This window comes from Thamnophis elegans, chromosome 2 (genome assembly GCF_009769535.1).
Source record: "Thamnophis elegans isolate rThaEle1 chromosome 2, rThaEle1.pri, whole genome shotgun sequence".
NCBI lineage: Eukaryota > Metazoa > Chordata > Lepidosauria > Squamata > Colubridae > Thamnophis > Thamnophis elegans.
In genome coordinates this window covers 99048308-99119838 of record NC_045542.1, presented here as the reverse complement: position 1 = coordinate 99119838, position 71531 = coordinate 99048308, and the positions used below count along the sequence as shown (strand labels likewise).

The window sequence follows — 71531 nt, the reverse complement described above, 5'->3', positions numbered from 1 at the left end:
TAAAGTGCCAGCATGAGTTTGAAGGGCTGGCTTGCCGCTTGCCTTCCACGTCGGCCCGCGCGGAAGGCAATCCAGCCCTTTCAAAGTCATGCCGGCAGTTTAGAACTTGCCCGTCATTCAGCAAAACATATTTCGCTGAATGGTGGCCAAGGGGCACGCTAAAGTGCCGGCATAGGTTTGAAGGGCTGGCTTGCCGCTTGCCTTCCACGTCGGCCCATGCAGAAGGCAATCCAGCCCTTTCAAAGTCATGCCGGCAGTTTAGAACTTGCCCGTCATTCAGCGAAACATGACTTTGAAGTGCTGGCTTGCTTGCCGCGTTTCCCCGGAGCGCTCGGGCTCCTTCTCTGGGCAGAGTTGGAGCCTATCCTCCACCTCCTCCCAACGGAGGGGCGCCCTAAAAAAAAAAAAAAAGGAGCCAAGCCGTTCCAAAGATTTGAAGGGAAGCAACCAGATCGCAGCGTGGAGAAGGAGGAGGAAGTAAATACAAGTATAATAAATACAAGTATTTATTATACTTGTATTTATTATACTGTGGATTTGGTCTCATCAACCTGCCGCCTCCCCTCACCAGGCAAATCGCAGTGAAAACTCTGGGTGAGTCTCCGCGGAGAGCTTGGCGGGCAGCTGGCTGGACTTCTAAGAGGTGGGGGGGAGGAGCGGCAGCTCCTTGAAATGGAAAAAGGCTTGCTTCCCCCTCCCCAATGAGACGCCTTCCACGATAATAGGAGAGGAGAGCTAAGAGAACAGGGCGGGGGTTGGGAGAAGGCATGGGACCGGGCTCGGATTTGCCATTTGAGAGAGAGAGAGAGGAAGGGGGAGAACACGAGTGTGTGTATCCCTCCTTCCTTCAGCCCAACACTCTAGCCCGGCTTGGCTCCCGCTTCGTCTCTCCTTCCTCTTCGCTTCTCTGTTCGATTGTTGAAAGTGGGAGCCAAACCGGGTCATTCCTTCCAAGAGGCAAGTTTCCATTCTCTTAGCTACGTTCTGCCTTGTGATTGCTGTCTCCAGGCTCTCCTCTCCTATTATCATGGAAGGTGTCTCATTTGGGGGAGGGGGGGCAGGCCTTTCTCCATTCAACAGATCCAATATACAGAGTTTTATTTTTTGGCCCTAAAAATATTGTCACTGAGGATGACAGAAATTTCTTCATCATTGCTATTGGCCTCAAGTAGCAAATAATTAAACATGGTTTTTAGTGTACTTAGTTAGCTATCTGCTTTTTAACATTACATGGTATCAGTTTCAAGAATGCATGCAATCCTGAAAATTTGTAACAAACTTGTTGAAGGGCCTATGAAATATTTTCTAGTTTAGTGTAGAATAAGTATTCTTAATAAAAGAAAAAGTCATTTTTATTTAATCAATTGCATTCCTGTTTATAATGGCATTAATTAACTAAACTGGAAATAAATCTATGTTTTGCTAGAGTTTTAAAATTAAAAAACCTTACATTTTGTTGCTATTATTTTAATCAGAGTTTTGCCAAGTGAAATTATATAATGGTTCCTCATGTCTCTGTAATTTTCTAAATCTCATCCAGAAGTACCACAGAATCTGGCATTTTCAGCAGAATGATGCTGATGCTAATAAAACATCCTGATTTTTGGTGAAAAGATGGAAAGAGGAAGGAAGGAGGAAGAGAGATCTAAAGAGCAGAAAGACAGAAGGCAGATAGGCAAGAGGAAGGAAGGAAGGAGAAAGAATGGAAAGGAAGGAAGGCTAGAAGGAAGAAAGAGGGAGGGAGGGAGGGAGGGAAGGAAGGTGAAAGGAGGAAGGAAGGAAGGGTACTTCCACTTGTAGGCCTGGGACTGAATGCAGGAGGAGTCTCTCCATAGGATCAGCTGCTCCTCTGATCATGGTCTATGAAAATGTTACTGCCTGCCTGATGCAAATTTAGACAGATGGTGCTTTGGGCTGCCCCTCAAATCCCCCCTTTACTCCTCCCCCTGTAGAATTCAGCCCCCTGAGTTTTGCCTTTGAGGGGCATGTGTGGTTATGGCGGATGGCAGAGTCAGCTGGAGGTTTGAGAGGGGATTGGGGCTTTTGTCCGCCTGTGGAGTTCTCCCCATGGACAGGATGGGATGTTGGCATGAAAGGGATCCGGGCACAATCTCACCTGTTCCAAGTAAAGTTGCCTTTGCAATTGGCTACCGGTAATCCTCGACTTACGACCAGGATTGATCCCCAATTTCTGTTGCTAAGGGAGACGTTTGTTAAATGATTTTTGCCTCATTTTGCGACCTTTTATTGCCACGTTAAGTGAATCATGGTGGTTGTTAAGTCAGGAACATGGCTGTTTAGTGACCAAAATTACAATGGCATTGAAAAAAGTGACTGATGACCATTTTTCACACTTAGCGACCATTTTCACACTTAGCGACCGTTGTGGCATCCTCATGGTTACGCGATCAAAATGTTGATGTTTGGCAACAGATTCGTATTTCTGATGATAGTTTGAAATGGTGACAGTATAAATTATTGCTGGTGTAATACTTAACAATGGTTTTTAAGGATTTCTTTTATTTATAGAATACCTTTTTATTATTTGGGGGGATTTTTACTTTTAAATTGTTTATAAAATGTATTTACTACAAGAAATGTTCCTTTTTGCAAATGTGATCTTTGCAAATCTTTGTGATGCAATATGTTCAGACCAGGTTTATGTGTCTCAAAGTGGCTGCTATTCTATGGGCAGGCCAGGTTGGTGCAAGGCAGCTTTGCCAGATTTGGTGTGTTTCACCCTCATTGAATTTATATCGTATAAAGAATGGAAGGAGGAAGGAAGAGAAAAAAGGAGGAAGGGAGTGAGTGAGGAAAGAAGAGGATGGAAGGAGGGAGGAAGGAAGGAAGAGAGGGAAAGAGCAGAAGACAGATAAGGTGAAGGTAGATCAGCAAGAGGAATGAAGGAAGAAGTGAGGAGTCTCGAGGAGGGGAAAACATTTAGTGACCAAAGTTACAATGGCATTGAAAAAAGTGACTGATGACCATTTTTCACACTTAGCGACCGTTGCGACCATTTTTACACTTAGCGACCGTTGCAACCATTTTTCACACTTAGCGACTGTTGCAGCATCCTCATGGTCACGTGATCAAAATTTTGTTTGGCAACAGATTCGTATTTATGCTGGTTTCAGTGTCCTGGGGTGACCTTTTGACAAAAAAAATTTTTTTAATCAAGCCCCCCCCCCCCCCCCCCGGTCAAGGGTGTCCCTCTTTTCCAATCTGAAAATCTGGTCACCTTATGGGAAGACTCTTGTGAGCATTTTATCTTGCTGCTGCTTAATTGTATTGCAAAGGATACTGTAATTCCAAAAGAAGATCTCTGAATATCAAATAGATCTTATTCAGCTCTGATGTGCAACCCAACTGAATTTCTGCTTTCAGACAAATTATCTACTATACCCAGATGCTGCTTCTTCTAAGCATTCCGTTGGATGATCAATCTTATTTCGCTGGGGTGGTCATATAACAATGCACTGGCCATCTAGATTGCAGCAGAATCCTCATCCGGGATTGTCCCAGGCTCTGGAATGTGATAGCTCAACTATGAACGGCCTTGTCAGAGAACAGATCAAATTGCTGCAAGAGTAACACTTTGTTTCGCTATGATTAATAGTTGTAGGAACTGTTGTTCTGCAGAAGCTCGGATTTGCCAGGACTTGTCAAGCACTCAACTCTACAGCTAACAGAACAACCCCTTTGATATATATCGCCTGTGAGTCAGCTTGTGAAGCCTACGAAAACCAATAACAGGAAACGGAATTGGCTCCAGATGAAACGATTTGACTGCATGATGAAGCATCCCAAATTCCCAGCCACTTGGAGGTCAGACTCTGGAAGGCTGCCTAGGATTCCAGCTTTGACTCTCTGATGTAATCACTCCAGCTAAAAAGCCCTGGGAGCAATTTAGCAGCTTCAAATATTGCAGCAGTTGGGGTTGGAGACATCCTCAGGAATCTTCTTCACTTCTAAAGACTATTCATTCAGGACAGAGCTGATTGCTTTGCCCCTCCCCAGTCTCATCTTAGTCCTTCATGGAAGTCTTGGCTATAGAGAATCAGCTGGGGAGTTGGCTAACAAGCCTATAATCGTATCAGAATCTGGATTTCCTGAATGATGTCAAGAGTTTCTTCAGAACTCAATCCTTCAAAGAACTATACTGAGGAGGTGGCTCATGATGCTCTGAAGTCAATAAATAATAAAATGTGTGTGTTTTCCACAAAATCTTCATTTAACTAATCCCCTGAAAGAAGAAACAGTGTTTAGAGCAGTTGTCTGAAATGGACACCCTCTAATTTTAACAATCTCATATCAGATAGATATTTTTAGTATTAATGGAAGATTAAAGATAACCAAGCACATATTTCCCTTTATTCACTATAAAGCTCATTTTTTTAGAGATTGGTGGCATATAACTTTATTAAATAAATAAAATGACAATGCGTTAATAAAAGGTACCTCTATCCTTTACACAGAAATGTAAATGATTTCATTCTTGTGATTTCAAATAAATATGTTTAGGGTTATTATCATGCCACATGACCTTACACATTCAGAAAAAAATCCTGCTTCTAAGCTTGATGTGAGCTCCTCCCAGCAAATTTGCAATTACTTCCAGCTGTCAGTCCTCAGGCTGCCATCCAGGGGGAACCTGTCCACCACCGCTCGGCCATGCTTACACGCCACTAACGCTGCCACGTTGATGTTGCCTCTCTGATGTCGATTGAGCCTGTAGCTGCATGTGGCTCTTCTACTCGGGTGCAACTGCCTACTCTGATGTAACTCTTTTGCTCAGATGCGGCTAACCAGGAAAGAGGCTATGATGACACTGAGGGTTCCACCACAAAACCGCGTTCGACTAAAGCGCGCTCGACGAAACCGCGTACCTGACGTCATCACAGCGGGACGAAAAAAGCACGCTGTGAGCGCTAAACCTAAAATTAACCCCTAAACCTAAACCTAACCCCCCGAAACCTAACCCTAAACCTAACCCTAAACCTAACCCTTAACCTAACCCTAAACCTAACCCTAACCCTAAACCTAACCCTTAACCTAACGCTAAACCTAACCCTTAACCTAACCCTAACCCCTAACCTAACCCTAACCCTAACCCTTACCTTAACGTGAATCGGCTTGCTTTCAAAGCACTTTTTAAAGCGCCCTTTTTTCTCCGCAGTCGCTGTTGTCGCGCTGCTGATGACGTCAGTGACGCGCTTTAATCGGGTGCGCTTTAGTGGACCGCCGGTTTGTCGTGCCACGGACACTGAGTGGGGGTGTGGCTGAGGGTGTGGGTCATGGTGATTGGGGATGGTGGGTGGATGGATGTCATCTGGGTGGAGTTGTGGGTGGAGCTGGGTGGGGTAATGGTATATATATGTGGGTGATGGTGTTAGCTTGGTTAGAACTGATTTGGATTTGGTTACCTTTGTATCATTGTCATTTAGTGCTGGTTATCACGTAGTTTCTTAGATAGAGATAAAAAAATTTCACCAAACAAACTGAATCTCTGTTTGTATGCAACGTGAACGCCGGAACGTGACAGAAAAGTCAGTTCTCACCCCCTATCAATACTTCACTTCGCACAGTTCCTGTTTGGTCTGAATGATGTCTGAAGGAGCAGAGGCAGCAGCAGTGGTCTTACCTGAGGTCATTCCTTTGGTCATTCCAACACAGGAGGAGGAAACAGAGGTAGTTGTAAGATGTAAGGAGAATCCCTTGGTAGACCAGGCCTCTACCACTGGGCCTATTCCTACATGTCAACCAGTGGTGCCAGTGAATGAGTGGTGGAAGCGTGCGGGATTAACAACCAGCTCAGAACTACCTGTGACTTCTCCCCAGGGGGGTCACCTCACTCGGTGGAGAGAAAGGAGGGTGACTGAAGATGAAGAGGGTGATTGGAGCTACTCTACTGCCTTGGGTAGCCGGACGATGCATTGTCTGAGGGAGTGGTTTGGGGAGGCTAGCTTCCATGATAGCAGTTCTGGTTATCAAGAGAACAGAGAGGACAGCTGGTCAGAAAGCAGGAATACATCACAGCCCCCTTCCCAGCCTATCTCTCGCTTCTGTCTAGCCAGTCCAAAGTTGAGGTTGGGTGCATCCCAGGAATATACCCAGGCCAGTGGCAGGGAGCTGGACCCACAGTTGCCTTCGAGGCTTCCACCCAAACAGCAAAGGGAACCGCTAAGTGACAACAGAAGTCAACGTTGGCCGCCACAGGCAGTATCTAGTGGCCATCTAGTCTATACTTGGCCAGCTGGAAGTGGACAAGACCAGGCTATAGTGAGGGGTCCTTGGGAACCTCCCTCCTTGAAGGTCTCTTTTGATGGTAACCCAGACAAAGTAGCCATTTTCTTGGGTCACGTGATAGAGCATATGGACCGAGTTGGCCATTTGTACACTTCACAATGGGCCATAGTGAAGGCCATTGCAGGGGTCTTGGAGGGAGAGGCTGCAGATTGGGCCGCAGACCTCTACAGTGAACACAGTCCAGAGTTGCGGCATTGTGGTCTCTTTTTGGATGCCCTTCGAGAACGATTTGAGAATCCAACCCAGGTACAAAGGATTGAAGGGGAGTTGATAGCATTACGCCAGAAGGGCCGACCGATTGCTGATTATATACGGGATTTCCGGCAGTTGTCAGGAAAACTAAGAGGCTGGCCAGAGAGACTGTTAGTATTTCAGTTTAAAACCGGCTTAGATAGATCAATCCAGCAGGCATGTGTATATCGAGGCCTACAACCCCACCTGTGGTCCTGGTATCAAGCCACTACAGAACTAGAAGCGGAGTTGAGGGACTTTAGACCCAGAGACAAGGGAAATACTAGACCACGCCGTTTCCTCGACCGTACAGTGAGCCGTTCTCTGGGATCCTTGATATCGGCGGCAAGGTCAACAGAAAAGACAGTAACAAACAGACCTCCCATTATATGTTTCCAGTGTGGAAAACCCGGGCACAGAGCAGTGGACTGCAACACGATGACCCCAGCCGCACAGCCTAGGCCAGTCCAGGCGAGTCCAGTTCCACCTAGTATGGCCCGGAAAACCATGAGGAAAATGCTGGAGAAATCTCAGGGCATTCAGCAAGCTGCCACTGAAAACTCCACAGTGGGGGTTGATGACTCTCGAGATTTAGCATATGCAAGTCCTCCAGCGGAAAGGTGCTGATGAAACTGATGAAGAGGGTGAAAATGACCCTACGGTGAGTAGGCCAATAAAGCCCTTCTGGGTGCCTGTTATCCTCACTGCTCAGAGGCGTCGGACGTATGACGCCTTAATTGATTCTGGGAGTACTCGTTGCCTCATAAGTCTAAGCATGGTGAGGGAGTTGGGGATAAAAGTTCAAAACCTGCCCCGTCCCCTACGGTTTGAACAAGTAGATAGGTCAGTGTTGGGTGGGGCACCAGCTACCCAGATTACAGAGAAAAACAGACTCAAGCTTGGGGATCATTGAGAGTTAATCTGGTTTATCGTAGTGCCACGAATGACGGAAACTGTGATACTTGGCCTTGCATGGCTGGATAAGTGGGGCCCCCTCATATGGTGGGGGGGTTGTCGGTTTATACGCATTGGGGTGGGCCCTGAACCACTGCCACATGAACAGCTAAGCACAGGAAGTTGGCTCACAGGGAATGGTCAGCCGCTGGAGGTAGAGATGTTGAAGGATGTGGACCAATTGGTAGGGGTCCCAGAGGAATACACCGATTTAGCTGAGGTTTTTAGTGAAAAAGAGTGCAACGTCCTCCCTCCACACCGTTCTACTGACTGTGCTATCGAAATCGTGCCAAGAGCCAAGCTCCCCAAGCCAAGGATGTACTCTATGACAAAGAGTTAGAGGAGATGAGAAAATATATTGACAAGAACTTGGCATGGGGATTTATACAGCTAGCAAGATCCCCTATTGCAGCCCCTGTGTTATTCTCAGAGAAAAAGGATGGTGGTCTGCGTCTATGTGTAGACTTTTGGGGTATAAACAGAGTGTGCGTAGAGCATATGTACCCGCTGCCACTCATAAAGGATATGCTGGCCCGTTTATCTGAGGGAGTGATTTTCACTAAGTTAGATCTGAGGGAGGCTTATTATCATGTCAGAATCCGAGAAGGGGATGAGTGGAAGACAGCCTTTAACTGTCCCCTGGGGAGCTACCAATATCGGGTGATGCCATTCGGGTTACAGGGGGCACCGGCGGTGTTCATGCTGTTAATAAACAAGGTACTGCATGAACATCTCTATAAAGGTGTACTCATTTACCTGGATGATATTTTGATTTACACGAAGACCATGGATCAGCACATAAAATTGGTAAGGGACGTTCTGACCAAATTGTTAAAAGCCCAATTGTATGTGAAAGTATCCAAATGTGAATTCCACCAGACCCGTTTGGACTACTTAGGCTATAGAGTTTCCAAGGCGGGAATAGAAATGGATCCGGCAAAGATACAGGCGGTAATGGACTGGCAGGCTCCAAGAACTCGGAAACAACTACAGTGCTTCTTGGGGTTTGCCAACTTCTACCGTCAGTTCATACCATCATTTGCCAAGGTGTCTTTACCCCTTACTGACCTATTGAAAACAAGACACCTTGCCGGAAAGCCTCGTCCAAGTCAAACCTTACAATGGGATCTGGTTTGTCAAAAAGAGTTTGAAACATTGAAGGGTTGTTCACACATGAGCCAATATTGAGACATCCTGATCCAGCCAGGAAATTTATAGTGCAGGCGGATGTGAGCAATGTAGCAGTGGGAGCTGTCAACTAAATGAAAAAGGACAGCTGCAGCCATGTGCCTATACCTCCCGCAAACTAAGTGACACAGAACAATGATGGGCTATATAGGAAAAGGAGGCTTTTGCGGTGCAATGGGCACTGCTTACATGGAGACATTTACTTGAGGGGGCTATGGTCCCCTTCGAGGTATGGACTGACCACAAGAACCTGGAGGCTCTACAATCTCCTCGGAAGCTGTCGCCCAAGCAAATACGATGGGCACTCTACTTCCGTAGGTTTAATTTCCAACTGAAATATATTCCTGGTGGGTGAAATTTTATGGCAGACGCTTTGTCACAGAAGCCACAATTTAATAGTGATCGAGAGCAGACCTTCCAGCCTATGTTTCCCCAGTCGGCGAATATAGCTTTAGCGGGCAGCAGTCAGGGCAGAAAGCCTCCAGTTGATATCACACAGTCTATTAGAGATGCACTTCCACTAGACCCTTGGTTCCAGGTGAATCAGCAGACTCTAACCCAAAGAGATGGTTTAGGGCCAAAAATATATGTTCCAACAGAACAACAGATAGCAGTTTTACAGCGTTGTCATGATGCACTGGTAGCAGGACATTATGGATTCCTGAAAACACTGCATTTGACGAATCAGCAGTTTTGGTGGCCAAAGATGAAACGGGATATTGAGGAATATGTTCGGGGTTGTAACGTTTATGCAACTATGAAAAGCCGACCAGGAAAGCCACCTGGCTTGTTACAACAAGTAGCAAAGCCCACTTGGTTCTGGGAAGACATAGCAATGGATTTCATTGTGGAGGGGGAATACCATTATCTGGACAGTAGTTGATTTGTTCTCAAAACACTCATTTCATTGCCTGTCCAGGGCTTCCATCAGCTAAAAAACTATTTACTATTTAGGCCAAACTATTCCTAGTACATATTTACCATTTGCATGGTGTACCTAAATGTATAATTTCAGATCATGGGGTACAGTTTACTGCTCAATTTTGGTGCAGTTTTCTGAAGAGAGTGGGGTCCTCTCAGGGTTTGAGTTCTGTGATCCATCTGGCTACCAATGGCATAGCAGAGAGAACTAATGCTGCAGTGGAACAGTATCTCCGTTGTTATGTGCATTACCAGCAAACTGACTGGGCGTGTCTACTGCCATTTGCTGAAGTTGCACATAACAATGCAGTACATAGTAATACTGGGTATATCCCCTACCGTATTGTGAATGGGTTTGATTTCATGGCTATATCTGAATGTCCTCAAGCCACTGCTGATCACGGAACTATAAATGAATGGATAGACTACATGTATCCAGTGTGGGAAAATGTCCAAAAAGCATTGTGGGTTGCAGCAGACACGTACAAGAGACACGCCAACAAGAAATGCAGTCCACAACCAACATTTCGGGTCGGCGATAAGGTATTTTTATTTACCAAGTATATGCACCTTAAAGTGCCCTGCCGTAAGCTGGGTCCCAAGTTCATAGGTCCATTTCCAATCGTCAGAGTAATTAATCCGGTCACGGTAGAATTAAAGCTGCCTCCCATGTTGGGGAAAACCCACCCAGTGTTTCACAGCAGTTTACTCAAACCGGTGACTGCCACTGGGCTGCGTAATCTTCCAACACCACTGTCTCCGGTGCAGGTTGATGGTGAACGCCATTATGAAATCGAACAGAGAGTAGATTCCCGTCATCGTCATGGCACTTTACAGTATTTAGTAGTTTGGAAGGTTTACAGACGCATCGTGGATAAGATCTGAGGTGCGCGCACCACGCCTGATTGCCCAGTTCCATCGTCGATACCAGGATAAACCTATAGAGGATACTGCTAATAGCGCTTTTTGTCTTCCAGAATCCTCTCCACTGGTAGGGGGGGCGGCATGTCAGTCCTCAGCCTGCAATCCAGGGGGAACCTGTCCATCACCATGCCCACTCGGCCATGATTACACTCCACTAACGCTGCCATGTTGATGTTGCCTCTCTGATGTCAATTGAGCCTATAACTGCATGTGGCTCTTCTATCAGGGTGCAACTGCCTACTCTGATGTAACTCATCTACTCGGGTGCAACTGCCTACTCTGATGTAACTCTTTTGCTCGGATGCGGCTAACCAGGAAGGAAGCTATGATGACACTGAGTGGGGGTGTGGCTGAGGCTGTGGGTCATGGTGATTGGTAATGGTGAGTGGGTGTCATCTGGGTGGAGTTGTGGGTGGAGCTGGGTGGGGTAATGGTATATATATATGTGGGTGATAGCAGTAGCAATAGCAGTAGACTTATATACCGCTTCATAGGCCTTTCAGGCCTCTCTAAGCGGTTTACAGAGAGTCAGCATATTGCCCCCAACAATCTGGGTCCTCATTTTACCCACCTCGGAAGGATGGAAGGCTGAGTCAACCCTGAGCCGGTGAGATTTGAACCGCTGACCTGCTGATCTAGCAGTAGCCTGCAGTGCTGCATTTAACCACTGCGCCACCTTGATGGTGTTAACTTGGTTAGAACTGACTTGGATTTGATTACCGTTGTATCATTGTCATTTAGTGCTGGTTATCACGTAGTTTCTTAGATAGAGATAAAAGTTTTTCACCAAACAAACTGAATCTCTGTTTGTATGCAACGTGAACACCGGAACTTGACAGCAGCCTTAATTTCACTTGTTTTTGCATCCAAGATAGAGAAGGTCTTTATAACAGCACGGATACTGTTCTTATCAGGTTCACATCACTGTACTTCTATTCTGCTTTGATCAGACTGCCTCTAGAATATTGCATCCCATTCTGGGCAGCAAATTTTAAGGGTAGATACTGATAAACTAGAATATGGAGAACAGGCAAGACCCAAGAAATTATGAGGAGTGGTTGAAGACATTGGGTATGATTAATGGGAAGAATGGCTGTCGGTGGGAGACATGATAGATTTTTGAAGGGCAGAATTTACCAGAAAACAAGACACGAAAATACAGATTTAAATTACAACGGGGTAGATTTGGATGAACATTAGAAAAAAAGCACTGCATCCAGTTTTGGTCACCACACTATAAAAAGACTTTAGAAAAAGTGCAGAGAAGAGCAACCAGGATGATTAGAGAACTAGAGACTAAAACATATGAACGGTTGCAGGAACTGGGCAAGGCTAGTCTAGTAAAGAGAAGGACCAGGGGAAACATGATAGCAATGTTCCAATATTCGAGGGGCTGCCACAGAGAGGAGGGGATCAAGCTATTTTCCAAAGCACCTGAAGGCCAGACAAGGAATAATGGATGGAAATTGAACAAGGAAAGATTCAACCTAGAAATAAGGAGGAACTTTTTGACAGTAAGAACAATCAACCAATGGAACAGCTTGCCCTCAGACGTTGTGGGAGCTTCATCACTTGAGACCTTCAAGAAGAGATTGGACTTCCATTTGTCAGAAATGGCGTAGGGTCTCCTGCTTGAGCAGGGGTTTGGGCTAGATGACCTATAAAGTCTCTTCCAACTCTGTTAATCTGAGATGGTGCACTCCGCTTTGTTGGCTGTGTTGGAAATGCTATTGTGGATTCTTGCACTGGGCTTGAGTGATCCTTAAGATATCTTAAGGTGATACCTTAAGAGTCGAGGTGGCACAGTGGTTAAATGCAGCACTGCAGGCTACTTCAGCTGACTGCAGTTCTGCAGTTCAGCTGTTCAAATCTCACCGGCTCAAGGTTGACTCAGCCTTTCATCCTTCCGAGGTGGGTAAAATGAGGACCCAGATTGTTGTTGGGGGCAATATGCTGACTCTGTAAACCGCTTAGAGAGGGCTGAAAGCCCTATGAAGCGGTATATAAGTCTAGCTGCTATTGCTATTGCTATCTTCCAAGTCTTCTTTCCATGATTCTTTGAACTAGCTATACTAAGCCGATTGAGCTGATAACATTCAGAACATAATTGTTCAGCATCCTATGGAGGAAGCTAGATTATCATCAGCTGGAAATCTAAGAGATTTTGGCGGTGGTGGTAAGATAATGTTGTTGAAGTGAACTGTTAAAGCTCAGTTTGTAAATTCAGTATTTGAAATAATAAGTTGGAACCCAAGTCCCAGCCTGACACACACACACACACACACACACACACACACACACACACACACACAACTTGCCAGGTTTGCAGTGGGGATCCCAAAAAGCCTAGGTCTTTGGGCAGGCATTCAACTGAATTTGGCTTGGCAACTCCACTGCCTCTGCCATCTCATTATGCAAATGAGACGCGATATAGCTGAGTGGTGGTGACTCAATCTTGCTCCCTCCTAGCCACATTCTGAGGTTTGTTCCTTTCCCTCCTTCCCCAGCTGTCACGGACTCATGTGGCAGGAATTGGGGGCGGGTTGTCAGGGAGCCTCCTGGCTTGGTGTGATGGTTACACCTGGGAGAGATGCCAACATCAGTGCAGTTCAGCTCAAAACAGGAACCCGGGCAAAGCACCTTCTGGCTTAGTAATTACAGAGTGTGCTCCTAACACATGTTCTATGCACTGGGTGTGTTCTTTGTCAGTCATATTTGACAAATTCTAAATTTCTCCTTAGCCTCCTGCATATTTCTAGGCAGAGATTCAAAACTTGACCTATAATGCTCTCTCCCCAAAGTACAGTGCCCCCCATTCCTCCTTATGATCTTCTCTCTGCCAACCTACATAACAATGTCCGCCTGGGGGTATTTTTTCCCAGTGGTCTTTGAAGGTACTATCCTCCAGCACTCATCCATACTTATCTTTGCTGTCTCATATTTGATTACCAATGCTGTCTGAACCTGAGAGAAATAAGACAGATGTGCAGGCATAGCTGTTTCTGTTTGGCAAATTGAAGCAGTCATACACATGTACAAAAAAGCTAGCAAAACCCACAAAGCTGGCAGGCTGTGCTTTCTGCAGAACTTGGTGGCCTTGGCAGGTTGAAAAGATGTTCTCATCACATCATATTTTGTGAAGCATCCCTTTGAATCCTTTCCACATCCTTTCTACATCCATACCAAATAGTAGCTAACACCACTGGTTTCAGTGGCCCTTTTCAACTCCATAATTCTATTGTGGCCATGGCTTGGCAGTCATGTGACCGGGCAGGTATGGCCAACTTGAAATCACTCATGCACACTCAGTCACATGACTACCACCCCCAACCCATGTGGCAAATTTTTTTGGGACTCCTATGAAGGGGGGGGGAAGAGAGGGGAAAACCTTCCAAAAATAGACAACTGGAGGATTAAGGGCCGAAATTAGGGAGATCGGAGAAGGCAGGACAGAGAGGAATCCAGTAGAAAGCTATCACACTCTGGGGAAAGAACTTGGGGAGAACAGAGGAGGCACGACAGAGGGAATCCAGTAGAAAGCTACCACACGCTGAGAAAAGAACTTTGGGAGATCGGAGGAGGCAAAACAGAGGAGAATCCAGGACAAAGCTATCACACGCTGGGGAAAGAACAGAGGGGAATCCAGGACAAAGCCATCACATGTTGGGGAAAGAACTTTGGGAGATCGGTGGAGGCAAGACAGAGGGGAATCCAGTAGAAAGCTATCACACGTTGGGGAAAGAACTTTGGGAGAACGGAGGAGGCAAGACAGAGTGGAATCCAGTAGAAACCTATCACACTCTGGAGAAAGAACTTTGGGAGATCGGAGGAGGCATGACAGAGAGGAATCCAAGAGAAAACTCCTGAGCTTGCTGCTGCTAACTAGTGGATTGTGCTGCTGGACCTCTCCATGCTTCTCTGTTCACCACCTTCACTCCCAGGTATGGGACTTGACACCAAATTGGGCTAGGATAGTGCGTATGGGTGGGGTGAGCGAGCGATGGCGCGGGTTCCGGATGGGCAGGGGTGAGTGAGGTGCGACAGGGCCGGGGCAGGCATTCCGGAAGTTACTTCCAGGTCCACTGGTCAAACCTCCTCTCACTGAATTGGTAAATTTCACCATCCGGTTCTCCCGATCTGGTGCGAACTGGCAGACACCCACCACTGCGTCAGTTGTAAAAAGCTAATGCCCCTGTGGTGCACATAGCTACCACACTTGCAGTCACTATAGTTTTTGCCATCCGTTGTCTCAAAGTATCCAATGGCTACAAAGCAAGACGAAGAAAAGGCATGTTTGCCTTACAAGCCTTTCTGTTCTGGTATATACAATGTTCTCCTGGCTCTTCTTGTCACCGGTGCAATCTATGTTTGCAAACTGACAGGCAAGTATTATGAAATATTATATCCAGTAAGCACAAATAAATCTAGCATTCTGCGCAGATGGTGTCCTCCACACTGAAGGGATAGTCCCTTCTCTTGCTGGGGTGGCATTCTTGAATAAGTCTTCTCTTAGCGGTCTCATTCCATGCCAGATGGAATGGAAGAAAGCCCTGAGAAGATCAGAGCCAAAAATGTTTGGGGCTGCCCACTTTCTTTTTCTCACAGCACTCTCTTCCTCCCTTCCTTCTCACTTAACTGTCTGCAAGGAAAAAGACTGATTGTTCTTGCCAAGGGATTGAAAGTATGAAATCAGTCCAAGAGTTGCATATGGTCCTGAGGTTGCCAGTTGCCCGTTTCTGCCCTCCAGAAATTGCATGGTGAAAATTGGAGCATGAAGTCATAGCATTCCCTTGAATCATCAATGCAGAGGCCCTAGTTAAGTAGGATAATAGACTGGGTGAAGGTTAATAAACTGAGAGTTGATTCAGAAGACAGGAGTATTATTTGTGGATGATTAACCTGCTAGGCTGAATACTCCACTCCCACTAAAGGGTCAAAACAACACTTATGGAATGCTGTTGGATCCATTGCTGTTGCTAGAGGCACATGCGATGTTCATGGAGTCATGTGCCTTTCATTAGACTAGGCCAGAATGAGCAACCTGTTATTCTCCAGGTGTTTCTGGATTATAACTCTCACAAGTCCCAGATACCATTAACCAATGGCAAAGCATTCTGGGAGGTGTAACCCAAAACATCTGGAAGGTACCCAATTGCCTAACAGATGCCTTGGGAAAGTTTTATTCATGTTCAGGGAATCGTTATGGCACATCACATGTGGAGCTACCTTTGGAAACTAATTCTGCTAATTTGTTAATGGGATAGATCAATCACATTATGTCACATTTTGCCATTTATTTATTTTTATATCAGCTGGAGCAGGCCACAAGAAAAATAACTTTTTAGTAGTGATTCCATCTGAGGAATAATCTCCCAGAAGAGGCTCATTTTAAGTCTACGGTATGGTAATTCTAGTGCCAAGTAAATGTCTTTTTGGTTCCTGACAGCTTCATTCCTACTGCTGATTTCTACTTATTTTGAATGAATGACTATTTATCATACCAAAGAAGTAATTCAGCTTAAAGTAAAAATGGCTAAAATCAAGTACGGCAGTGAAAGAATTAAGATCATGACAGCTAAGAGAAATAAAATCAGTATTCACTTCTGCTTCCCGCCAGGACTAATCCCTGTAGTTTTCTTGTCAAGATTTCAGAAGTGGTTTGCCATTACCTTCTTCTTATGGCTAATTGAGACTAGTTGGCCCAAGGCCACCCAGTTGATTTAGTAGCCAAGGCAGGACTAAAACTCACAGTCTCTTGGTTTTTAGCCAGGTAGCTTTTTTTTCCTCAAATTTATTTTATTCATTTTCATTTTCAATTTAGTACATTCACTTATATACTGGATATTTGCAATAATAATAATATAATAGTAAGGAAAAAAAAAACACCCCCCAACCTAAACACAACTCATACACCCCTTCTTCTCCCCTCCAACTTTCCTTTCTCCCTCCAACAATCACCCCTCCTACTTCCCTTTCCCCTCCTATTTTCCTTTCTCACCTCCTACCCCTCTCATCCTCCTTACATTCCCCTCTTCCTCCCTCCTTACTTCTCCCTCTTCCTTCCCTCTATTTCTCACTATGGTGCGTTTCTCTCTTCCTTGATCTATTCGATTACACTAAAATGAAAAAAAAAGAAAGGAAAAAAGAAAAAAGAAACGAGAAAAATAAAAAGAAAATATAAGAATCAACAGTATACAAGTGTATTCTTCTTATTCTATATATTGAAATCTTCACCCACCCACCCACCCCCAATGAACCCCCCTCCCTAACCCCCTTCGACTTCCCAGGTCCTGTAGCTTAACCGTTACAGCAAACTGGCTCTCATGGTATGGGAGGCAGAATAGTGGGCTGGTCCTCTGAGAGTCTTCCCTTGGGATAAGATGGATTGTACAAGGACATTCATTTATTTATTTAGCTTATGACGATGATACAATTAATCAGGAAATTACAATGTATAGTTATTTGGCTGTCGAAGAGTACTAGTTTGTTTAGTTTGCATGCACGCTATCAAGGGAGCACAACAAGGGGCAAACCACCTTCACACCAGAAAGATGAGTGGCATCCTGCGGTGACATCCAGCAACTCTCACCACCATTGTCACCTCGCTGTTGGACATCATAACTGAGCAGGTCCAGCACCGGTAGGGGTCCAACTGCCTGCATGAAACACTGCCACAATCCCCCACTGCAGTGGTACCTATTTATCTACCCATATGTAGTATGATTTTGAGCTGCTAGGGGGGCAGAAGTGGAGGCAAGTGATGGGAGCTCCTCTGCCCCATGGTGCTCAGACTCAAACTGCCAGAGCAAAGATCATCTCTAGTGTCTTGGAGCTACTGAGCTACCATACTTCTTGTACACATCCACATCTGAATAGCTACAAATCAAAGACTCTTCCATGGGGTGTGGATGTAGGTCAGGTTTTTTTCTTTACATTTCTGGGTGCAGCAGAGGAGCAGTCATCTATGTCCCTATTTCAGAATATTTGTAATCTCCCAATAAATCCTGATCTACACTCTATAAGTTCTGTAGTGTACTCTGTAGAACATTTGTTAGATTGGGTAATGGATAGGCACACGCAGGCTTAATGGTAACAACAGCTGTTTATCGAATACAAGTGAAAACAATCCAGTGAAGGTTGAGTCTGACAGCAGCCTTTTTATAGGGAGCTGTCAAACCCTTTGACCAATAGAATTAAATCTCTGTTCCAGCCAGAACAGAGGACCTTGGTGGAAACCACTGTAGATAGGGTCAATATCTAACACCCCTCCCCTCTTAGCTGGAACAATCCTACTGGTAACATAGTCATGCAGGTAGGCAAACTTTTGGGTCGCTCTGCCTGACCTGCACAGTCCTAGGAGGGGTTTTCTTGGACAGGTCGGACGAACCTGTTTGCTCCACAGCTTCATTTGGTGGAAGCTCCTGGAACCTTTCACAGGCCGCAGCTGGAGCTTCTAGAGCCGGTTCGCTCGGAGCTCGCTGTGGGTCTGCAACAAAACCAGATACGTTTCCTGGTAGCCTCGGGCTTGAGCTGGCCGTAGAAGGAGTGAGTGTTTGCTCCGTTTGGGTAGGGCTTTGGCTAACTCGTGCAGGAGTTACCTCTGGTTGTCTAAGAGTGGAGTTGGGGAGGCAGCCACGGAGTTGGTCAATATGCCTTCTCCAATTCCTACCGTCTTCGAGCTCTAAGAGGTAAGAGTGAGGGCCGGTGATGCCTATCACTGTGGCAGGAATCCACAGAGGGCATGTACCAAATCACCTACGCTAACTGTCCGAATCTTGCTTGTGAAGTCTGGGGGCGATGAGGCAGAATAGTTGGGGTGTAGTCAGTCTAAGTGGGACCTTAGCCCGCGACCCATGAGAAGCTGGGAGGGGCTTCTCCCAGTGGTGGCACTGGATGTGATGTGCTGAATTAGCAAATAGTGATCAACCTGTGTTTGCCAATCTCCTGGGCCCATCCTAGCGAAGGCCTCTTTTGAAGATCTCACCATTCTCTCCGCTTGACCACTGGAGGCCGGATGGAATGGTGCGACCAGGGCATGCCTGATTCCCTGAGCTGCTAGGAAGGTCTCGAATTGCATGGCCATGAATTGGGGCCCGTTGTCAGAGACCAAGAGGTCGGGCAGGCTGTGCATGGAGAAAAGTCTCCGTAGCACCTTGATGACTGCTTCTGATTTTTTGGCCACCTGGAGCAGACTTGTCCTATTGATGTATGGTAGGTGACTCTTGTGACTCGTCAAAACCGCGCTCGACTAAACCGCGCCCAACTAAACCATGTTGCTGACGTCATCAACCGGGCGACAACAGCCAGCGCGGAGAAAGAAGGGCGCTTTAAATAGCGCTTTGAAAGCAAGCCGATTCAACTAAGGTAAGGATTAGGTTTAGGGTTAGCTTTAGGGTTAGCTTTAGGGTTAGCTTTAGGGTTAGCTTTAGGGTTAGTTTAAGGGTTAGGGTTAGGATTAGGTTTAGGGTTAGGTTAAGGGTTAGGTTTAGGTTTAGGTTTAGGGTTAGGGTTAGGTTAAGGGTTAGGTTTAGGATTAGGTTTAGGGGGGTTAGGTTTAGGTTTAGAGGTTAATTTTAGGTTTAGGGTTTACAGCGTGCTTCTGTCTCCGTGCTGTTGTCGCCCTGTTAATGACGTCAGCGGCGCGGTTTAGTTGGGCGCGATTTAGTCGAGCGCGGCTTTGTCGGTGAACCGGTGACTCTATTGTTGCCCCTCTGAATGCCGTGGTAGCTTCTGCCAGGCCCCTCGGTTGGGCCTCTGTTGGCGGCTTGGTGCCCTTTTAGGCTGCCAGGTGGTGGCAGGGAATTCACTCCGGCACACCTTGGCGATGTGCCCCTTTCATTCACAATGTTGACAGGTTGCATCGTGGAAATGGCAAGCCGATCTGGCATGGTCTCCTCCGCAGCTAATGCAAGGCAGGAGACGCGATTGAATTTGCACGCCGCCTAGGCGCGGCTACTGTGCATGCGGCAGCTGTAATCTTTGCCTTCTGAGCTTTTGGGCTCTGCAGCCTCGCGATGTACGTATGTACTTTTTCATTCATCTTGTGGTAAGCTTTGGCGCTGCAGTCTCGGTTGATTTGGCAGCTGATTCGGACGCCCTGGCCTCGTCCAATGCGATCTGCAGCATGAGGTTAGATTTAGCGAGTAACCACCTCTGCAGGGTAATGTCCCGCATGCCGCAAAATATGCGGTCCAGAATTCATTCATTCATTCATTCATTCATTCATTCATTCATTCATTCATTCATTCATTCATTCATTCATTTATTATATTTATATGTTGCCCTTTTCCCCCGAAGGGGACTCAGGGCGGATAACAAATCAAATCAGGGAAGGGGGGGGGTACAGACAAAAAATAAAAAATAAAAACGATACATAACAATACATAATTTAAAAACACACAACAGTCATACCATTCAAGACGGGGGCAACAGCTCTTTAGCCCCAGCCTGTCGGAACAGCCAGGTTTTAACGGCTTTGCGGAAGGCCTGGAGGATGGTGAGGGTTCGAATCTCCACGGGGAGTTCGTTCCAGAGGGTTGGAGCAGCCACAGAGAGAAGGCTCTCCTCCGGGTAGTCGCCAGTCGACACTGGCCAGCAGATGGAATTCGGAGGAGGCCTAATCTGTGGGATCTAATCGGTCTAGTGGAGGTGATTGGCAGCAGGCGGTCTCTCAAGTACCCAGGTCCAATACCATGAAGGGCTTTATAAGTGACGACTAGCGCCTTGAAGCATATCCGGAGACCAATAGGCAGCCAGTGCAGCTCGCGGAGGATAGGTGTTACATGGGTGAACCGAGGTGCACCCACGATCGCTCGCGCGGCTGCATTCTGGACAAGCTGAAGTCTCCGAATGCTCTTCAAGGGCTGCCCCATGTAGAGCACGTTGCAGTAGTCCAGTCTAGAATCAGCTCGTCCAGGTCTCGGAATTCGCAGTACGCTTTGGCCTTGTGAAGTGCCGCCCCATACTCGTTAATTAACTCGCCCTCCTTCGGGTTTCTGATGTTAAACTCATGCCGGTGAACGTGCTTGGACGGCTTGGGTGCATAGTGGGTTTTTAGTGTTTGCTGTAACACGGACCAGAGAACTGCTTGAAGCGGTGTCGGCTCAGAAAGGTTTTTCGCCATCTCGAACACTTCCCGGCCACAGTATCCGAGGAACATGTTCTTCTTACGGCCTTTGGGAATGCTCATAAGGTCGTTTGCTTTGAGGAAGCAGTCAAATCATAGCATGTACAATTCCCAGTGCTCAGTGACTGGATCATACGGAGTCGATGGGGCATGCATAGCCATTTTGCGTACAGAGGGCGATTTAAGCTTGCCGCTCAAAATAGCTGCTCAATGCCGCACTGAGCTCTGGGCTGGATGTTCTTGCTGGATTGCTACGCTCTTTTTGGTTCACCTAGTTGCCTTCCAATCCCACCTTCGTCGCCAGTGTTAGATTGGGTAATGGATAGGCACACACAGGCTTAACCGTAACAACAGCTCTTTATTGAATACAACAAGTGAGAACAATCCAGGGAAGGTTGAGTCTGACAGCAGCCCTTTTATAGGGAGCTGTCAGACCCTTCGACCAATAGGATTAAACCTCTGTTCCTGCCGGAACAGAGGACCTTGGTGGAAACCCCTGTAGATAGGGTGAATATCTAACAACATTAAAATGTAAAAAGTAAAATGACCCAGATTGTTGGGGGCAATATGTTAAATGCTGTTGCTATTATATTGTCCTGCTGTTTTTCTGAGGAGGATTACATAAAATATGTAAGCCATCTTGAGCTGCCATGGGCGAATAGGCAGCAATATAAATTTAATTAAAAAATAGATAGATAGATAGATAGATAGATAGATAGATAGATAGATAGATAGATAGATAGATAGATAGATAGATAGACAGACAGACAGACAGACAGACAGACAGACATACATACATACATATTTTTTTCATAAAGGAAAATACACTACTGGTAAATCTCTCTTTTCCTTTTACAATTCTCAGGAATGGAGTGTCAGTATATTTTGTTACTCCATTTTCATTACACAAACAGATGGGTTGATTGTACTTCCTTTCAAATTATACGTTCAGTCATGGGGGATGTGAAAAAAAAAGTGCTAAAGTATACTTCAACTGCTTCTGCTATAGCATTATTCTCTTTAAACTTCAAACTATAGGAATAACTTTAGGTCAAAGTTACACAATGTTTATTTCCTATTGCAGGGAACGTCTATATAAGAAGTACATGGTTGCAGGAAAAAAATAGGTGTTGCTATTTTTTTCATTTTGCACATAGTGGTTAAGTCCAGGAGTGGGGAGAGACCCAGGTTCGAGTTCATTATTAGTGATGGAGAAGCACTGAATGACTGAGCCAGTCAGTCTCTGCAGTCCAGTCTACCTCACAGGGATATTCTGAGAGAAAATGAATAGAGGGAATGCTACATATGCTGCCTCAAGTTCCCAAGGAAAGACAGTAGTATATATAAATCTAACAAACAAGCAAATGCATTTCTTAATACAAGAAGGAACACCATTGAAGTGGGACACTGATCCAGCATCCTCAATTTAAAATTGAATTGGTCTGAGAAACAATAATTGAATTGGTTAATGTGCACCTCTTAAATCTCACTTTGAGTGGGAGGGGGTGTGCTATTGGAGCTCCCAAAACTGTGCTGCTGAAATATACTTGTCCAAATGCCAAAATGAGTGGTGCAGTTTTCTTGCATTTTGAAGATGAAGAAGTTTAAAATAGGCTTTTTAAAAAGCAACTCATATTCCTTCCCTTAAATATTGTTTAACAGTGGGACCTAGCAAGTGTGCCTTTTCTGGGGTGGCCCCTACCCTGTAGAACATTTTCCTCCCGTCCTTTTAGCCTTCCAGAGGGCCATAAAGAGCAGGCTCTTCCCCCCAGGCAGAATTCGTTGTTGCTGGGAACTGCTCAGAATTCTGCTCTAAGACAGACGGCCATACTAGTCTTTAAAATAAAATAAATATTAAAATCCAACTGCATGAGAGTTTGGAATTTGAGCGCCCTCTAGTGTAACAGTGATGTTACTGCCTATCTCTACTTCCACCTAACCTTGAAGACTGCATTGAGCCCCCCAGCCTACTAAATAAAAGGTGACAAGAGGTCTACCCCAAGACATGTTCCCTGGCCATTTAATTTTTATGATTTTTCTGCTACATATGGACACCTTAAATAAGAAAATCTATCATCTTTTAGCCCCTTTAACCCTTTCCCAAGTGTAATGTTGGATCTTTAAATCTAAGTGCACAGAAGCTCTTCAGGCACCTTAACATTTAGTTTTGTTTCTGAGAGGGTAAAAAAATAAAACCATAACCTATGCAAACTAATTCAGTTTACAAAATTCAGGGTTTCCAGTCGAATGTGTATGTGCAGAAAGAAGGGAAGTGTGTCTTCTGCTTTGTTTATGCCCACAGCAGTATCCAGTTCAAGCTATACACTAGTATAAGAGGGAAACGGGTAATATTGTAACACACAGCATCATGGGGCTATTGGGTGTTCCTGGGTGTTTTAAGTCTTTATGATCTTTTATGGGAATTGAATAAGGGGACTACCCCATATTCTGGAGGGAGGGAGGAAGGAGGGAGGGAGGGTGGGACAGAGAGAGAGAGAGATAGAGAGACAGAGACACAGAGAATTTAGTTAGATCTTGACTTACGACCATAATTGAACCCAACATTTCTGTTGTTAAGTGAGGCATTTGTTAAGTGAGTTTTGCCCCATTTTACGGCCTTTCTTGCCACAATTGTTAAATGAATCACTGCAGTTGATAAGTTAGTAACCTGGTTGTTAAGTGAATCTGGCTTCCCCATTGATTTTGCTTGTCAAAAAGTTGTAAAAGCTAATCACGTGACCTTGGGACACAGGAACGGTCATAAGTATGAACCAATGGCCAAGCATTTGAATTTTGATCACATGATCGTGGGGCTGCTACAAGGGTCGTAAGTGTGAAAAATGGTCATAAGCGACTTTTTTTCAGTACTGTTGTAACTTTGAACGGTCACTAAATGAACTGTTGTAAGTCAAGGACTACCTGTATTATGTTAACGGATCAAGTCTGGATCAGATATAATTTCTCTACTTTGATCACTGCAGAGCTCAACTAACAGAAGAGGGGAAAAACCTGCAGCTGGATAGAAAGAATAGAGAAGAATCTTAGCAGTGGTAGCTTTACTAAACTCTGAGGCAACAAGCTTTTTTTTTACAATCAGGATTAGGTCCTCATTCCAAAAGCCATTCCCATAATGCTAAATTAGATACTGCTTGACAATCAAATTTAGCACCAGGTGAGGCCTTGTTGGATAAGTGGGTGGAGTTAACCAGAAATCTATCCACTGATTGTCCACCCAAGCAGCTTCCATGTTCTAGAATGGTGTCATTCAGAAAACAGTTTTGAGGCAGGAGGATAGATAAGATGGAGCTGCACGTAAATCAAGGAGGGACAAGGTCCTTGCCATTGGTCAGGTAGAGTTGATCCCTTAAGAATTATTAATTATACACTATATTGCCAAAAGTATTCACTCACCCATCCACATAATCAGAATCAGTTGTGAGCGAACACTTTTGGCAATATAGGGTATGTGACAGTCACCCCTTTTTTTCAATAAGTTTCTGATTGGTTCAGTCATCCTTAGAGTGACCCTGTTGTGTTGGCCTCAGCAGGTGGAAAGGAATCAGATTTAAGAGTGGACCAATGTGGCTGACTGAGCTCTGCTCTACTCGGTTTTCCCTTCTCAAGCCTTCCTTTCTCATCTCTCTCATTCCGGACTAAATACATTTCTCCAGGATATGGATACAGCCTTTTCTTCTTAGAACATATCTCCTGCATTCCTTTTGGAATTAGGGTAGGGACGTGCAGTCAGGGGAGGCAGAGCCTCACCATTGTCATCATGAAAAGAAAAGAAAATGTAAAAGGAAAAAGGCAAGAGCTGAGGTCAGGCTGAGCTAGTTGCTGCCAGAGTCACTGTGGCTGACTCTGCTTAGTGTTTAACTGTTTAAAAAAGCCTCTAAAAAAGTGCCCTCCACAGGAGGAGGCGGGAGAACGACGTGCCTCATCTAGTCTGGCATTTTATGATCACTCGAGCAGAGCTAAGCAAGGGTTAAAAGCGGAAAAATTCCTGACGTAGATGAGGCACGTCATTCTCCCGCCTCCTCCTGTAGAGGGCACTTTTTTAGAGGCTTTTTTAAACAGTTAAGCACTAAGCAGTCATCCACGGTGACTCTGGCAGCAACTAGCTCAGCCTGACCTCAGCTCTTGCCTTTTTCCTTTTACATTTTTTTTCTTTTCATGATGGCAGGCAAGAGCAGAGTTGAAATCCTCTCTGAAACAGCTGGAAAAGGTACGTGTGTGGGTCAGAGGGAGGGGGAGGAATTCAAACTTCATCCTCAAGTGTAGATCCCTCCCCAAGTGTAGTTTGATTGCATGCAGAGCCGCATTGCCTTTTCAAACACACACACACACACACAACTGGATAAAACTATATAAGCCCAGCTTCACTGATTACAAGTTTGAAAAGGCAATGTGGCTCCACCTGCAATCAAAGGCTCGGATCGGAAGGCTGCAGGGCAATTGGGGGGGGGGTATGGCAGAGGAGCTGCTTTCAAGGCATTGGAAAATATATCCAATCCAACTTCTGTGTTTGTATTTGTTTGAGAGAGAATGAGTGAGAGAGGGATCCAATTTCTTTGTGGGTGTGTGTCTGTTGAGAGAGGGGGGAGGGAGGGAGAGAGGGAGGAAGGAGGGGGAGGGAGAAGAAAAAGAATGAAGGAAAACTTTTTCACAAAGGAGAAAAACAAATGCTGCCGCTTTAAATCAGAACTTAGCATGCCTGGCTGTGGAATTCTGGGAGTTGAAGTCCACAAGTCTAAAAAAAATTGAAACCCCTGTGTCAGTGCCTCACCAGCCATAAACCTCACTGCACGTCACTGAATTAGGGTGTAGCCATACCCACTTTTATATACTGTATATTGGCCACTTTTTGTAGTGAAAGATAGCCTACTTATTATCTCCTGAACTTCTGACCTGTTACTGCAAACAAAAGTGCTACCAGAGGCAAAATCAGTTTTATGCCACGCACCATGTTGTTTTCTTACTTTCTCACAGAACATTGACCCACTGTCAGACCTGCAAGCCATCTTTTCTTTTGGGCTTCAGGCTTGCCATACTTTCTATTATTCTACTATTCATTTTCTATTGTGGGAAAATGGGAGGGGGGATTATACCAAGTTGGGTGATATGTAGACATAACAACATTCTTTCTAGAAAGCCAAGGTCATCCTTTGTCTCTGCACATGGACGGAACTGGATGGGTGGAAGCTGCCAGCAGGGCAGTGGAAGATTGGACCATGTGATGGACTTGTGGGTATGTGGGCAGGATCTTGAACTTTCAAGTGGATGGGAAAACCTGGAAGCTTTCAGATTCGGGTTTTCCCAGATGTGCCAATATGGCTCTTTTAATAAATTGCAACTTGGAGAGGCACTTCTAGCCTTGGAGTGTTATTTGTTTGAGGATGCTATTTGGAACCCTGACACCCAGTTAACTTCAGCTATATCAATGACTATTCCCTTTTCCTAAACCTAATATAATGATGATTGATGTCTTTATAGGGTAGATGAGGACCTAGAGAAAGAAAAGGCCTGGCATCCTACCCACCTGCAACTGACCGTCCTGCGTGCCTGCTCCCTGCGCCCTAAGGGAAGCATGGGCACCAGCAACCCTTATGTTGTGATTCAGCTGCAAAAGCAGAAATTTAGGACCTCTGTAGCACTACACAACCTGAGCCCCGAATGGCACGAAGAGTGTACATTACAACTGCCAACTGTGCTGGATGACTCAGAAGAACATGGCCTTATCCTTACTGTCATGCACCAGTCTGTTCATCACTTCAACCAATTCTTGGGCAGGGTCAATTTGCCCCTTGCCCAACTTTTTCAAGACAAAACGAAGAGGAGAAATGAGTGAGCACAATCAGTTCTGTATCAATTTTAGGAGAGATAAGAAGACTTTATCTATCTGAGCCACAGAATGGGATCGGGGGAGAAGGTGTGGGAGGATGCCGTATGGAAAGGAGGATACAGCATGATAGCCCTGAATTTTCCTAGCCTTAGAGAAGTGAACAACACTACAGATGACGATTCAGGAAGGAATTATATAGCCAGGAACTGCCATATGAATCCTCCATATACTCTGGCTATATGGAAACAGGCAGTAAAGAAAACCAACTAAAGCAAAAGCAACATTGAACAGTTAGTTTCTTTAAATCCCGCACATGCATTAAGAAGCTAGAATAATGTGCCTAATTTTGGCAGGGAATTGAATACTAGTACCAGTATGTATGGGATAGAAATGGAATAGGTTGATGAAAAATCATATACTGTACTTAAATGAATAAAATGTTCAATGAATATCCTCCGCGAGCTGCGCTGGCTACCTGTTGATCTCCGGGTGCACTTCAAGGTGCTACTTGTCACTCATAAAGCCCTTCATGGTAGTGGGTCTGCGTACTTGAGAGACCGCCTCCTGCCAATTACCTCCCTGCGACCAATTAGATCACATAGATTAGGCCTCCTCCGAGTTCCATCTGCCAGTCAGTGCCGACTGGCAACTACACGGAGGAGAGCCTTTTCAGTAGTAGCTCCGACCCTTTGGAACGATCTCCCCGTGGAGATTCGTACCCTCACCACCGTCCAGGCCTTCCGCACAGCCCTCAAGACCTGGCTAGCCCGTCAGGCCTGGGGACAAAGATAATTGCCCCCTCCCGAATGATGAATGAATGTTGCTTATTATTTTACTCTATGTATTGTGTGTGTCTATTGTTTGTATACCCCCTCCCCTCATTTTATGTAAGCCGCCCTGAGTCCCCTCAGGGAAAAGGGCGGCCTATAAGTATTAATAAATACAAATACAAATACAAATACAAATCTGATAAAAGCGGTTCCACCACAAAACCGCGGTCGACTAAAGCACGCTCGACGAAACCGCGTACCTGACGTCATCACAGCGCGACGAAAAAAGCATGCTGTGAGTGCTAAAGCTAAAATTAACCCCTAAACCTAAACCTAACCCCCCGAAACCTAACCCTAAACCTAACCCTAACCCTTAACCTAACGCTAAACCTAACGCTAACCCTTAACCTAACCCTAAACCTAACCCTAACGCTTAACCTAACCCTAACCCTAACCCTTAACCTAACCCTAACCCTAACCCTAACCCTAACCCTAACCCTTACCTTAACGTGAATTGGCTTGCTTTCAAAGCGCTTTTTAAAGCGCCCTTTTTTCTCTGTGGTCGCTGTTGTCGCGCTGCTGATGACGTCAGGTACGGGCTTTAATCGGGCGCGCTTTAGTCGACCGCGGTTTTGTCATGCCACGGATAAAAGCAGCAATGTGAAAAGGAACTTTGCAAGGATCAGTTCTTATTATATGTTTGATATCTAAGTACAATACTCCTGTCTCATTCATAATCTTGGGAAATGGGGCAAAATCATTCTAAGCCCTTGGCAGATTATCTACTTACAATAGGATAACACACCTAGTGCATCGCTAATTAACACCAGCATGCCATCAGAAAAACAATACCCTTACGCACAGATGAAGAAGATGGATTTCTAGGGCTATCTACCGCCCCTGAAAATTTAGGGAGAGAGACCTTCACCCAAAATTGTCACCAACTTGTCACTCTTAAAACGGGAGAAGAGGGTTATTATTATACACAAAATTGAAAAGTAATCATATCAGCTATATTTAAATGGATTTGATGTAATTTAAGTTTAATCTTTGTCCTGGTCACATCCATTACCTTTTGGCCCATGATTTTTGGTATGGAGTTCAGTAACTTAAGTAGTGTCCTAAGCTGAAAACAAAAGTCTACTGCTCTCATGTTTTTTTAACTGGGTGATTTTAAAACATCAATAAATCGCTTGAAATGGCAGCAGCGTTGAAGAGTACTACAAGTCCTGTAGTAAAGGTACTTGCATTTGTTCTGCAGGTGGTTTGTGCTGCAATCAAGACCTGGAAAGAAAGAGAAGATCCGAGGACAGCTGCAGCTTGACATCCAGTTCTTACAGATCTCATCCCCAACCAGTGAGCCAGCAGTGAACTCTCCTGGAGCTTGGACCTTTTTCACCAGATTTTGTGGGAGCAAGAAGGGCAGGAAGTACAAAGCCTACAAAGAAACTCCATCTCAGTCATCTGGCTTGGTATGTCCAACAGGATGAAATTTCTTTCCTTTTCTTCAAGTGTAGACTGAGAAACGCAGCCCATTGATGCTGAAAAACTTTTGAGCTCATTTTACTTGCCTGCTTATGTAGTTATTTAAATCCATTTGCATGGCATCCAACTCACAAATTGCCAACTCTGGGCAGTAACATATAATGAAAAATCAAAACAGCACCATCAAGATTTTTTTAAAAAAGACCCACATAAAGGATAATGTGGTTCAAGGCCAACCCACAATCATTCAGGTCACTAGCAGGAGAAAATCCAGGTTTTCAAGGCCAAAAGGATCCAAATCTCAGAAGGATCCAGAAGAAGGGCACTACAGCAGAAAAGGAATGTGTCTTGTCACCCCAAATGACACCGTTTTATAGAGGGTATCTGAAGCCTACCTACTCTAGGATGTCATGGAATAAACGGACCCAATTGGAGATTGGTAGTACCAGGAATAACCCCTTATACCTTGTAGGACATTATAGTGGTAACCAGCATCTTAAATTGCACCTGAAAGTCTACTAGGAACCAGTGCAGCTAGCAAAGCAGTGGTGTTACATGGAAATACCATGCTGCGTTCACAATTACTCACACTGCTGCAACTGACATCAGTTTCCAAATGATCTTGAAGGGCAGTCTTATGTAGAGTGCATCGCAGTAATCTAATCTGCTGCCACTGCTTTTATTTTCTTCTAAACCTGTGTAAAATCTGAGAATGCATAAGCATTTTACATATGACAAAGTAATTTAAGCAAGCCACTAGAATATAAAATGAGAGCAAACCCCATTCCTTACTAGCACTGATGATGTTACCTAGTTTGGTAATGAAACATCTGTAAGAAAATAACGAAGCTCAGCGAGTACCAAGGATCCCCCAGTAAAACAATTTTGTTTTTCCCATATTTATAATTGCAGTACAAAGACTTCATTAGTCAGGGTATACATAATTAAAAATAGTTAGCTTCTGTTTCCTTCATTTATAAAAGATTGAAGAATTGGAAGAGTTGGAATTACAGCTAAAAACATATGCTATGGTGCATATGAGCTGTGGTGTCACAGTGGTTAGAATTCAGTATTGCAGGCAAACTCTGCCCACAGCCAGGAGTATGATCCTGACTGGCTCAAGGTTGACTCTGCCTTCTTCCATTCTTCCGAGGTAGGTAAAATGAGGACCCAGATTGTTGGGGGCAATATGCTGACGTTATAAACTGCTTAGAGATGGCTGTAAAGCACTATGAAGCGCTATATAAGTGTAAAGTGCTAAGTGCTATACAATGTCCTTCAATGTGTACAGAGAAAGACCTCATACTGGCAAGAGAAAATGCTCTTGAGCAAGTGTCATTTAGTTTGAATCCTATTTATTTTGCATACATTTTACATGTGCTATATTTCTATGACCTATTTTATATCTATTTTACTTGCTCAGTATGGAATGTTAGATGTCTGTAATTTATTCCTGACATGAATAAAAAAGCAAGCTAAAAATAGCAGTGATCTAAATCAATCTAGTAATCTTGGTTTAAAATACTGTGCTACATTTTTATTGCCCAAATTCAGTAGAAAACAACTCAAGGACTAGATAATCTTTGGTTCTCCAGCTGTTATTCGAATGCAATTCCTATCGGCTTCAACCATTGTAGCTAATGGTCATGTGTAATGGGAGCTGTACTTCAACAGCAGCTGAAGAGCTGGACAATTTCCAGTCTTGAGATAAAAGGTTTTTTGAACTGTGTAAACCAGCAAATAAAATATAACCTACAGGAAAGATTTAATTCTCCTTTCCCCTCAGGTCCTATTATAAAGCAATTGTATAACTCTATTGAAATGCTAACTGCTTTAATTATTTTAAAAACAATCCAATTGCAGTGTCCACATAACATGCTATATGCAATAAATAAATTCTGTTATGACCTAATGGGTTGATTGGGTTCATACAGTATATTGATACTTGTTGAGTTCCCACAATACACTGAATCACAAGCCACTTTGAGCCTATTCTTAGCATGAATCTTATTGGGTACATTACAGTCAACTGGGCAGTGGGCAATGATCCTCAAAGATTAAACAAGGAGCATAAACTCAATATAAAGTATCTGCATTGCACGTACAAAGACAAAATATCTCTGAGATGGCTGCAATCTTCAGGCACTTTCCGCTTCTTTTCTGCAGGCTAACAATGAAGATTCGTCTTCTTCAAGTATCAGCACCGAGATGGAGGCTTCAGCAGAAAAATCAGGAGGCAGTCTTGGCAGTTCCTTGCACATGGCAACAGGTAAATATTGAAGTAGCCAGGCCATCTCTACAAAGCAACTGAAAAGAGTTAAAAACCTTAAATTGATCAGATTTTATCTCTTGCCTTTTTTTTGGCTAATCTACTACCTACTTACAGGTGGTCCTTGATTTACAAACCTTCATTTAGTAACCATTCAAAGTTATATTTCATTACTTTAGTAATAAAATGTAAAAGAACCAGAGAGGTGAATGCCGAGTATATATAGCTGCTTGCTCCAACAGATTCACATAGCTGAACACGATGACCTGGAAACTCATGATTAGAGAAATGTTTTCTATAGACCCAGAGTCATAAAAAAGATACTCTTTTGTGTTATGGGAAAATTCAGATTAAAAATAGATATAAAAGATTAGCCTACTTTTTATTATTGGCCAAGCACTCAGCAAACATAAGGGGGGGGGGGGAAATCCCACTTTTTGAGTTGAAAATGAATGACAAGTTGTTACTCCAAGAAGTTGCGTTATAGGAATGTAAAAATGAACTGACTCTTTTTAAAATAAATATAACTTCAGGATGTCAGAAACAACCATATGCGAGACAAGAAAAGCTTATTAGGGTTAGGGCTACAATTCTGAAGAAAAAAAAACCCCAGACATGCTTGAAAAAGAAATAAAACTAGAACAAATTCAAACTCACAGACATTAAGATAAGTGTATAAAGTTAAATAACAATTAGACATTAAGAATGGGAGAATCCCAAAAGATAAAATATCAGACAAAATCATTTTGCGAATGCAAATAACTGAGGAAAACCTTTAGCATATCAAATTGGAAGAGAGAAGGAAAAAACAGCAACCATAAAGAAAGGGAGCAAATTGTGATATGCAAGTTCAGAAACCACTTACAGGATTACTACAATACTAGCTGAGTGTTTGAGGTACTGTATTTCTGAAACAATACCTACAGATCAGTCTATATTCCGAAGAGAAAAATGAAGGATAATACACTAAAAGATTTATGGTAGTCTGCGACTTACAGACTAGTGATGGTTCAAAGTTACAACGGCCCTGAAAAAGGTGAGTTGTGACTATTTTTCATACTCATGACCATTGCAGAATCCTCATGGACACGTGATCAAAATTTGGACACTTGACTTATATTTATGATAGGTGCAGTGTCCTGAGGTCATGTAATCACTTTTTGCCACCTTCTGACAAACAAACTCAATGGGGAAGCCACGTTCGCTTAACAACTATGTCACTAAGTTAACAACTGTAGTGATTTCCTTTAGCAACTGTAGCAGGAAAGGAAATGGGGCAAAATTCACTTAACAAATGTCTCGCTTAGCAACAAAAGCTTTGGGCTCAATTGTGATTATAAGTCGAAGACTACCCATGAACGCATTGGAATAGCTCAACAATAAGAAAAAGAAGGTAGTAGTAATATTTTTAGATGAAAAAAAAAGCCTTTGACCACTTGGAACAATCTTTCGTATTAACAGTTTTAAGCAAAATTAAACTAGGACAAGAATTTAAAACTTGGAGAGAATATATCAGGGGCAAATAGCAAAGATCATAGCAAGTGGTATCTTCTCTACAGGTTTCTCAATGAACAAAGGTTCCAAATATACGTATCAATTTTCTTATTATTTGTAAATGTTTCAGTAGCTTTGGCAGACGAGATCCAGAGATAAATATTTGGAATCAAGATTCAGGGAGAAGAATTACAAGTTGAAATGTCATGCAGATGATCTAGTACTAACCATTATGCAATCAGAGTGCTATAAGAATAGTGATGAAAATAATCAGACTTCGGTGAATTCTTCAGATACAAAATCAAATATAATAAATAACAAAACATTTAACTCCAGAAGAAAACGTTTTGGGGGAAAAAATCTGGTTGTGGCATCTTTTTTTTTAAAAAGACAACAACAGTCAAATGTTTGGGACTTTGTTTGACAATATGCAATAAAGATATTTTTCTGAACAATTATGATAAATTCTAGAAATAAATAAAAAAATGAAAAGTGGAATAATCTAAAACATTCCAGATTAAGACACATTGGGCAATAAAATGGACATACTAGACAAGGTGAATTTATTTTAAAAATAACAATTTCAATTTCAGACAAAACAAAGAACTTTATGAGATTTACATTTGGGGGGCGGGGGTAAACCAAGAGTAAGATTTAAAAATGTTCAACATTCAGCAAAAAATAGGTAACCTCACAGTTTCTATCTTTAAATCATATTTTTGTCCAAGTACTCTATCGTGTGACAATAGATAAAATCCCCAAATAGCAGAATATTAATCATAGAAGGAGCTGGCTTTGTCAATCAACTTCATAGATATCTATGGTATAAGGAAACAAAAGAATAAAACAATCTGAAAAAAGTATAGACAAAATTTGATATAAATATGGAAGAATAAAAAGTGATCTCAAGAAAGAATAGAATAATTTGGGAAAGAAGGCAGAATTTGAAACACTTATACAAAACCAGTATCATTTATTAAATACCTATATAAATTATGATTGAATTAGGCCATGGGAAGAGAAGAAATCAAAAACTGAATGATAAAGTAGATGAAAAATTCAAAGAAATAATCACATAATGCTGAGAAGATTTATGGGGGGAAAGCAAATTTATTCCATATTATAATTTAAGGAAAAATAGTACATGTTTTATGGACAATAATGACCAAGATAGAGAAATCATATAATAATACCATGAATACTGGAAGAAACTAATGTAGTGGTTATGTAAAAAAAACCCACCACCATCAAAAGTACTGGAAATAAATAAATCTAAATATTCAGAAAATACTAACATTTGAACTGAAACCACAAATATATTTTTTTGGGGGGGGAGGGAGTTACTATCTCAGAAAACATAAATGAAAAATATAATAATTTACTAAGACAGATGTTGGGAGCTGCCAGAACAAATTTAGTCCAAGATCAGAAAAGAGAATCTTTGCCATCAATATCAGATTGGGAAGCTATAATTGAAGAATTTGCATCTATCATAGAATTCTTACTAAATTTAAAGAAGAATGTATCCCATACATACTAAATATTAATAGGAAAAAATTAGAATATGATTTCTAAAAAATATATTAGGAAGCAAAAAGTGTACTGGTAATAATCTTCACTGTAAATTATAATTATTTAGGTTGTGGCCAGGGGTTGGAGGAATAGCTGGAAAGGGAAGGGAGAATGTATTATTAGAATCTTTTTTTAAGAATACCGTAATGTTTTTATTTGTGCTTGTTTCTCTTTGTTTTATTCTATTTCCTGTATTCACTATCTAATATAGATTTTTTTTGCATTTTATTATGCTATTTTTAACAATAAAGATATATTTCAAATTTTAAAAAATTAAACCAAAGGAAGAATCATGCAAAACATATGCATAAAGCTTTTCCCAAAAAGAGCAAATCTGGACCAATCAGGAATTCAGTATACATCAATAACAAGTTAATTGATGGATCCTTCTTACTGCTGCAGTTTTAGCCCTTTCAATGCATCATACAGATTTGCTTGAATCATGTTAATTAGTTGCACTGTATATTTTCCCTCAAATCTGGAAGATCCTAACAATGAATAATAATGGTATGGGGAAAAAAATAAGAATAATTTGAGACAAGAGGCATATACAAAAACTTACAGGACAAGAAAAGACAGGAACCTACTGAATCCCATTTCTTCGCATTTAATAGCTTTTTGTTATGGGCACACAGTTCTTAAATTAAATATTCCAATTTCTATACTTCTATTAAATATTCCAATTTCTGTAATGAATAGAAAATATACAAAAGTGGCTCAGGCCCATCTTACAGGAGTCTTTTATCCCTACAGATCTGCAATGTAACATGGCAACACTGTGCTTGTGGATGCCAACAAATCTGCTAGGCCATTAAATTATTTGACTTCTGTTTATGTATTTTTTAAAAATAAGCCAAATCTCATAATGCTCACATATACTTTCATGAGATTTCATGGGGTTTTAGACATTTAGTTTACATTTTATATACATACATATTCTCGCTATTATGGAGAACCCCAAAGAGGTTCCGACTGCCTGAAATTATTCCTAACCCACGATACAGCATGTATGAAATATTCCTCAGTCACAAGCTTTTTTTTTTAATTAAAAAAAGATGAACACTCTTGTGCGGGGGGGACTTAAGATATCGCAACTCTGTTAACCCTTTTGGTTCTACCTTATTCTCTACAGCAAGCTGCGTTGGCAAGAAATCTATATCCAAACCCCAACTGCAGAAGCTCATCTCGTGTAACTACAAAGAACTTCCCTCTGAAATTACGAACACAATCGAGTCTGAACATCCAAGTACCTTGGAACAGTTCAATAGCATCTTTAGTCAACAGCCCAAGAAGAAATCAAAACCCTTGAAAGAGGAAAGGAGCCCAGAGGCAGCAGGCATTTCAATGGAACCCTGGCAAGCGTCTCTTCCACCCCTTCATACTGTAGGGCACAGCGATATCCCCCCAAGGGCCCAGACCCTCCATTTCTCTACAGTGAGTCTTCAACAGATCACTAATATTGCACCAACCAGCTCTGTGATCAGCCGCTTGCACAGATGCCGAATGCAGCTGCATAGGAGTTTCCAGTTCTGTCGCAGGTGTTTTGGAGTGGGCGCTTGATCATGTCGTATTAACTTTGTCTCTACCTTTCTCAATGCAAAAAAGTACTACTGTGTCCAGAAATATACAAATGCATCATATTCAGATAATATACACGTATGTTCTGGTGCCCAGTTCTTTCACGTTAAGGAGCGTTGGGGGAAAAATCAGAGTCATCATAAAACAAAAAGGTAGGTTTAAGTCGGAATTCCGTTAGTACAAAACTAGAAAATTCGGTACTGTTCGCAGCAGTACATAAAACCCTGTTCAAATACATTTCAGTTATAATATTCATTCAATCCATTTGTTTTAATAGCTGTATTTCAGTAAAGACAACAGCCTTTACAGTTCAAAAGATCTGAAAATGAGATTAGCTAAGATGGTCGGCCTTGACTTCCTGGAGTCGGAATGCAAGGTATGCACTATCAAGAGGCACTAGAGGAAGAATGCGATATAAGAATAGTTTGGAGCAAATATTTATGCATCTTATTATCACAAGAGAAGCAAATGTCTAACATTCCTTTGAGTTTTAGTCTGGATAAAGAAATCTTCCAAGTCTTGACTAGCGGAGAAACAATAATTTAATCCCTATAGTGCCTCTGAGTTCACAGATTCTTCAGCTTGTTGAGATGAAGATACCTAAGACAAAATCCTTCTAACTGATAGGAAGGCACTTGGCTTATTTAATGTTTCCATTACCACTGCAATTGTTGTCCTCTTGCAGTATCCTTGTAAAAGAGGTAATGACCTGCTTTTGCTTTATCAACTAGTGTAGATCCTCAGTTCCCTTTTTTAACCACTTTGTCCTGGCAGTTAAGACTGGTTGTCGGTTCCTACAGAAGGATTTGCCATCCCAGAGCTGAGCTGCAATTCTGGCCGTGAGCTGGTAGAGCAGCAAACAAAACAGGCAATCTGTATAGTAGGCATATCAACCAAATGCACACCAGGGAGTCTCACTGGAGTCACATTCTAGCAAGATATTAAGAATTGTGCAGGGGGCTCCTGCCACACTCAGTGAAATGCGTGATTCTACTCTGTATTTTAGGTTAGTCAATCCTCCAGTCCGGTCTACCTTGAACTGCTCCTGTGGGGAAAAAAAAATGTCATGCATTATATGAAAAAGTCAACAATACAAGGGGGAAAAAATCAAATATGGCATCATTCAACCATATCAATTTTGATCAACATTTAAAATATTCGTAACAAGAGCTTTTAAATTTGATGCTAACAATACAGAATTACACGGCATCACAAGCTCCAAGGCTACACATCCTGCAAACCCTCTATAAGTCAGCTTGTGCTATAAACGCCGTTTGCTTATTAAGTTTAACAATTTTGCATTCATTTAAGAACCAGAAAGGTAAAAACTGCATAAATTTAGGAAGGTCTGATTTCTAAATATTACAGTAGAATCCCATGTTAGAAGTCATTTTAGCAAAAGTCATCATTAGTGTTTCATGAACTGTTTATGATCACTTTTTCAGCAAAAACACAAACTTGCAAATTTGCAGATTGTGCAGTTAAATATGTGTATTTCTTTACCAAAATAAAGATAGGAAAGGGGAATGAGGAGGTGTTCCTTCAGGGAAATTCTGTAAATCTTCTTCTTAACTGTGACATACACTTTGGGACATTTTGTCTAGAGATTTAATCATAAAACAAATGGCAGTACCTGCCTTTTACCCCAATTTAAGCATTCAACATAAATATGTGGGGGGATGAACTTTATCCACTTATATAATATATGGATACATATTCTTTGTTAGAAAGAGGATCAGCCTTAATATATAAAAAATGGAGGTGAAGCAGCAGCAAGGACTTGCAAATGCTACTAAATATATGAAAACATTTAATGAATGTTCCCTATATTTTTCTGTAACAACAGTTTATTTGAGAACATTTGTCTTAGTCCTTCATTAAAAACACCTTGAATTTTCCATTAACTATTTATTTAGAAAAAAAATACTTGCTAGATTTACATCGCATGCATGGTTTGTTTTGACCATAAAGCATGAATTCAAATATTTTAAAGATGGAACTCGCTTATTAAGGGCACCCTAGAGCGAACATTGGAAAGAAACAGATCTCAGATGAAAGCTCATAATGGGAATTGATATTCATTGTAAATGGCATTTACAATTCCATTATAAATAGAATTCATGTATTCATTCCGTTCTATGTGTTAAGAGTTCAGTTACTATTTCCAGAATATTGAAAAAATCAGAATCTTTATTTCATGACATCCTGACATGATGTCACCTCCTCCTGCCCCCAATACTACAGTAACAGGCAGGAACCGTATAGTATTGGCTCGTAACTGGGCAAAATGCGGCCCTCTACAACTTTTCATCTTACTACTAGTCATATTTGCTACAGCAATTGGAAGTTAAATGTTGACTCATATTTAGAGATGCAAATTTGCCTACTTCTTGTAGATGTTAAGTAACTGATAAAGAGGAAGCAAGAATTTCTTAACTTACTACATCTAAAGATAACACTTTTCAACTTCAAGATACAACTTTCATCCCCCTCCCAAATGAGAAACTCCACCTGTTTCTGGGAAGCAATACGCTTCTGATCCCTTTTGCGCCAAGCTGGATCATGCAGATGCTGGAATGTCTTATATCCACTTGTAATACCTGAGGGTCGCAAGAGCTGAAATGAAGAATAGTGGAGCCTAGGTGAGCCACTAAAACGACGTCATTCTTTGGGAATCGGGGAAAGAAGTTTATAGCAGTCCCAGATCACACTCAGCACTTGAATCCCAAAGTCCCAATTCCCACTACAAATATGATTCATCCTCACTTGAAGTCCAGCTGCTCTGATGCGACGATAAAATTCATCATCTTCCCTGCCCCAGCCCCAGAAACGGTTGGACATTCCATTACACTGAAACAATAATAAGGCAGTTAATCCCACAGTTTGTTTTCCTCTTATAAGTTTTGAGACTTGAAAGATTAGAAAATACACAACTATTCTCTCAACACTTCATTTCCATGGTTATGGGTCTTCCCCCCCCCCCGATACATCTAGCAAATAGCCAGTCTCTCCACCCCCACCCCCCATGAAGCCTGTGTTTCTTTAGAAAGAGCACAATCAACAGGGTCTTCTGCCTTTTGCAAAAAGTACAGAAGTTTCTTCCATAAGAAAGAAGTCGTGACTTACCATTTGATAGTGTCGCTTGGTGAGCAGCAAGATGCCCCCCACATAGGTGCTATAATGATAAAGTGGGTGCAGCTCAGGTGATGCCACATGGAAAGGACCAGCTGTTGGGAAGCTGTAATCCAATTCTTCATTGAGAGGTAACAAATCCACATCATGCATGGCAATATAGTCTGTGTCATTGCCACTTTCCAGGAAACCCACATTGATCAGAGATGCTCGGTTAAACCTGCCAAAGTGAGAAAAGTGGACCTAGGTCACAAAATTCTACCCAGGCAGGTTGAATTACTTCTTTGGTGGAATTCATATCTGTATAGTATAGCATATTCAGATCTGTATAGTATAGCATAATGCATTCGGACATTGTTCATGCTTTATTTATCATCATCAGCAATTCTTTAACCCACAATGTAGTCAACAGATATACAGAATATTTAATATTAGAGAAAATCAACTGAAATGAAAAAGACAGATGTGGTACTTGGACTGCAATTGTTTCATATATGGTCATCTGCTATAATGGCTCCCTTCTGATCCGAAAATTATTTCACATTAATTCTAATTTCAAAGACTCACTGGCCTTTGGAAATGCTTATATCATTATTCTGAATTATATATGTGCAATTTAGAGACATAATGGGAGACAATAAAAATGAGTATTGCATGACATTATGATTATAAAAATTAATAGTACAAGACTGAAAGATAACCCTTGTCCATCAATGAAACAATGGGTTTGAAGAATTCTGTTTTTTTAATTCTCTCAATTTATTGTCAGAATTATATTTGGAAACAGGAACCCCACCCAATATGCTCATTGTACATTCTAATTTTTCCTGTTGTTGACTTAAGTATTGATAAAAACTGTGTAACACAACATGAATATGTATTGTTTTATTTAATATACATAAATATGTTTGTGTTTTTCCTTCTTTTATGCCTATAATGAATACATTTAAAACTATGTAATTTTTATATTTTCAGGCATCTATTTGGAAGTCAGTTTTTGTTTATTATATTATTTATACTTTCTTGTGATTGGTTCGGATCATTTTTTGTCAGTCAAAATAGTTTAGAAATATTTTAAACAAATTATCTGTAAAAAAAAAAAAAGGAAAATGACCTGCGTATCTTGGAGGAAGCAAAAAAATACAGAAAATATGTTCTTGTTTTCTGACATATAACAAAGCATATTGATCTGTAGTTAATTCCTTATACTGTTATAGTTTCAGAAAAAAACTCAGACTTCTTGTGGTACCAGAACCAATTTCAGGTATAAACTAAATACCAATCTAAAAGTTCACATAGTGTAATAAAAAATATAGTTGCAAAAAAAACCCCCACCAACCCAGCTCTATGGCAAACTGTCTCAATTGACTCATTCTTAAGACTAGATATAACTAGAGACATAATTTAAAATAAAAGCCCAGTTGCTATTTTATACTGGGATTATTGAATGCTATTTTGGGACTGGGAATATTTGACAATATTCAATAATTATTAGAAGACAGAAAGATTATGAATTCAGGTTTGATCCTCAACTTACCCTGTTCTCTTGTGTTAAGAATTACAAATGTTTTCTTTTCAGTAAAACAGATTACCAGTTTTTAATTTTTCCATTTCAGTGTCAGGCCTAAACCATTTTGAAAAGGTATGTATGAAATCCAGAGAACAGAATAGGTTGCAGAGACAGTTGCTCTCTGGATATGTTTGGCAATAACCTCTATAATTCCCAGTAAGCATGGTCTGACCTGTGGACTATAGCAGTTGTTCAACACACCCAAAAGGCATGCATTTGGAAGGCTAGAAAAGTGCAAAAAAGGCATGAGGATAGGATTCTGAATTATTCAGATTGTAAAATACCTGTAATGATCCACCTGGTTGAGAATGAAGATACGATGACGAATTTTCTTCTTGCTGAGGAAGCGATGCATATGGGGAACAAAAGTCAACAACTCCTCAAAACGTTCTCGAAAGGGAACTAACACTGCCAAGCGATGTGGTCCCCATGATGGATCATCAGGAATCAAAGGTAGAGGCTCAAGTACACATGGTTTTTGAGGCACCGTTGCCTCAGCTGTTTGACTTCTAGGCTCATCCCCTGAGCAACTGAACTGCAGCCACAGCAGGGAGAGAAAACCCAGTAACAGTACAATAAAGAAGAGCTGAAAGAGAGAGCATTTCCAGGGTAGAACGCCCAGGAGTCGGAGAAACCTGAAGCAAAATCAGAAAAAGCAATACAGCACTGTGATGGATTACTTCAGTAAAAAAGAATGGAAGACAAAACAAGCTTCCACAGGCTTTTCCAGAGTAAGCTTGGCCTGTCAAGTGTCTATGGAGATTCTCAGTCTTCAAGGGCATAGTTGTCCCAAAGGTGCTTTTTTCAAGAGGCAATTGGACTTCCTTGTTTTTCTTTTAAGATTTTCGCTTCTCCTCCAAGAAGCTTCTTCACCTCAGAGCAGCTCAGAGCTGAAGAAGCTTCTTGGATGAGAAGCAAAACATCTTCAAAGAAAACAAGAAAGTCCAACTGCCTTTTGAAAAAGCACCTTTGGGACATGGCCTGTAAGAGTAGAAATTATAGTTATGAATGGAATTCAAATCCAAAATACAGAAGTATTGGGGAAAATACAGGGAGATAAGCATTAAGCATTTACAGATCCATGTTTTACTTTAATCATGGTTTAGTGAACAAACTATATAAAATTGAAGCTGAAAGCCATACTTTATAAGTTACTATGGCTAAATTCACAGGTTTTGCATTAAGTCAAAACCAAATAATGGCCAACTTCACACAATATGGTAATTTGTTTATCTGTCAAATTTAAATCGCTGCCTGTCTTACATGAAGTGACTGGGTGAAATACAATAAAATCTGTTATTAAAACCTACTAGGTATAATACCAATTATTTATTTATTAAATTTGTTTGCTGCAAGCCTACTCTTGCAGTAAAACATAAACATATATTACAATAAATCCATAAGCAGGGAAATATCACACATAATACAGTCAACAGGTGGGCTTCCTATCACCAGGAATTCACAGGTTGTTGAAAAAAACAGGCTTTCTGGAAGGCAATAAGGGTTGAGGTAATCATCAGGAGGGATGATGTTCCAGATGGTGGATGCCATGGCAGAAAAGGTTTGCCTCCTAGATCCCATCAGATGGAAATCATTCACAGATGGGACCTATAACACGCCTCTCCCACCAGAACCTGATGGGATGGGTAGATATAATTGGGAAGAGGCAGTCCCTTAGATAACCTGTGTCCATGCCAAGTAGGGCTGTAAAAGTCAAAACCAGCACTTTGAAGTTTACCCAGAAGCCAACCGTCAATCAATACAGCTCATAAAGCAGAAATGTGTACATAACTGTCTGTGCTGCATTTTACACCAATTAAAGCTTTTGGATACAAGGACATCCTTATGTAGAATGTGTTACAATAGTCTGTGTGAAGTAACTAGTCACTAGGGCAAGAGTAACTGTGAGCAGAGTCTCACGGTCCAGAAATGGTGCACAACATAGTTATGCAAATGTTGGAATTCATTCTGAATGTTTGCGTGCAGGACAGCTTCGGCTGTCTGAAACACACATACACAGGGATGCAAAAACATTGCCTAACGGTCATAACTCACTATGCAGCTTAATGTAACAAGAACTGTGTGAGCCAGCTACTCCCACACATGCCCTTCCTCCCCCCCATGCTGTGCTATAACTTTCTGTTCCCTCTCTCCCCCTCCCAATGCCATGCAGCTTGTAATCTTCTGTTCCCCCTTTGCCCACCCTTTGCCATGATGTGATTTTCTATTGGTTTATTTGTAGAATGCTGTGAACTTTTCATTAGCTTATTTGTGCCATGTGTGATTATATATGCCTTTTGATATGCTCCTTCTCGATGACGCTGTAACTAACTTTTTCTAATAAAAGAGCCCTTCGAGGATCATTCGAAGCTTTTTGCTCATCCCAAGGAATTTCGTCTGGTGTTTTCCTTTTGATTAGGCAAGGACACATGAGCAGCCCACCAGTGTGGCGACAACGCCGCATGCAAAGACCCTCCTGGCCATGGCTGTCACCTGTTTCTCAGCTAGGAATTGTGAGTCCAGAAGGACCCCAAGATTGTGACCCAGCTCTGACTGGGGCAGCAGCATGCCAGAAAGGATCCAAGATGATACAGTTCCATATCTAGAAGGCTCTAAAAAACAAAGCTACTCAGCCTTGTCAGTTTAGGGTGTTCTATGAATGTAGTCACCATGATTTACTCAATACAGTACATCAGTTTCACATAATATGGCATAACACTATCTATAAACCTCATCAGTTGCCTAAATATGCTTTTGAATCACAGATTGTTCAGATCAGATTGCACTCATGAGCTGTAGCTGTATTTACATGCGGGTAAAACCAAATGCATCCTTTTTCAAGCTGCTTCCTAGGTATAGGCTAGATATATATGCATGTATATGCATACTGCAAAATCAGTCCTCATAATCCAACCTATTCCCTCATGATCATCTGAAATTATCTCTTTTTCACAGGGATATACATGAGACCCAGGATTATATATTTGAGGCTTGCCAATATTTTGCCCTACAACTTTAAAACTCTTTCTCTTATGGCTTCACATCTGCAGCAGGGCTGCCATTCACTTGGGAAACAAAGGAAGTTTGCACAACCGGCCGTTTTTTTTTTGTTGTTGTTCCTGTTCCATAACTTGCTTAAAAGGTTTTGGAATGTGGGGTAAAGAATAGGGCAGCTTCTATGCTTTTCTCTCAATCTTTCCCCTATATGCAATGGCACTCTGGCACTGGCTCACATAGCCGCTGTTGCAGCTTCCTCATTCATTTCTTCACTAGAATAAGCTATTTTGTATGCAAACAAAAATCCACCACACACACCAAAAGCCAATCCATTCCGCAAAGCATTGGTTCCTCAGCTATTAAGCGTTTTTATGTTTTAAATGCCCGACAGAATCATATCCAACCCAAGTCACAGATTCTGATTCATAGTCCTTTTACAGAGCTTCAGAAATTTAAGCGAATCGCTCTGAGTCCCGAGAGAGGAGCAACCATTGAGGCTTGCTTCTACCATGGCATCTCTCAATTATCTTCTCGATCTGATTCCTCTCGTTCATATTTTACTGACACTTACCTGCCGCCGCCGCCGCCGCCTCCTCCCGCCCGGCGATACATAGTCGACTTGCGTCGAGAAAGCAACATCCTGCCGACTTGCCGGTCAAGACCCCACCCGGGACACGTTGGCTAAGACACCAGGTCCAACCACTACCGCATCCCTCCAGAAACGCGCTCCTTACCAGCAGTACCGTCTAACTTTTGTTCCTAGTCGAAGATAAGTTCCTCGCTTAAGGATGAGCAAAGCGAATCGCTCTTGAATGATAGAAAGTAGAGTACAAAAGACAGGGCGAACTTTTAAGTAGCCCTAGGAAAAGGACTCGTTGATTTACTTTCGTTTATTAACATAAGCCTTAAACCAATTATTAAGCATATTGCTGAAACATCTACTTAGATGTTTTCTGCTGCAAAATGTGGGGCGTAATAAAGATAGTACACGTTTTAGAAGGAAACAACCATTTTTATTTTCTCTCATCACAATACCAACCAGAATTAAGTACCTTCAAAAAAAACCAAAAACCAAGGTCAGATCATTTATTAAAATTACTCTCCCCCCTAAAAGCTTTAGCTAGTCTTTTAAAAGATAACTTTTTCAAGTATAGAGGTAAAAGAAAGGTGGCCACAAATTTAAATGCTTCAATTGGATTGTATAGACATACTAATTTAATGTCCTACTGACCTTGTGAATATACCAATGAATGGCAATGGTGAAGTCATTCTAAAACATTTGGGTTATTACAAAATTTAAAAATAATTCCAAAGGCATCTTTCTCAGCACACCACATTCCAAGAACAGGATAATACTGCAGGAATCTTCCTTTACCATCTAATAATCTATCTTCCCAATACATAAAGATTTATTTCAGAATCAATATTGACATGTTATATAGTCCAATCAAGAAATACAATTGAGTGGAATTCCATTCCTCAATATTGTTTTGTGACTTAGTATTATGGATAGTTGGAAAAGGTTGGAGTCTGATTCAAGTTTCTTAACCATTTAAGTTCACCTCCAGGTATTTCAGCAATAAAATCACTATTCCATCCATTTTATTAAGCCAGTTACATAACACATTCATACCATGTACAAACAAGGTTCATTAGATTCATTTGGTGACATCTGAATTGCATGACTAACTGCAGTTGCTTCTAGTTCTTGGTCTTATAGAGTTCTGCATCTGCTTAGGTCAGGGTTGTTAAACTCACAGCCAGAGGGCTGGATGCGTCACACGCTGGCCATGCCCATGCCTGGTTTAGTGAAGGGGGAAAAAGTCATGATATGCCACGTGATGACACGAGTTTGACACCTCTGGCTCGGTAATAAACTACTATTGGCATTAAGGAAAGAAAATTCTATGCAAACTTATAAAGAAACAATATATATATATATATTTCAAACAGATGTGGGCCAAACAATACGCCATCCAGTTTTATACTCATTCTTTACAAAACTGCAAATAAAATTTTCACACCTCTATAGTGAAAAGGAGGTATGGATAGACAAAGGAATGAATAGAGCACAAGAATGCTTGCATTCATTCCATCAGTCCTGCCATGCTCCCCGTAAGAGATAAAAAAAACAAATCAGATGGGTGAACATAAGCCAACAATTGCTTCAAGCTTATTCAGAAGTGCATTTCACAAACATAAAGTAATAACAGAACCTTCATTTTGGTTCCCGAAAAATAATGGCCCAATTCAGACAAATAAACCGGGTGCAAAATGAATAGTCTAACAACATAAAATTTTCCATCATTTTGCTACTCCCTTTTGTATACTCATTTTTGAGGCTGACCTGTCCGTTCAATTTCCCCTGGGTTCCAAACAAAGGTAATGTGACTTAAACTTTGCAGCTTAGAACCACTGCTTGTTAAACTATGACATGTAACTATCCAGGATATAAAAAATTATAGCCAGGTGCGCAAGGGAAAAAGAAGAATTTAAGCAGTTTATTCTTTGATAAAGCAGAATATAATTTACTGGCCACAAATTTTAATGTCTGAATAAAGCCTTTTTTTCTTCCCCCCAAAACTGCATCCCATATTTAGAGGAAAAGACAACAAGGAATGGTTTCCTAATTTTATAAGAATGATTATGTAGCATTTGCTAGATAGCCAAGAATTTGGCAGATAGAAACTCCCAAAAGACTTAACCCAGAAATGTTAGAAACTTTATTTGGAAGGGTATTCCCATGAAATCAGTAGGATTTTCTTCCAAATAAATGTAATTAAGATCTTATACAGAAACATGTATACGTGGGCATTTGCAAGGACATGGCAGGAGATGGCAAAATGCGTGTCATGTTGACATGCAAATGCCAACTTATGTACAAACAACAGATATTGAGATGCAAGTAGGTGGCATCTGCATAATGTATGTATGCCATAATTTTGGTTTCACTGTCGTTTGCTGCAGATACTGCTGCATATATCCCATTGAATGCTGCTAAATTTAAGTTGCACTGTTTTAAAAGCAACCTTGCAACTGCTTATACATTCAAAGTAGTAAGAAAATTAAGTAGTCAATGCCAGAAAATGGTGAATAGATTTATACAGGAAAAATTAACTTTAACAAGATAGAGAAGAAGAGCATAAGTAAATTTCAATACTTAATCATCTTTTATTAGTAGCCCAGTGATCAGCACATTAATCCTGTAACACAGATTTCTTTCAGAAAGAATCCTATTAATTCCACAGCAGCAAATCCCCAAATTAAACTGCATCCTATTTATGATGAATATATAGAAGAGGAGAATTGAAATGAGAGCCTCCAGATCTTCTTATTCAAAACATTCTCCTGAGTGATGCACTGGTGGTATTTAGAAATCAGTGCTAATACATATACAACACAGTTAAAAATAGCAAGTTTTCTTGGTTCTGATATACTGTGAAACTGGCTACACAAAGTTCCAATCACCTTTCAGAAGAGTCTAATTTTGAAGAACATATTTAGTCAGGAGAAAAGTTGAAGACATGGTGCCTTCCTCCCCTCTCTGCAAATACAAAACACAATCTTCATGTAGAGCTAGAGAAGGGAGCTGGTCTTGACTATCTGGAAAGAAGGCAGCATCTTCCTGGGACTAAAACACTGCACTGAGATCACCACAGGCTGACATGTTGAAGGAGGAAGAAGAACTGGCACAGTGGGAGGTAGATGGCACAGATCCTGGCAAGTGACCAGTCTGGTGGAAAGGGCCAATGAGAGAAGAGAAGATCAACGCAGACACCTGAAGTGCCAGGAACTGTTCCTGGGAGAAATGCAGGCTTTGAGCTGATATTACTCTTTTTATACCAGCTTCTTGGCTTCAAAGAAACTCTTGAGGTGTCTCATTTGCCAAACTCCAATGATTACAAGAATGAGAGTCTGGACTATGGACCACCAGAGAACCCTCTGGTTTGTGCTTTCACTGGTTTGCCGGAAACGCTCCTCTCGCCACTGAGAAAAGAGGGAAAATATTATTGAAACACCATTAAAATACAATGGGATATATTTTCATGGAGAGTTTGGGGCAAAATATAGAAAACTGTGTATATCTTCACCAATACCCTCATGACAACTTCTTTATGGTACTTCCTCCAAAGAGTTAGGCCTCTTCCCCAACTTTAGAACTTCGTCTATTCATCTAGCCTAGTCTTCTAACTAGAAGAACTTCTCTAGTCAAAACTTTAACTTTCAAGGAGTCTTGCAAATGTTTCTCATTTAAGATTCCCAAGTGAAACTTAGTGAAATGAGAGAACTTATCTTTTTGAGAATTCCTCACTGATTAAAGAACAAAACCAAGCGGTCAGAATAAGTGGACAATTTTCTCAATGAATAATGGTAAGAGTCGCAAGTCCCACAAAGATCTGTGTTGGGACTGTTGCCTTTTAACCTGTTCACGACAAACATGACTTAGGGTAAGCAGGGAGTTGGCCAGGTTTGCAGATTACATCAAATTATTAAGGATGATGGTGGTGGCGAAATTCAAATATGATTTGTGAGAAGACAAGACTGATCTCTTTAACTGAATAATTGGGCAACACAATAAAAATGTAAATAAGTGTAAAACACTAAACATCTGGGCAATCCCCCCATACATTACATTTACAAAGATCCCTTTTTCTGGTTTATTACAAATTAACACAGATAAACTGAAATATAAAATAAATTGTGGCATCAGTTGTCTTGCAGAAGAGCAACAACTGTAAAAAGATCAACACCTGCTTGATGAATGAGGGTTTGTAAGAGACCCAAAATGCCAGACTAATATGGGTCCTGACCTCATCCAATAGTTAGATATTTTAAGGTCCCCTATCTCAGGAAAAATTTCCTTGCCATCTGTTGCCTAGTTCTTTAAAAGGATAAAAGTTCATGTAGCAGTTGCACATCTGGCAGGTTGAACTGCCACAGATATAATTCTGCCTTTCTTACCCTTTGGTAGTTTTGTTCTTTCTGGATCTGTTCTATCTGCTCCAGAAGCTGGCGAACACGCAACTGCAGCTCACTCAACTTGTCCTTAGCTGCAATCTCAGCATAATCATTGGCATGTTCCCCAACTTGGATGTCAAGATGGACCCTCTGCAAAAAAAATATTAAAAAAATAAACCTTTCGAAGTGCAAATACCAATGACAGCAAGATGCCTTAATAGCAAGCATGAGGGGGAAAATTTAACGAATACCTTACCAGCATGCCTCCTGCAAAAAGGGAAAACTTTGTGGAATTGGAGTGCAGGCAGATCTGATGCTCTCCTGGGGTGTGAGAAGTAAAGATAAATCTGCCCTCTGAGCCATACTGCCGAGACAACACCACCTGTAAATGGAACAGATATATGAGAAAGCACTTGAGAATAGTCAGACCAAAAAGATATGTGTATAGGATTTCAATCTGAGAAAAAAATGAGCATTTTCTTGCAAACCTTTTCACCATATAGTAGATATTAAATGTTCTAAATGCAATCAATTATTTCAGCAGTTCAATATTCAGGATTTCATAATATACAGGCAGTCCCTGAATTAAGAACATCTGACCAGGTCTATGCTGAAGCTCTTCCCTGCGAGGAATTTACCAACTAATATACCATTCTGTTGCAATTATACATACTTATTATACACATTTGTTATTCAGACTTCTTTCCTACTGTTTTTCAAAAGTTCATGTGAAATCATGGGTTTTGTAGGAAGACATCTGACTTAAGGACAGTCTCTAGATTTAAAGATACAACATTTGCATTTTTCATGAGCTATATTTACACAGCTACTTAATTTATGCAGCTTGTTTTCAACCGTCCCAGGATTCATTGCATGACTTCAATGCTTCGTTGGCTCAGGAAAGGATAACATAGTCTGCCAGTTTTAGTAACAGGCAGCTCTTTTGTAAGTAGGAGTTCCAACTTAGGTACAAATTCAGGTTAAACACAAAGTTAGAGAACAGAATTCATTCTTAACATAGAGACTAGAGTTCATTTATTAAATTATGAAACATATAATATTAAGTATGGGAGGAAATCCATTATTTGAAGAATGATGTTTGAAATAATCAACTGTACTAAGCTGATAGACAATAAGGGGCAAACAGCATGAAACTTTTGTATAGTTTTACATGTTGTGTAACCTTATTAGGGGAAATATGGAATTTGTTTTCTTTTACTTCTTAATGAATTTGTTACGTAACTCAGGTTATTTCACTTATTTCTGTTATTATGTACCATATATACTTGTGTACGCTAATAAAAAAATAAAATTAAAAACAGAATGACGGACCACAAATGTCATTCTTTTATTTTTCATTCCAGATTAGTTTGCCCTGTTTTCCAAATGGAAAGGGCAACTGATTTTTTAAACCACTCTGAAGGAATGTTTTTTTTGATGTGAGTAGAAAGGTGGCCAGATTCGTTTAACTTTCTGAAGATACAGAACAGTAAACTGCCTAAGAATAGCAGTGGCAAAGTATAGATGTGAGAACGGATCCGGACATGAAAGCATGTGTTGGTTTTACATATGGTACAGTCACAAATTCCCAGGCACGATATGCACACCTGTGTTTACACCCACGCAATCCATTACTAGGAAGCATTTGGTTCTGTGTTTCTTGAGTCTCTGGCGTCGAGTGCAGAGTTTCTCCCAATGTTCCGCCATGTGACAGAGCCCCAGAGGGAAGTATGTACCCGAGAACCTCACTCAGATCATCTGCTTAAATGTACCTTTTCATCGGGATCCTTCACTTCCACAAACATGCCCAGGCCGGGAGTAGCGGGAAGGTACTCTTCTCGCTGCTTATCGTACAACTGCGTCCGGTAATTCCCTGCGTGGCAGAGGGGGGAAGTTGACTCCGTCCGTTCATTTCCAAAGCCCTCCACCACGTCCTACCCACACGCATCCCCGAACCCACCACACGCCTCGGCACATGGAAGTCCCCCCCCCCACTCCTTCCCCAATACGATCAGTCCTCCCCCGCGCACCGATGACCATGGTCTCGTCCGGGATCTCCTCGATGAAGCATTTGCGTTCCGTTTCGCCCAAGTGGAAGTAAAGGCCCCACGCACGGGGGGCGAGCCCGGCCGCCACCGCCACCAGCAGCAGGAGCACCCTCGACCGACCACCGGGAGCCGCCATGATGCCGCGCTTGCGTCCTGCCTCCGCTTTCGCGCCACGTAATCGCTACACAGCAGAGGGCAGGCCCCGCGTCGCCGAAAGGCCGAAAGACTACAACTCCCAAGGAAGCGAGGGGCGGGTGTGTGTGGAAGCCTGGAGCGCGGATTGGAGCGCTTTCTCCCTCTCCTAGCCGGCGGAAGCGCCGCTATCTTCAATAGTTGCTACAGTAGGTTGAAAGCGAAGGAGTAGCAGAGAACCCGAAACATTCATGTTCGTAGACCGGCACCCTCAGCGGCTCTCTCCCCTGGGCCTGTCCGATATATAAGAAGAGCCCAGTACTATCTTAATATTGTAGAATTGCCTTCTACTGACTTGTCCTCGACTTACGACCAGAATTCAGCCCCAAATTTGTTGTTAAATGAAACATTTGTTGAGTTTGGCCTCATTTTACCACCTTTCTTGCCACGGTTATTAAGTGAATCACTGCAGTTGATAAGTTAGCAGCCTGGTTATTTAAGTGAGTCTGGCTTCCCCATTGACTTTGCTTATCAGGTCACAAAAGGGGATCATATGACCCTGAGACACTGATACAGTCATAAATATGACTCAGTTGACAAGCGTCTGAATTTTGATGACCACAAGGATGCTGCAACGGTTGTAACTGAAATAACAGTTATAAGTGACTTTTTTCAGCGCTGTTGTAACTGGGAAATACACCCCAAAGGACAGTGCCAAAAACCTCACAGCAACCTCAGAAAACAGTGCCAAGAGACTCCAGCCAGCCCTTCCCCCTTTAAGAAAACCAAGAAGCACCAGCTGAAAGAAAAACTCAGAGCAACCTGCTAAATGCTGTTGCAAATGTAACAAAGCTGACCACTTAAGTAGAGCCATTAAGGGGAAACAAACTAAAAATAAACTCCCTTTTTCCTGCCCAACAGGATTAAACCCCAAGGACCTGAAAAACTAAAGATCTGGGACCAAGATTAAAAGGAAAAACAAACCCAGGGCAATCAGTAACCCATCAAAACCCATCAAGCTGCAGGAACTTCAAAGAGGAATTAAGCATAAAAGGTTCAGATTCACATTCCCAAATTGCTTGCAAGCCAAGAACACTCCAGCTGTGTCACTTTTTGCTTCTTGCCTTCCTACATTAAAAGAATTCCACTTTCTGGCAGCTGGCTTTTGCATCCATTTCTTCTCAGTATCTGTGTCCCAGCTGGGAACGAACTGGGGAAATTTCTTCCAACGTAACTTTGAATGGTCACTAAATGAGCTGTTGCAAGTCGACTACCTGTGCCAGCTACAAAATGTGATTATTTTGGGTCTTGCGAAGATGAAAAAGAAATGTATTTCATTGCATTTATTTCATGTAGTTGAATCAGTTTTGACTCCTGGTACTACCCCAACTAGTCCATATAGTTTTTTTTGACAAAGGTTTCCTATGTGGTTTGCCATTACCTAGGGTCCAGATCGTGACTGGCCCAAGATCAACCATCTGGTTTTATGCTTAAGGCAGGACCAATAATATTAACAGCCGTACTGCAACTCTGAAAATAGTTCATGTGAAAAATATTTTTTTAAAAAACCCTGTATTGCTCCATTATTCACACTTTTTGATCCCTAAAACTTCCCCAGCATGGAATTAGGTCCTTGCTCCTCCCCAATCTATTAGTACCAAATGCAGCCCATCCACCATTCATTATTAAGCATAAAATTAAGACAAACCACCAGGATAAATTTTCCATTTTATTTCACATTGTCTTTCTTCAATTTATCATCTTCCATATGCACACATAACAATGTGGCTATGATACACTTCAATTCTGCCATTAGAATCAACTAGTTTAGATGTTTAATAAATGGGGCAAATAGTCCATATTGTCTAGAAAAAATCAAGCCCCCGCTCTCCCAAGCCAATGCAGTCACAGATATCACATTTCATGGATGCCAGTTGTTTTGGTGCAAGTCAGTTTCACTCCCAGCGAAACAGAAATAGCTGGTATTAAAAAAAGGTTTCGGAATAAGTGAAACTATGAAATACATTCAGTTCAAAAAAATAATTTTCTTGAATTATTTATAGGCCACAGCAAGAAAACCACCCTCCGCATAGCTGAACTACCAAAATACTCTTAAGAGTAACTTTGGAAATACTATCTGAAGTGCAAAACATGCCTCTCAGAGAAGAAGCAACATTTTCTAAGTTTGAACCATACTGTTATTTGCCTGTTTTCCATAAAAAGATTTTATAGAAGGACTGAAGTTTCCATACAGCTTTCAAAATGGCAGGCTCCCAAGTACAGTACAATTTATACTCCAGATTGTGTGGCACAATTGCTTATTGTTGCCAAGAAAAAAAAGGGATATGAAAATATTCCATACATTTCTCTGAAACAGCCTTTTAGAAACCAGAGTCTATACAATTCTCCCTCCCCCTGTAAAAAAAACATCCCCAGCTGCCCCAAATTTCTGCCTCTTACACCTTAGTAAAACCGCTTGTTCCGCTCCTGGCGTTTCTGGAAAACCACAGCCCCCACCACAGCACATACAATGATGCCAAGTAGAGAACATAGTAATAGTAAGAACACTTTCCAGCCTGTCAAGGGCCCACTACGAAAGTTTCCTGTTGGATCATCTACATTATCTGAAGAGAAAAAAAATAGAAAGCTGAGTTATAGTACATATTACATCCTTCTGCTACATAAAGAATAATTTAATATAGATTAGCAAAATTCTGGATTAGGCAGATTACATAGAATAGCTGACTCTCCAGAGGTTGTGAAAACCCTCCCAAATTTCTTTGCAGAACAGCTAATAATCATTCGCTGGGTAATGAGGAGAAATAATCTGAAACAGAATTTTAAACTTTGCTCTTTAAGTTTCTGGTCCAGCTGAGACACTATGGTGAGCCCTTTAACTGCTTCAACGCAGCATACATAATTGCAGACAAAAGTATAGGCATTCCTGGTCAAATTATATATTTAAATAAATCTAAGTAAACAGATACTGGTTCTATTGTACCAATGTCTATATGGTAAAAGTTAAACAGAATATCTCCTTGCAAATCTGAATGCATATTTACTATTTATGAATAGTTTTCAAAAATTCAATATAAGAAAACCTAAATATGGCAAGTGTAGACGTTTGACAGAGGTTTCTCTTGTATGCCACCTAAACTCAGTGTTTACGTTGGATATCACTATAAATCCAATAAATATATAACTAGTTTATAGTTATTTGATCACCTGGTACCTAAACCAAAAACATTGCCTTCATTAGTCTATAGCTTCAAAAGTGAAGTACTTTTAGGAAAGTAATGCTTGCTGCTGTGGGAAACTGATCTCCCATTTGCTTCATTGAACATTCAGGGTAGAAGCATTATGAAATCACCTTTGGGTGATTTGAAAAGACTGACGCTGGGCTCAATCTTTGTCCAGTCAATGTTTTCGTCCTCTGGGGAATGTTCCACCATCAACTGAAATAGCTTCATTGAAATGATATCATGATTATCTGGAAAAGAAACCAAGTTATATTCACTGTACAGCTAATTAAAATTAAATGACAGAAGATCTTACTCTAAAGGTTTCTTATTTTAAAAACTTCTCCTAAGTTTTCAGCAATACAGGCAACTGACAAGTAGTAAATACTACCGTGTTTTCCTGAAAATAAGACAGGGTCTTATTTTCTTTTGACCCTCAAAGTAGCTTGGCTTTATTTTCGGGGTGGTCTTATTATTTTTGAGGTGCAGGAGGCAGCAAGTGTGGTCACCTTATGGCTGGTGCTGTGTTGCAATATTTTCGGGGAGAGCTTATTTTTGGGGAAGGGCTTATTTTAGCACGTGTTCAAAAGTCCGATTGGGCTTATTATCCGGGAAGGTCTTATTTTCAGGGAAACAGGGTAATTCAGGAGATAATTCCTTGACTTACAACCATTTGTTCAGTTACATCAGCACTGAAAAAACTGATTTACAACTGGTCCTTGCATTTACAATCATTGCAGTATCCCTGTGGTTATATAATCAAAATTCAGGCACTGGTATGTGTTTACTATGGTTGCAGTGTCCTAAGATCATGTGATCACCATTTATGATCTTCCTGTGTAACTTCTGACAAGCAAAATCAGTAGGGGAAGGCGGATTCTCTTAACTCTTAGCTGATTCGCCTAACATCTGTAGTGATTAATTTAACAATCATGGCTAAACATTCCATAAAACCGGTGCAACTACCATACTTTACAATCCACTTGCTTAACTCCGTAAATTCTAGTCCTAATTGTGTTTGTAAATCATGGATTACCTGTATCTTGTGCACTTTACCAAATGCTGTCTCTATGTGAAATAACACATGCATATAACACAGTCACTTTAACTACTAGCAGGCATTTCTCACCAGATAGATCTCCTGTACCAGCAGAAGCCCCAAAGAAATAACCAGTGGGTAATCGGACTCCTGCAACATCAAAGCAGTTTTTCCATTCATTTTTATCCTCCACATCAGTCATCACCTGCAACATAAAAGTCATCTTCCACATTAAGGACAACTGTGTTTTCACATTTCTCAAGACAGTTGGAAAATCCTATGGAAATGTAATAGAACGTCAATTCTGAAATATATAATTTGGTAAACTCAAAACTACGTTATCAGGATTATTATGTTCATGTTCACTTTTTACATTTCATTGACTAGAGCTGTAGCAAACATAATGCAACTTATTCATTCTAAGTTAGTATGGAACCTCCATGGACATTCATCCGTTGTTTGTGTAATGTGGAAGAATGTCATGTAATTCATGTGCATGTGGCATCCAGCACCCACCATCAGGCTTACCGTCAGACGCCCCCGAGAATATCGGACAGCCAAAAAGGTGTCGTGGTTCTGATTACGAATGTCAGCTGTGCACCCTGCCAGCTCCGTCCAGCGACCATCTTTACTATGGTCATAGGTCAGGGATCCATTGTTAACCATGGCAGAAATGTAAGGAAACACACGCTGCAGAATAAAATGAATGTGAATCAAACTTGTCTCTGTGATGCTCAAAACTCATAACCTAAATATTTTGAAATCTGTATGCATACAGAATCTCTACTTATATGGGATTGATCCTGCAGGAAAAGCAAAACCCAGTGTTAGTCTTCAAACAGAAACTATTATCATTTACCTCAGTAGTTTCCTCATTGGGATAGGTATCCAGGAAAACGGCCAATCCATGAAATTTGTCTTTACTGCCAAATACAGGTCCTGGGGTGGGGTGGTGGTGGTGATAAAACAGAAAAATATGAGTAAGGGGTCCATGTGCTTTTAAGAGCTAAATTAAACCTATCTTCAAATAGAACATTGATCAACTTAAACATTTTACATGAAGTCATTTTGGAGTAGATGACATATAAATATGTATAATGAACAAACAAATAATGCTTACTAGCCAGATCAAATGCTACCCATGTAACAAAGCCATTCCAATGGAAGATTCTGGAGATCATCAGCTAACATTCCATCAGTGGATAACCTATTATTTCATGGCATAAGACCAGGTTATTTGTGGGACTGCGTTTCCCTGATTGTTTCTATTTTTCCCATTAGATCTGGACAGAGAAGTATGTTGCAGGTCCCATTAATTTAAAGAATGTTTCATCTTGAGGGACCTACAAAGTAGACCTTTGTGGTTACTGCCTCTGCCCTACAGAAAACTATTTCCCCTGAGATGAGAATGACTTTGACTCTTCCAGCCTTTCAGAAGGCCCTTAAGATTGATATATTTATGGGGACGATGGTTAAAATGCTAGCTGTTACGTGCCTATTGTTTCAACTAGAATATGTTCTGCCAGGCTGATTGCAACAACTGGAAAAAAAATCTATTAACTTGTATTAAAAATCCCAAACCCATGACAGTGGGATATATTCCAAATTATTAGGCAGATCACAGTACCTGCAGTAAGGCGGTCCTGAGTGTACCACAGGGCAAAACCATCTCCATGGAGATTCTTCTTCCCTGCCCCATGAACTTTAAAATGGACATGAAGCTCCCAATCCTTCAGAAAACAGGGCTAGAAAAGAAAATAGAACAGCCCCAAACAGCTTTTCAGGAAATCCAACATGGAAAGCATGCAGGCTGCAAATCAGTGTCTCAACCCATCCTTTCCATGTAGAAATAACACTCACCACCCGGTTCCAGATAGAACCTTCTTTGCTGCGCTCATCAGGGGTCAGTCGAACATACTGGCTAGTCAACATTGTACTCCCTTGAAAATCCCAGAGAGGCATTGAACTGGAGCCAACCCCTAAAACAGAGGATACTACAGAAATAATGAACTGCGGAGTACATTATTATTATGTTATTAGGGGACATTTGATGTTACAAGCAAGCCACAGGTTATCTGAACTAGGTTTAATTTTCTCAGAAATGGGAATTGTGTCCTTTGCACTTCTTCTTCTGCTACTACTCTGTGGAGGTCAGAAATGGAATCTTATTTATTGCCAACCGGATTTTCTTCTTAACTGGTGAAATTCACTTCTTAAATACATAAAACAGTGTCACCTACTATTCATAATTATCATCATCATTATTATTAATGGGTAAATCTGCTTAGGGCAAAAAGGTTTGTGAAGTTTTACGGGCTAGGTACCCCCGAGAAGATGTGTGTGAACGGGCAGCGGCGCCCCTAAGAGCCTTTGGGTTTTCCTCCCCCTTCACGAAGTGGCAAAACCAAGCCCAGCCCTTGGATCCACACAGGCGAGCCTTTGATACAGGAGAGGTCGGCCACCAACGGGCTCAAGCGTGAGCGCGGGAGAGGAGGGAGCAGACGGACGGGTCAGCAGGGTGGCAGCCCTGCCCTCCCCACGCACCCTGATAAGGCTTGATAAGCGAGTGTTCCCGTTTTAGATGCTCGTTGTTGCCATCTGTGAGGTCCGCGGCTCCTGGAGGCGCGGTCCCGGCCAAGAGGAGCGGAAGAAACAGCAGGGGTGACAGCACCATGCTGGTCGCCAACCCCCGCAGGCACCAACTCCCGGACGCTCTATCCTCCTATTTCCCTCTGCGCGGCTTCCTCCTTCCGATTGACCCTTAGCCCGGATGTAAAGTCGACGCCCGCGAATTTGTTATCTCCACGCCACCTGCTCTCTTGGCGTTTTATGAGATAGGAAAAGGAAGGAGGAGCCGACACGCCCCTTCTTCCGGTGTTTTGCCTTTGTGTTGCGAGTATCGCGTGTCGGAATCTCAGTGGACGGAGTCACGGCTGGGGAGAGTTCAGCCCGCCTCGTTTACTGTTGGGTCTTCCCTGGACTTCCCTGTTTGGGTAAGCAACGCGTCCTGGCATTTATATACCCATTTCTGGTATTTGAGTATGTTCAGGTGGTCGAAAGCCTCGCTGCGCCTTTTGTAAATGGGGTTAAAAACAGCAAGCTGCGTTGTAAACGCTTAAAACAATTATCTTCGGAAGCAATTGTAATCCTCTTTAATCTCGAAGTAGATATCCACCGTCAGCCGCCCAATCCCTTCGGTAGGGGGGCAGGGAGGAATACATAATATTATTACAGTATTAGATATTCGGAAAAACCTCAGTTCATCTGAATGGCTTTTTTTAAAAAAAACCAGTCCCCTCCTATTGAAATCTGAACTTTCATTTAGTTCACTTTTGATAAATACGTATAAGATTGCATTGTGAAATTGTTGCTAAATTTTTTGGGGGGGCTTTCCAACTGCTGTTTTATACGTACTTTAAACATTTTGTGTGCTTGTTGGAAAGTTTAAGGAACACCATTTAAATAGTACTATATGTCCATTTAAAAATAAGTAGTAGTGGCATGGAAGAATGTGCATATTTTAGACTTTTTATTTATATATGGAGAAAAATATCCATAGACCATAATTTTCCAACTAAAGATTGTTTTTATTTTTAAAAAGGTTGTTTGTTGGAGTAAATACAGCAGTAACTACATCCACAGATCCAAAAGAGGTTTTTATTGCCTGATCCTATATCAATCCCCTTCTTCAAGGTGGTGAGAGCTGCTGATACATTTTGAATTTGGGGAATATGGCTCCAAATGGCTGCTTGTGGAGCTTGCACATTCACCAAATGAATATCAATATAATTAGTTTCAGAGGTATTACAGCACCCCCCCACCCCCAATACATTACCTTTGGTTATCTTTGTCCAACTTGAGGGCAACTGGCATACTTCCAAACAAGCACAGAGGTATATTCACCCATTGTTTCCATTTCAAATAGAATTACTACATCCATTTAAAGTGTACAGGTATTTGTAAGCTCTGAGGCTGTTTCCCTATTTTAATTAAACATTAAAGGATACCAAGTTTTCCTACTTTAATTTTTAAACTTTGCAGTGTAAAAATTCTCTTAAGATAGAACTCTTTAGGTGAAGAGGAGTATTTCTGGATACATTGGCATCATTAGATGCCACTTTCTAGCACTGACCATATCAGTGGAAGTTCTGAAACAGCCATAGTTGTTTTGATATCATTCTGTAATGCACAAATGTTAAACTTAAGGCCCATGGGCCAGATCCTGCCCATGATATGTTTAGATCTGACCTGGGATCAGACTAGTAGGAAGAAGTGATTGTCACCAAAGAGGCTCCCAAACTCCCACTAGGGGGTGACCGATCTGTTTTTGGTTGTTCCTTTAGCTGTCTATGATTCTCTTATAGGGGCCGCTTGGCTCCCAGAGCTGTGGGGTCCCAAGATGTTATTTATGGTGAAGGCGCTCCAAGTAGATCTTCTTTCTTTCCAGAGCTGAGCTTACAGCAGATCAGCAGAGCAAGCACTGTGGTTCTCCCGAGGGCAGAGGGAGGGGGCTTCCTTGAGGGTCAGGCTGGAGGGGGAGCGTGCCTACAGGTAGGGCGATTGAGGTAGGTGGTATTTCCACTGTTCCTGGGACATTGAGATCTTCAGAGCAGTTCTGGGCCTCAATCATTTTCTCCACTTCTCCCTTTACCAGGGATTCCTTGGGTGCTTCCTGGAAGGAGAGCATACCCTCCTTCGTGAGCCTTTCCTTCCCAAGACCTGGCAGCCCCTGCTTGTCTCCAAGCAGTTTGGGCAGAGCGTGGACCTAATGGACTTGGTGGGTTAAAAATATCACACGATCCAAACAATGCACCCAAGGGAGGGAGGCTGACCTGGATTTGCAGGATGGGTGACATTAATGTATTACTTACACCCTACATCACAGGCCTTAAGAAGAGGCATGCAAAGGCATGAGCCCCGCATCCTAGTCCCACTTTTGTCAACCAGATATGTTGATAAATCCTCACTCTGCTTTGTGTGGCTCAGAAGCAGGTATTGAAAGGCAAATGTCTTTAAAGGTGATAGGCAGCTATTATGACTGGTAGCCAGTGATATATATTTATTACTTCAACTTATAAAGCTGGTCATCTCAAATACATGGCTGGGGAGCTTATAGCAATTAAAAATAGAATAACAAAATAGTACACACACATACACACAGTGTATATTCCATGCATTTGATGTGTGTGTGTGTGTGTGTGTGTATGTATGTATGTATGTATATTACTTCATCTCCTTTAAAATCTATAGATTCAAACTCCATAGTTTTCCCATGAACTAAGTTCTGGATCTCTTGTAAACTCTACTCTTATTAAATAGTAGACTTTAGGTTCTGTCATTGTTTGAAACAGGAAAAAAACTCTTATCAATCATGCTTAAGTGATATCATTAAAGGAGCATATGTAACCTAATACTTGGTCAGGTACAAATTTACTTACTGTTAGCCAGCCAGATACAGTTTGCACCTTCACAGTTTTAACAGCTTGAGCACAGAGTATTTCATATTGAAATATTAAATTTTTGTACTGTTCTTTATCTAAGAATTTCATGTGTACAGTTGCAAGAAAAAGTATGTGAACCCCTTGGGATTACGTGAAGTTTTGCATGGATTGGTCATAAAATGTACTCTGAACTTCTAAGTCACAACAATAGAAAAACACAGTCTGCTGAAAATAATACTACATAAACATTAGATGTTGCCATGGTTTAGTTGAACATAACATGTAAACATTCACAGTGCAGGGAGGAAAAAGTATATGAGCCCCTAGCCTAATGACTTCTCCAAGAGCTAATTGACTCCAATCAGTGTGTTGATATTGGATGTGTTGCTGACAGCTGTCCTGCCCTTTAAAAACACACACCTGTTTTGGGTTTAAAGGTTTCAAGAAACACTGTCTGATGTGAACCATGCCTCGCAGAAAAGAGCTCTCAGAAGACCTACGATCAAGAATTGTTGACTTGCATAAAGCTGGAAAGGGTTACAAAAGTATCTCCCAAAGCCTTGATGTTCATGTGTCCACGGTAAGACAGACTGTCTACAAATGGAGAAAGTTTAGCACTGTTGCTACTCTCCCTAGGCGTGGTCGTCCTGTAAAAATGACTGCAAAAGCACAGCGCAGAATGCTTCATGAGATAAAGAAGAATCCTAGCGTGTCAGCTAAAGACCTACAGAAATCTCTGGCACATGCTAACATTTTTGTTGACACATCTACAATAAGGAAAACATTAAACAAGAATGGAGTACATGGGAGGACACCACGGAGGAAGCCATTGCTGTCCAAAAAAAATATTGCAGTACGTTTGAAGTTTGCAAAAGAGCACCTGAATGTCCACAGCACTCCTGGCAAAATATACTGTGGACAGATGAAACCAAAATTGAGTTGTTTGGGAAAAACACACAACACTATGTGTGGAGAAAAAAAGGCACATCACACCAACATCAAAACCTCATCCCCACTGTAAAACATGGCGGAAGGAGCATCATGGTTTGGGGCTGCTTTGCTGCCTCAGGGCCTGGACGGATTGTTGTCATTGATGGGACAATGAATTCCAGGGTTTATCAAGACATTTTGCAGGAAAACGTACGACCATCTGTCCGCCAACTGAAGCTCTGCAGAGGATGGGTGATGCAACAGGACAATGACCCAAAGCATAGAAGTAATTCAACAAAAAAATGGCTTCAACAGCACAGAATACGCCTTCTGGAGTGGCCCAATCAGAGTCCTGACCTCAACCCGATCGACATGCTGTGGCATGACCTTTTTTTAAAAAAAACTTTTTAAAATATTTTTACTAAACAAACAACACACACAAAAAATAATCATCTTACATTACATCTTGTAGAAAGTTTGTCAACTGGTTACAATTAGCTTTCGTGCATCTCTTCCAGAGTCATTACTTACATTCATATCAAATATCAAAGTTCTTGATGAGTCTTACTTTCAACATATCATAGTTCTCATTTAACTGAAATTGTTTTAATGTCCTTTTGCCTAGAACAGTGGTAGTCAACCTGGTCCCTACTGCCCACTAGTGGGCGTTCCAGCTTTCATGGTGGGTGATAGGGGTTTTTCTGTAACTCTGCTTTATAAATTTTATAAAGTAAAGTTACTTCTATACTTTATAAATCACCATTACTGTGGAACCGGTGGGCGGTTAGAAAATTTTATTACTAACAGAGATACAAAAGTGGGCGGTAAGTATAAAAAGGTTGACTACCCCTGGCCTAGAATAATCCATAGTTAAAAAACACAACCACCTAATGGCATTTCATTAATTATTACAGAGTCATCCAATAGCCTTAAACCTTTATAACATATTCTAAACAAAAATTAGTTGACAAAATTTCTAAGCCCTTTTCTCCTCCCAAATCACTGTTTACAATTTGTGTCCACGTTCCTTTTGTTATGGTGGTACATATATGTATCATTAACTGTATCCCTTATCCTTATCATTCCATTGTTAGTTGTTATAATTAATGTTGGTTAACAAAAAATCCTTTACTGTTATATCTATTTTCTTTTCATCAAACCAACATATATGTATACATTGCCCTTATCAATTATTTTTTTAACATAACCATTTATAAGTTACTAAATTACTACTTACTAATTATAAACTTAGTTAATTTTTTTGTTATCTACTTTCATATATCCAATAACATTATACCTTTATAACATATTCAAAATAAGAATTAATTATTTAAATTACTAAACCTTTTTTTCCCCCAAATCATTGTTTGCAATTTATATCCAAATTCCTTATATTAAGCCAGTACATATATATGTCATTAACTATAACTCTTATCATTTCATTATTATCATTAATGTTTGTAACAAAATCATTTATTACATATATCCAGCTTCCTCACCTCCAGCCAACATAGAAATATACCTTGTTACCATTATCAACTATTTAAGCAAGCAATCTAAAGAGTTACTAAATTCCTACTTACTAATAATCAAACTTAGCTATTATTATTTTTTATTATCGATTTTCATATATCAGCCTGTGTTCTTGCAGAAGGCATGTAGTCTTATTTCTTTTGCCATTTGTGGAATTAATTTTCTATTTATTTCCTTGGTAAAGTTTTTATGGACATCTCTCCGCACCTTATTGTCTATTGGATCTCTCAGATAATCTCAGCGCCCTTTTGCTACTTTAATTGATTTATCTTTGATTGCCAATCCTATTTCTGATAAGATTTTTTTCTTTAATACCATCATTTTTTCTCTTTTTTCTTCTTTTGTGCCTTGAAATTTGGGGTAAAGCTCCAGACCATCGAATTCCCCCCTCCAAACTCCAATTTTTTCGTTTTCAACCACTTTCAGTTCAGAAATCAAATCTTTAGTTTTCTTATCTTTGTGTTCCTTTTTCTCTTCAGTTTTTGGAACTTCACCTCCCTCATTTTTTCTGGTATAAATTCTATGTTCTTGTCAATTCTCCAAGTTACCAATAACTCTTGAATTGCATCCCAAATCTTTTGCAAAGTTAAAGTTTCCTCTTCTGTAAATTGCTCCATGTTTCAAATTGTAAATTACTGCCACTGTAGCTTTAATCTTCACAAGAGAGAGGTTCCATTTTTTTCCCCTTCTCCCAGTATCGATAAGGCTCTCAAGAGACAGCTTGGTAAACAAATTATGGTCTTGACTCATCACTTTTAGTTGAAGAGCTTTGAAGCACGAAGACATTAAGCTTCTGAGCAGCAAAATTAGTATTTTTTTCACTTTCTTGTGTTGACTCAGATTTAGGAGGGACAAAGTTCTTAAATGGAGTTTAATAGCAAATAATAGACAATTTTTGTTAAAGTAGAGAGAGAGATTTTAGTCCTTGAATTGAAAAATAAGGCAGGAAGGAGCCGAAGAAGAAAAACCGGTCCATTCACTTTAAGCAGGGGGGGGGGGGGCAGAAAAAGTTGCAAGAAGCATTTCAATAATTACAAGAAGAAAAGCATACTGACCAAAACAAATGAAGGTCAATTCCGCCACTGACTTCTTCTGGTTAAGGGTTTAGTTTAGCATAAAAAAGAGATTCTTTGGGCCAGTTGTTTTTTTCCAAAACAGAAAGAATTCCCCAGATGATCACACTTTCTCTTTCTGGTCCCTTCCGTTCCATAGCCATCCGTCCTCACTTCATCAGCCTAAGCTGCCTTTTGTCACTAGCTTGAAGACCTTTTCTTGCTTTTTTCAGGGATTTTGCGATATCCCCAAAATCAGCAAGACGTATTCTTCCTGTTCACCATCTCTTCGGGACAGTTTAGGTCCGATTGGACCCCCCCCCTCCCCCCTGTGGCAAAAGTACCAGCTGCAGTCTCAGAGCATCGAGACCGCACGTCTGTATTGTGAGGACATTGTCTCCTCCCAGCTGTGGCATGACCTTAAGAGAGCGATTCACACCAGACATCCCACAAATATTGCTACACTGAAACAGTTTTGTGAAGAGGAGTGGTCCAAAATTACTTCAGATCGTTGTGCCGGTCTGATCTGCAACTACAGGAAACGTTTGGTTGAGGTTATTGCTGCCAAACGAGGGCCAGCCAGTTATTAAGTCCAACGGTTCACATACTTTTTCCTCCCTGCACTGTGAATGTTTACATGTTATGCTCAATTAAACCATGGCAACATCTAATGTTTGTGTAGTTATTATTTTCAGCAGACTTGTTTTTCTATTGTTGTGACTTAGATGAAGTTCAGAGCACATTTTATGACCAATTCATGCAAAACTCCATGTAATCCCAAGGGGTTCACATACTTTTTCTTGCAACTCTATGTTCTCTGTAATTCTTACTCCAGTTGTTTAAGGGAAGGCGACATCTATTTACTGGAAACAAATTACAGATTTAGAGCTGGCAGGGGAGAGCCAGAGGTTAGAATCAGACGGGGTATTATTTGGGGCCAAGGGGCAGGGAGAGAATTGTAAATAAGGCTAAGTAAGTAAGTAAATTCATACATAGAGCTTATTATTCAATTTTATCTTGCGTGTTTGCACCAAACCATAACATCTGGCCTGAGAAGATTACAGTAGCAGAACATATTTTAACTGAGATCTCCTAAGTGAAAATCTGTTTAAAAAATAGCATTAGGTTTACCTTTTGTAGCTTTTTACATAATATAGCAAAAAGGCCACAGTCACCCACCTCAGTATTAAATACTAGAAGTGGTGCTATAGAGCAGAAAAATAAAAGCAATAGCACTTAGACTTATATACCATTTCACAGTGCTTTATAGCCTTCTCTAAGCAGTTTACAGAGTCAGCCTATTGCCCCTGACAATCCGGGTCCTCATTTTACCCACCTTGGGAGGTTGGAAGGCTGAGTCAACCTTGAGCCATTCAGAATCGAAGTTCCGGAGTGAGCAGTGAGGTTGTCCTGCAATACTGAGTTCTAACCACTACGGGCCATGGCTCTTAATCTGTCTGTTTCCCTCCTTGTAGAATAGAATATAATTCTTTATTGGCCAAGTGTGATCTGGATTCTTTTTCACATACCAGACTATATTCTGCCTCAGCACTCACTTCTCCAATGTAAAGACGTCTGTCGTGTATGTTTTGGTTTATAATTTGTGCTTTATGGCTTGGTGTGTGCTGATGGATTTTCACCAGGTTTTAGGACTTTCTGGGTTTCGTTTGTCCCCCAAATAAACATGTAGATTGACTTCCTCTAAGGCAGACATGTCAAACTCAACTCATTCCTCTCCACCAGGGAAGAGCTCAGCAGCAGCAGCTGCTTCTGGAGCCAACACCCGCAACGGTCACCTGTCAAACCGGAAAGCAGCTCCAACACTAGCAGCCTTGCACTGGGAACCGGCTCTTCTTATACCCCAGAAGATCCAGACTCACAGCATCCTACTGAGTCTCCAGAGTGGATCGCTAGAGCACTCACAACTGATCACCTCAGCTGGGATTTTGACCTTTCTCTGCAGCCTCATACTCCATATATACAACATCTGCGGTGAAAAAGACTTGCGTGCCTACACTGATATTTAAACCCCCCAAAATGGCCAAACGGAAAGTGGACTTTGAAAACAGATGCTTTCAAAAGAGGTGGGAGGCAGAGTACCTGTTTGCTGACATTGACGGTAAGGCCATGTGCCTTGTTTGCGGAGGTCATGTGGCTGTACTTAAGAAATATAACATGAGGCGGCACTATGAGACGAAACATGAGGACAAGTACAAACACATGGACATACAGCAGAAGCTGAAGAAGGTGGAAGAATTTAAAAAGAGCCTGATGGCAAAGCAGCGCGTGTGCAGAAAAGCAAAATCACAAAGTGAGGCTGCTATGAAAGCTAGTTTTATAGTGACAGAAGAGATAGCTAAATCAGGCCGGCAATTTACAGAGGGGGAGTTTTTGAAGTGCTGCATGATTAAAGTGTGTGAAGTCTTGTGTCCAGATCAAAGGCAAGCATTTATGAATCTCAGCCTAAGCAGAAATACTGTTGCTGAACAGATATGTGAGCTTGCCACTGATTTGCAAGTACAGTTATTTGAAAAAGGAAAAGATTTCATTGCATATTCCCTTGCTGTGGATGTGAGCACGGACATCACTGGCATGGCACAGCTGACAACCTTCATCCGTGGAGTGGACTCAAGTTTATGTGTTACAGAGGAACTTTTGGACATGAGATCAATGCATGGCACTATCACAGGAAAAGACATATTTGAAGCAGTATCCAAATGTGTAAATGACATGAAACTCCCCTGGGACAAACTTACGGGATTGACAACAGATGGAGCACCTTTGATGTGCGGGGAAGAGAGTGGATTAGTGGGAAGGATGCGAGAGAAGATGAGGAGCGAGAATTGCATAGGTGAGCTGATAGTGTATCACAGCATCATACACCAGGAAACACTGTGTGGCAAAGCCCTGAAGATGGAACATGTGATGAACACTGTAACACAGATAGTTAACTTTATAAGAGCCAGAGGTTTAAATCACTGTCGATTTAAGCCTTTTCTGGAGGAAATATATTCTGAACTTGGTGATCTGCCCTATCACGCAGAGGTGCGATGGCTATGTCATGAAAAAGTGCTCAGTAGATTTTTTGAGTTGCGCGAGGAGATCTGTCAGTTCATGGAAAATAAAGGAAAAGACTCCTCGGTACTGCAGGACGAAGAGTGGCTGTGTGAGTTAGCTTTTCTGTGCGACATAACGAAGCATCTCACTGTGCTAAACCTTCAGCTTCAGGGACGGCACCACGTGATCACAGACATGTATGATGCAGTGAATGCCTTTCAGGTTAAGCTGCAACTGTGGGACATTCAGATGCAGCAAGGAAACCTGAGTCACTTTCCCTGTTGCCAAACAATCATAAACCAAGTCTCCACTGCTGTGTTCTCACATGCTTATTTCGGTGATAAACTCAACACCCTCCACATGGAGTTTACGCGTCGCTTTGTTAAATTTGAAGGACAGAAATCCCATTTTGAACTGCTCAGTAATCCATTTGCAGTTGATGTGGAGAAAGCACCTGTAAATATCCAGATGGAGCTGATAGAGCTGCAGTGTAGCAGCACACTTAAGGCAAAGTATGACTCTGTAGGGCCCGTACGGTTCAGCAGGTTCATCCCTGAAACGATGCCCCAACTCCGCCTACAAGCTGCTCAAATGCTCTGCATGTTTGGTAGTACATACGTGTGTGAGCATGTTTTCTCTGTGATAAAGGTGAACAAAAGCGTACACAGAAGTCTTCTCACTGATGAACACCTCCACTCTATCCTGAGAGTTTCCACAGCTCAGAACCTATCCCCAAACATAGATGAACTTGTAAGCAAAAAAATATGCCAGACATCTGGCTCGGATAATACGGCATGAGAAAGAGAACTAAATAGCGTATGCTTTTTCTTTGTTGTTACAGATTTATTTGAAATATTTGAATTGAATGTTAATACTCTTTGGCCCACATCTTAGCCATAATGCACTCCTGAACTAATATGATACATAGTCTTACATGCAGCTGGCCCTTTGAGGGCAACCATAATGCTGATATGGCCCTCAGTGAAATTGAGTTTGACACCCCTACTCTACATGCATGCCAGAGGTGGTATTCAGCAGCTTCTGACCAGTTCTGGAGAACCGGCAGCAGAAATTTTGAATAGTTTGGAGAACCAGTAAGTACCACCTCTGACTGGTCCCATCTAGTCTCTGCCTCCCGAGTCCCAGCTGATTTTGCAGTATCCTTGCCCTGGAATGGGGAGGGAATGGAGATTTTACAGTATCCTTGCCCTGCCACGCCCACGTCCCGCCCACAGAACCAGTAGTAAAAAAAATTGAATCCCACCACTGATGCATGCACACCAATCTGAAGTCCTTCAACAGACTGCTTGCATTTGCCATGATCAGTCCTACAGTCTTAAGCCTTCTATGAAGCACTTCAGGTGCAAGGAAAAAACGGGGTTTCCTATGTTCCATTCCTTAATGTAGCTGCATGTGGTAAAAAGAATTGGGACAAATGCTTTATGGATACCCTTATGGACACTGTATTTCCCAACCTCAACAACTATAAGATATGTAGGCTTTATAGCCCAAAATTTCCCCAGCCAGTAGAGGAATAATATCCTGCTGCAGAGAATGATAATGTTAAACCCTGTTTATTAGCAAATATCAATAAAGGAACCACATTACAAGTTTCTTCTTTACTATCAATTCTGGTAACTTCCATCAAAAGATGCAAGATAAATTGTTTCTAATTTATCAAAAGATATTAAGGTCAAAGCAATGATGATTATACTGCCAGTTGTGGACATTATCTTTTTCTATCATCCTTTGTTCCTGGGAGCATTTTATCCAGTTGATAAGAGTATAACAGAGCCGGGAGCCGCAAGAGCAACAGGTGATGGCTCTGTGTGCCACTTCCAGCATGCATGCCATAGATTCACTATCACGGTCCTAGATCCTCTCCCAAATTACTTGAATAGAGCTTTGATGACCCTGTATATTGGTCAAGGATTTCCTGTTGGCCTGAAGAAAGAATAACTGAAAGGACCATGTTTTGCTGATTAGAATCCTGTTTGCAGTCTGCTATTTTAACACATTTTAGTTATTCCCTAGTTTTTGATCCTTTAGTAGTAATTTTTTTTTTTTTTGGTTTTAGTACTTACTCATATGAAGGTAATAATGCTGACATCCCCTGTTCCCTCACATTTTAAGTTGGTTTAGGTTTATGTTGATCCAGCATAAAAATAGACTAATGAACCATTTCTCAAGGGAAGATGTTCACAACATTTTATCATCATGATGATGCTGGGTCATGCTAAACAATGTTCTTGCAAAAATGGCCCTTCAATTCAAAGGCTGCTTTACATATTTTTCCCTAGCTAAGCTCTTAAGGGGCGCGGTGGCTCAGTGGCTAAGACACTGAGCTTGTTGATAGAAAGGTTGGCAGTTCGAATCCCTAATGGAATGAGCTCCCGTTACTTGTCCCAGCTTTTGCCAACATAGCAGTTCGAAGGATGTAAAATGCAAGTAGAAGAATAGGAACCACCTTTGGTGGGAAGGTAACAGCGTTCTGTGCGCCTTTGGCATTTAGTCATGCCGACCACATGACCTCAGAAACGTCTTTGGACAGCGCTGGTTCTTCAGCTTTGAAACGGAAATGAGCACCGCCCCCTAGAGTTGGGAACCACTAGCACATATGTGCGAGGGGAACCTTTACTTTTTACGTAAGCTCTTTCTTAGACTATGATCATACCTGAGATAGCCATTGGAAAGGCATTCTCTGCCTTTAGTGTATTTCTAAAATGTTGAAAAAATGAATAATTTGAGAGGGCATTCTTGCTATATAGTACACAGTAGCCAACTGTAGTGAAAAAGTGTATTTACTATGAAATAAATTGCAACATGCAAGCTGGATAGCATTGCTTGAGCCAACACAAGTCAGAAAACACTACTTTTGGTGTTACGTGGCAAAAAATGGAAAACTTCCCAATAAGGATATGGCACTGAATGCCAGAATGCAGCTCTCAGAATATAGCAATAGCAATAGCAGTTAGACTTATATACCGCTTCATAGGGCTTTCAGCCCTCTCTAAGCGGTTTACAGAGTCAGCATATCGCCCCCACAGTCTGGGTCCTCATTTCACCCACCTCGGAAGGATGGAAGGCTGAGTCAACCTTGAGCCGGTAAGATTAGAACTGCTGAACTGCAGATAACAGTCAGCTGAAGTGGCCTGCAGTACTGCACCCTAACCACTGCGCCACCTCGTTCCCAAACAAGAACATCCTGATACATGGAAAGTGCCTTAAAACCTATGAGATACCATGGAAAACAGGGCAGATGTTAAAGGTAAGCAGAGAGACTACCAACAGAGCCAACAGTGTTATTTCAGTTCTGGGTGGAAATTTGCATTGTAATAAAATACAGTTAAAAGCCATAGAGTAATATATTTCAAATGGATAGACTCATCCATCATAGTTCCAATCTAAAGTACTAGTCATTGGTTTCTCATTATGCTTGTATAATTATATATTATGAATAATTATTAGTAAACGTGCTTGTTTGCTAACTTGAAGAAAATACTTTTCTTACATAGAAAATGAGTGTATCTAAGGATGGGAAATACAATTCCTCTGTGAAAGCAAAGCAGATCATAGAAGGAGTTTTGCCTAGATACTTTTTTATAGCAAATATCTTAAGAGCACAGGAACACTTACCAGCATTAAACATTCTGATTATGCAGTGCCAGTTTATAGCATTACTCAAGCTAACATTAACAAAGGTAGGCTTTCTATCACCATAGTGTGCTGGGTGACGCTAAACAATGTTCTTGCAAAAGTGGCCCCTTCTGTTCAAATGCTGCTTTGCACATTTTTCCTTTTCTAGGATCTAGAGTCTTAGAATATGAGCATAAGTCTGAGATGTTTCGGTGGCATGAATACATACAACAAATTGTCTAAGAATACCTAATCATGCTATTTTTGGCTCTTCGTAGTTCCTCCTTCAGTCTTGAGAAGTGTACAAATTATTCGTTGCCTTTAAGTTCAGATTTTATGTTTGAGAACATAGTCATGGGCAAAATTCCACATTCACTGTCTACGTCCCAATATCCACACAATTTTTTCATGTACTTATTTAGTTTATTTTATTTTCTTTACAAAGATTGGTTTTTCAGAAATAATGCATTTTCTGTGTATATAGTAAAGATAGGGTTAGAAGAGAGGCAGATAAAAAAAAATAAGGGGCTAAGAAAGCACAGGAAACATTGCAGACACAATCTGAAACCCTGTTCCAGGCATTAAGTAGGCTTACATTTCTTTTAATGGTTGTCTGTGCATTCAGAATCTGCAGATCTGTTTTTTTAAAAAAATTCACAGAATCAAATCAAAGTGACCTCAATAGAGCAGGCAATTCCAAGCTTCCTTATGGCACGTACAGTCATCCTGTGCCAATATGATAGTCCCAATAAATTCATTATTTGAGGAAACTCTAGTTTTGATTGCTAGCTTCAGAGTTTTGATTGCTTTGGGTCTGTTACTTTGAACCCTGACACATGCATTTATTGAGCAAGTGTGGTCTTTCTCCTTAATTTCTATTGAAATTGGTTTTCCTTATCCTGTGGGTCTGCTTCCAGGGATGCTCTAAAGATCATTTCATATCAACCTGGCTAACAAAAGCTAATAGCAAACTCTAGTCCTTAGGACTCTCTTTGTAAAGTCTCTATTCATTAATATTTTAAAATGCAGGAGTCATCTTAAACAAGGTATCTGGGACATTTGACTTTTGAAACAGTTTTAAGTCCAGTATCCCACCCCACAGTTAA

At 41.3% G+C, this 71531-nt stretch overlaps 4 protein-coding genes across 4 annotated transcripts; 1 reads left to right on the top strand and 3 right to left on the bottom strand.

Moving 5' to 3' along the window:
• Positions 1 to 34709: 34709 nt before the first annotated feature.
• Positions 34710 to 44018, bottom strand: B4GALT7 (beta-1,4-galactosyltransferase 7). The gene is made up of 6 exons (XM_032208640.1): positions 43931 to 44018; positions 40647 to 40997; positions 38787 to 39012; positions 38427 to 38510; positions 38172 to 38276; positions 34710 to 36705 (listed from the first exon to the last, which is right to left on the bottom strand). Exons 1-6 carry the CDS (start codon positions 43996 to 43998, stop codon positions 36550 to 36552), a joined length of 990 nt encoding a protein of 329 aa, XP_032064531.1. The 5' UTR covers positions 43999 to 44018; the 3' UTR covers positions 34710 to 36549.
• Positions 44019 to 44877: 859 nt separating this feature from the next.
• TMED9 (transmembrane p24 trafficking protein 9) lies at positions 44878 to 50583 on the bottom strand. Its single transcript, XM_032210672.1, has 5 exons — positions 50349 to 50583; positions 50091 to 50191; positions 48575 to 48700; positions 48322 to 48468; positions 44878 to 47346 (listed from the first exon to the last, which is right to left on the bottom strand). Exons 1-5 carry the CDS (start codon positions 50500 to 50502, stop codon positions 47197 to 47199), a joined length of 678 nt encoding a protein of 225 aa, XP_032066563.1. The 5' UTR covers positions 50503 to 50583; the 3' UTR covers positions 44878 to 47196.
• A 1631-nt stretch (positions 50584 to 52214) lies between these two features.
• LMAN2 (lectin, mannose binding 2) lies at positions 52215 to 57538 on the bottom strand. The gene is made up of 8 exons (XM_032209980.1): positions 57321 to 57538; positions 56637 to 56755; positions 56404 to 56521; positions 55636 to 55715; positions 55305 to 55466; positions 54867 to 54981; positions 53869 to 53988; positions 52215 to 53122 (listed from the first exon to the last, which is right to left on the bottom strand). The coding sequence occupies exons 1-8, from the start codon at positions 57448 to 57450 to the stop codon at positions 52962 to 52964; spliced, it is 1005 nt and encodes a 334-aa protein (XP_032065871.1). The 5' UTR covers positions 57451 to 57538; the 3' UTR covers positions 52215 to 52961.
• Positions 57539 to 57594: 56 nt separating this feature from the next.
• On the top strand, positions 57595 to 67829 carry LOC116503526 (general transcription factor II-I repeat domain-containing protein 2-like). The gene is made up of 2 exons (XM_032209979.1): positions 57595 to 57769; positions 65476 to 67829. The coding sequence occupies exon 2, from the start codon at positions 65770 to 65772 to the stop codon at positions 67585 to 67587; it is 1818 nt and encodes a 605-aa protein (XP_032065870.1). The 5' UTR covers positions 57595 to 57769; positions 65476 to 65769; the 3' UTR covers positions 67588 to 67829.
• The last annotated feature ends 3702 nt before the right edge of the window (positions 67830 to 71531 follow it).

Bases quoted from the DNA above. Each gene is read 5' to 3' on its own strand.
- B4GALT7 (XM_032208640.1), bottom strand. From the start codon at position 43,998: ATGTTGCTTTCTCGACGCAAGTCGACTATGTATCGCCGGGCGGGAGGA. The intron at 39,013-40,646 runs GTATTTTACAAT...TCACTTTGGCAG, and splicing joins AACCAGGTGGATCATTACAG to GTTTAACCGAGCATCTCTGA. The intron at 38,277-38,426 runs GTGAGGATGAAT...TCTTCATTTCAG, and splicing joins TCAGAGCAGCTGGACTTCAA to CTCTTGCGACCCTCAGGTAT.
- LMAN2 (XM_032209980.1), bottom strand. From the start codon at position 57,450: ATGGTGCTGTCACCCCTGCTGTTTCTTCCGCTCCTCTTGGCCGGGACC. The intron at 55,467-55,635 runs GTAAATGATAAT...TTTATTCTGCAG, and splicing joins CCAATGAGGAAACTACTGAG to CGTGTGTTTCCTTACATTTC. The intron at 54,982-55,304 runs GTAAGCCTGATG...TTTATGTTGCAG, and splicing joins ATTCTCGGGGGCGTCTGACG to GTGATGACTGATGTGGAGGA.
- TMED9 (XM_032210672.1), bottom strand. From the start codon at position 50,502: ATGGCGGCTCCCGGTGGTCGGTCGAGGGTGCTCCTGCTGCTGGTGGCG. The intron at 48,469-48,574 runs GTAAGGTATTCG...TTTTTTTTGCAG, and splicing joins TTTTTGCAGGAGGCATGCTG to AGGGTCCATCTTGACATCCA. The intron at 47,347-48,321 runs GTAAGAAAGGCA...CTCTTTTCTCAG, and splicing joins AAGAACAAAACTACCAAAGG to TGGCGAGAGGAGCGTTTCCG.
- LOC116503526 (XM_032209979.1), top strand. From the start codon at position 65,770: ATGGCCAAACGGAAAGTGGACTTTGAAAACAGATGCTTTCAAAAGAGG.